The sequence below is a fragment of the Oncorhynchus gorbuscha genome, linkage group LG02 (genome assembly GCF_021184085.1).
Source record: "Oncorhynchus gorbuscha isolate QuinsamMale2020 ecotype Even-year linkage group LG02, OgorEven_v1.0, whole genome shotgun sequence".
Taxonomy (NCBI): Eukaryota; Metazoa; Chordata; class Actinopteri; order Salmoniformes; family Salmonidae; genus Oncorhynchus; species Oncorhynchus gorbuscha.
The window spans coordinates 89,090,380-89,162,468 of NC_060174.1; the positions used below are offsets into that span (position 1 = coordinate 89,090,380).

General features: G+C 41.6%; 1 protein-coding gene across 6 annotated transcripts; it reads right to left on the bottom strand.

Annotated features, from left to right (window-relative positions):
• Positions 1 to 2,714: 2,714 nt before the first annotated feature.
• On the bottom strand, positions 2,715 to 45,979 carry LOC124012361 (HMG box transcription factor BBX-like). 6 transcript variants are annotated; one of them, XM_046325943.1, is made up of 17 exons: positions 45,848 to 45,979; positions 43,847 to 43,928; positions 24,997 to 25,159; positions 23,606 to 23,860; positions 16,319 to 16,520; positions 16,123 to 16,190; positions 15,756 to 15,836; positions 15,379 to 15,459; positions 14,931 to 15,011; positions 14,736 to 14,813; positions 12,721 to 13,507; positions 12,419 to 12,551; positions 11,432 to 11,583; positions 11,139 to 11,228; positions 10,448 to 10,672; positions 10,072 to 10,264; positions 2,715 to 7,275 (listed from the first exon to the last, which is right to left on the bottom strand). In XM_046325943.1, exons 3-17 carry the CDS (start codon positions 25,144 to 25,146, stop codon positions 7,197 to 7,199), a joined length of 2,655 nt encoding a protein of 884 aa, XP_046181899.1. In that variant the 5' UTR covers positions 25,147 to 25,159; positions 43,847 to 43,928; positions 45,848 to 45,979; the 3' UTR covers positions 2,715 to 7,196. The 6 variants fall into 6 exon arrangements, with proteins under 6 accessions (XP_046181899.1, XP_046181862.1, XP_046181888.1 ...); XM_046325906.1 differs by having other exon boundaries at positions 14,736 to 14,816; XM_046325932.1 differs by having other exon boundaries at positions 14,736 to 14,816; positions 43,847 to 43,874; positions 45,848 to 45,934.
• Between the last annotated feature and the right edge of the window lie 26,110 nt (positions 45,980 to 72,089).

The window sequence follows — 72,089 nt, forward strand, 5'->3', positions numbered from 1 at the left end:
CTGAAAGAAAATTAGCCAGAAATGTTCCAATACTCACAAAAAGCTTATTAATCTCATTTTGTGCCAAATTTGTTTACATCCCTGTTCATGAGCATTTCTCCTTTGCCAAGATAATACATCCAAGAAGCTGATTAAACAGCATGATCATTACACAGGTGGACCTTGTGTTGGGGACAACAAAAAGCCACTCTAAAAACTGCAGTTTTGTCATACAATGCCACAGATGTCTCAAGTTGAGGGAGCGTGCAATTGGCATGTCGATTGCAGGAATGTACACCAGAGCTGTTGCCAGAGAATTTAATGTTAATTTCTCTACCATAAGCCGCCTCCAATGCCATTTTAGAGAATTTGGCAGTATATCCCACCGGCCTCACAATAACAGACCATGTGTATGGCGTTGTGTGAGAGAGCAGTTTGCTGATGTCAACGTTGTGAACAGAGTGCTCCATGGTGGTGGTGGGGTTATTGTATGGGCAGGCATAAACTACGGACAACGAACACAATTTAATTTTATTGATGGCAATTTGAATGCACAAAAATAGAGACGAGATCCTGATGCCCATTGTGAGGCCCTTCTTTTTAAGGTATCTGTGACCAACAGATGCATATCTGTTTTCCCAGTCATGTGAAATCCAGAATAGGGACAAATAAATGTATTTCAATTGACTGATTTCCTCATATGAACTGTAATTCAGTAAAATCTTTCAAATTGTTGCATTTATATTTTTGTTCAGTATAAATTGCCCTTTTACGCACAATAACTGGTTGTGCCACCTTTAGCTGCAATGACTGCAACAAAACACTTCCTGTAGTTGTGGATGAGTCATATCACTGTGGAGTAATTTTGGAACTGGCTTTAACTCAGCGGCATTTGTGGTCTTTCAGGTCCTGAGTTTAGGCCTGAACTGTGACTAGGCCATTCCAGAACTTTACATTTGTGGTCTTTCAGGTCCTGAGTTTAGGCCTGAACTGTTACTAGGCCATTCCAGAACTTTACATTTGTTGCCTTTCAGCCATTCATGTGTGTTTTGGATCTTTGTCTTGCTGAATGACCGATCTGTGCTTCAGCTCACAGACAGATGACCTGACATTCTCCTTTAGAATGATCTAAAACAGAGAATTATTCATGGTTCCTTCAATGAACCCTGCTAGGTAAAGTCCCCCCTTATCTCAGCTCGCTGGTCACCATAGCATCTCCCACCTGTAGCACACACTCCAGCAGGTATATCTCTCTAGTCACCCCCAAAACCAATTCTTTCTTTGGCCGCCTCTCCTTCCAGTTCTCTGTTGCCAATGACTGGAACGAACTACAAAAATCTCTGAAACTGGAAACACTTATCTCCCTCACTAGCTTTAAGCACCAGCTGTCAGAGCAGCTCACAGATTACTGCACCTGTACACAGCCCACCCATAATTTAGCCCAAACTACCTCTTTCCCTACTGTATTTATATTATTTATCTCCTTTGCACCCCATTATTTTTATTTCTACTTTGCACATTCTTCCACTGCAAATCTACCATTCCAGTGTTTTACTTGATATATTGTATTTACTTTGCCACCATGGCCTTTTTTGCCTTTACCTCCATTATCTCACCTCATTTGCTCACATTGTATATAGACTTGTTTCTACTGTATTATTGATTGTATGTTTGTTTTACTCCATGTGTAACTCTGTGTTGTTGTATGTGTCGAACTGCTTTGCTTTATCTTGGCCAGGTCGCAATTGTAAATGAGAACTTGTTCTCAACTTGCCTACCTGGTTAAATAAAGGTGAAATAAAAACTAAAATGATGGCAAGTAATCTAAGTCTTGAGGCAGCAAAGCATCCCCAAACCATCACACTACCACCAACATGCTTGACTGTTGGTTTGAGGTTCTTACTGTGGAATGCAGAGTTTGGTTTTCATCAGACCGAATAGGACCCATGTCTTCCAAAAAGTTCCCCTTTTGACTAATCTGTCCATAGAACATTCTTCCAAGAGTCTTGATGATCATCCAGGTGCTTTTTGGCAAACTTGAGTCAACTTTTTAGATGACTTGGGTCCCAATATGTCTGGCGAAAACCAAACACCTCATACCAACGGTCAAGCATGGTGATCACTGAGTTAAAGCAGTTCTACATGAAAGTGGGCCAAAATTCCTCCACTAACACACAGGAAGTGTTTGGTTGCAGTCATTGAGTGTAAGGGGGAAATAACTTTTTCACACAGGAGCATTGGGTGTTGTATAACTTTGTTAATTAAATGAAGAATTATCCACATTGTTTATGTTCCCTTTATCTAATATTAGGTTTTGATCTGAGAACATTCAGAGTCAGAAATGTCAAAAAATAGAGAATCAGAAAGGGGGCAAATACTTATGGCACAGAGGTTAGAGATTACGTTATAGCAGAGGCAACCCTGTTCCTGGAGTGTCACAGCTACTACTGGATTTTGTCCCAACTAGGCAGCACACTGAGCTACTTAGCTAATTGATCAGTTCAGTGATTACTTAAATTCAACACATCTGGTCAAGTGCCTGCTGCACACCAGAACCAGGGTTGCCTGTGCTATAGGGGTCAAAGCTTTTTCAAATAGATGATTTGCGGTCCAAAGCTTTTTCAAATAGATGATGCCGTGCTGCAATAGAATGCTTATGGTTACTTTAGGAATTGTTCAATAGAATCCAGAAATCACATTTTGATGTTGAAGAAACTATGCTGATGTACAAAAGGTTTAATACAGGTTACTTTAATAGGTGTTCAAGGAATAATAGTTGCGTCAGCAGACAGTGTTATGACATACGACTCAGTGGAAGGGGCTGAGGGCGATGGCTAAGGGATCCCTCACTAAGCAGGTGCTTCAGTAAGGCAAGGCTGCATTGAACAACTGGGCTGTAACAATCAAGTCCATACATGTCATGATACAGTACTATTGACATAAATAAGATTGAGCACACATTGTACAAACTATCAGAGGAAACATACTTTAGATCTGGCGTCACCTCTTCACAAGAACAAAAGGGAAGCTGTGATCTACATTCCTGTAAAGGGAGAACATTTATATAGTCTTTATCTGGGTGCATATTCGGTTTTTCTATTTTTGTAACTAAAGGAACAACTATAAAAAGGAAATTGTAATAAATAAACTTGAATACAGAGGATTTGGCAATTTTTCTTTGTAATTGCTTGAGTGTCCCTGGTTTCACCGTTTCCTGAAGTGAGAGCCTAATTGAACTGCAGAGAAGAAACATAAAACCATCTGGGGTGACACTGTCCCTCACAATTATAAAAACAAACTCTCTCATATTACTAAAAGACATTTGCAGGTAAGTCATAATTACTTACAACCAATGATGTATATATAATCTAGATGATTGACACGGGGAACTGTTTTGAAGCCACTGCGCCTCCATCATGGCACTCCCTCACCATTGTAAAAAATATTTTGGAAGCTAATGAAATACATTTAATGTCTACATTCGTTTGACACATTTATTCTATTCAGACACATGAATGCATACTTTTAAATCGTGAGAAACATCCTTAAAGTACAATTCTTTGAAAGTATTAATGTTACTGTTCCCACTACAACAAAAGGCCATGTAATTGTGTCCTTTAAATATTGTAGAATTCCATTAATTCATATGGAGTACTGCTTTTCTGAGGAGTGCCAATATGGCTGACTGGTGGCTTCAAAACCTCTCATTGGCCAATCCATAACATCAACAATCCAGGGTTTATATACATGGTTGATTACACCTCCACAGAGTTCACAGCACAGCAGCTGACTCGTCATGAGGCCCATAGGTTGAAACAAACTATTCACCTGTGAAAACAGTCCACCATCGCATACATACACAGTAGAGTCAAGACTTGAATTGGAATTATAAAAATACAGGTACAAAATCGATTACATTCAGGAGACAGTACCAGCACAAAGGGGTATCGTCTATATTTATTTTGATAACTAATCATATAGGAATTTTATAGAGGCATCTTCTAGATGTGGACCCCAGGAAGAGTAGGTGCTGCTTTAGCAGTAGCTAATGGGAATCCTAATAAAATACTAGTTAGAAAAGGCTGAGGGTGATACATAATGGCTGATTTTGAAGGGGTTTGTTTTCAACTTAGAATACTTCACTGCATAATTTCATAAGATAGACATGAATACCTGTGCAATCGTTTACATTTACCTCATGATATGGAGGAAGGCTAAACACTCTTAAAAGGAGAATTATGTGAAATGGGGGATAAATTAAAATCTTAAGATCATCATGATATCATTTTGGTTTGGGTCATAAGGTATAAATATTGTCTATTAAAAAGAGGCATTGAAAAGGTATCAGTACAGTGTACACCATTCCCACGTGGGGTTTAAATCTTAGGAAACCCATGAGATATATAGGATTAGTTGTGCTGATATAATACATTTGTTACCTGAAAATCTATACACCATGAAAATGCAGTGCAACTGCAATGCTAACCTTAGTTTTCAATAGAATTGTCATTGAAAGACAACTTTCCCCTTTCTTTGGCAAATGTCTGAAAACCACTTGTTATAAGCATGCACATCTCTGCTCTTTTTGGGGAAGGCAATGTCTTAATTTCTGTGAAATAACACCACTGATGTCCATCAGTGGAATAACTATGTGTAGTTTACTGCTTGGATGATTTTAGTCAGCCTTGAATTTATTCTCTCAAAACTGAAAAGTCTCACATTTTTCCCCCCAAAGTTTGTTGAAGTTTCTTTTGAGCTCAAAAGTCATGTTTTAGGTCTGCTCGTTCACAGTCCGTTTGTCAGCTTTTAGGGATGAATGAACAAATACAGCGAAGAGAGTCAGCATTGCGCATATCCCTCTACAAGTCAGCCCAATCCTGGAGAGATTTATTCAATATATTTTAAATTTATTCTACTTTGTGGCATTATAATCTCTTAGCCAAGACTAAATACCTCCATTGACAATAAGAGGGTAGAGCCTCTAAAGTTCATGCTGTGCCGACAGCACACATCATTCAGACATAGCCCAGAAATGGCAATGCAGTTGCTTTAAGAATACTAACTCAAAAAGGTGAAAACTACCTTTCTAGAAGTAGTGCACCTCATCTCAGTGCACATTTGTTTAACGGGTACATTAAGCATAGATGCATCACTTTGTGTATGAGATTTTTCACAACAGTCTTAATCCAGTTAACTAGGCCTCAGGAAAGACCACTGAGGTTGGGAACACAAGATAAAGAGGAAATACAAAATCTAGTTCAACAGCATCATAATGCACACAACTCTTAAGTGAAGGAGAAGGCTCCAATGTAATAAGAGAAACTCGAAGAGAAAAAGGCAAGGAGAGAAGTGTGATTTACTGCACAACCTAAGAAAAGGAGCATTGGTCAACTTGGAAACAAAAGAGTAATAATAATATGGTAAGTTCATGGAGGACATGTCAGTGGGGACTTGCAATGTGAGTTCGTCATACACTACTTTCTCCTTCTGATTACACCCAGAGCATACGTCAAGAGTCCCCCACTACAGCTCACACACTGTAAACAGAAGAACGGACACAAGGATCTGCTATCTGGATATGGAATGGATGCTAGCCTGTTCTACCTCGGTTAGAACATGCAATAAAACTTTTTTTTTTTAAACAATGCGTTAAAAGCAATGACCATTGTCTTGTTATTGAAATACGTTCAAAAGCAAAACCTTGATTATTCTGATTGCCTAAGAGTGGACCATTACTTGGCATAAGAAAATATCAAAAGGCCAATAGGAAAAACAAAACGAGGAAAACACATCACCCTACTAAGAAAAAGTTACATCTTAAAAGCGTCTCCTACTCCTAAAATTTGTGCAGCGTCTGTTAAAAAACTCTTAGGAAACTAGTAGCACACATTTGGATTAGCCTTGAAGATGCTACGCAGACTGCAATAAGATCAAGTATTGACACAAAATGCATTTTCATCATTCAAGTATATTCAAACGGATGTAAGAATTGTGTGAATGGTTGCGTAGTGGATGGGATGGTCGTCAGAAATAAAGAGCAGAGGTTGTGGTACGGTTAGGGTCGTGATGAGAGAGTTAAGGCCATGGAGAACCATTCATTCTGTTAGTAACTTTGCTTGTCATCACATTGAGCCCCACTGTAGAGGGTTGAACACCAGGTAAACAGGCAGATTAAGACTGAAAATATGCTAACCAAAGGCCTCCCATCTAAACTTAAACGCAAGCTTAAGTTTAAATGCAAGAGCCTCAATCTGTTGAGTTCAAACTGACCACCGTAGTAGTAGTTGCTAAGCTGGCGTGAAGGCTAGGGATAGATCAGTATTGAATACATGATGATGGCATCTTAATGGTTGACAGGGGTTACAACGTACATGGGCGGCATGTAGCCTAGCAGTTAAGAGCTTTGGGCCAGTAACCGAAAGGTTGCTGGTTCAAATCCCCAAGACGACTAGGTGAAAAATCTATGTGCCCTTGAGCAAGGCACTTAATCCCAATTGCTCTGGATAAGAGTGTCTGCTACATGGCTTAAAAGCTAATGGTCTGGAAGGTTAAGAGGTCTGCTGTGTCTATAGACCACACTAAATAGTAAAATTAAAATGAAGGTACACAAGTAAGGTCTGTGTATCTTGGAACCCTTTCAGTCACGAGGACTATCTACTCAGGCTGTGTTAGTTCAAGCATGAAGGCGTGCAGGAAAACACAATATCTGACTCATCCTACGTCGAGGTATGCTAGGTGGAAACTTCGCGAAACAGTGTGGTTGAAATGGAAGATGTTATCGTACGTGTGTACATTTCCTTTCTTTTTTTAAATGCAATTTTTGTTAGCAAAACTTGACCTTTAAAATGGCGTAATATCAGACAAAGGTTACACGTTAACACAACTACCTCTAACGGAGAGAAGGAAGCCATGCTCTCAGGGACTGGTCTTCCTCTTCCACAGGGTCCTCTAGGCAGGAGTGTCTGGGAATGAGGGGCGATATGACCTCCTACTGCCAAGGGAAGTGTTCAGGAGAACACTGAGAAGGTCAGTTCACCCACTCTTTCCCCCTCAGACCAGCGCTCAAGAGCTATTTTCATCACATAGGGTTCCATCAACGAGTCACATTCCGTCTCTTTCCTTCCTTCCAGGACAGGATGAGGAGTTGGAGGTTAAAAAGTTTAAACGAACAAGGGAGCATCTATTTTGTTTTGCCGGAGGCAAGAGGCTCCTCTACTTCATTGGTCAGCGCAGGAGATGAGCAAAGGGGTCTTGGCCATGTCCTTCTTCTGGCTGTCACCAATCACATGCTGGCCTCTGAGATAGGAGGAAGAGAATAAGGTAAAGGTTAAAACTTCTTATGGCTTAGATCCTGCTACCGGGATCGATATGACAACAGCCAGTGAAAGTGCAGGGTGCCAAATTCAAACAAAAATCTCATAATTAAAATTCCTCAAACATACATGTATCAAGCACACAAGTATTTTACACCATTTTAAAGAGGCTTTACGACGAATGCACACCAAACGATTATGTTAGGTGAGTGCCTAGTCACAGAAAAACAAAGCCATTTTTCCAGGCAAAGAGAGAAAAGCAGAAATAGAGAAAATGAATCACTAACCTTTGATGATCTTCATCAGATGACACTCATAGGACTTCATGTTACACAATACATGTATGTTTTGTTCAATAAAGTTCATATTTACATCCGGTGATTTTGCAGAGAGCCACATCAATTTACAGAAATACTCATAATAAACATTAATAAAAGATAAGTGTTAATCATGGAATTACAGGTCCACTTCTCCTTAATGCAACCGCTGTCAGATTTAAAAATAAAATTACGGAAAAAGCTAACCATGCAGTAATCTGAGTACAGCGCTCAGACACAAAAACAAGCCATACAAATATCCGCCATGTTGTGGAGTCAACAGAAGTCAGAAATAGCATTATAAATATTCACTTACCTTTGATGATCTTCATCAGAATGCACTCCCAGGAATCCCAGTTCCAGAATAAATGTTTGTTTTGTTTAATAAAGTCCATAATTTATGTCCAAATACCTTCTTGTTGTTCACGCATTTAGTTCACAAATCCAAATTCATGAGGCACGATCACTAGGTCCAGACGAAAAGTCAAAAAGTTCCGTTAGAGTCCGTAGAAACATATCAAATGATGTATAGAATCAATCTTTAGGATGCTTTTAACATAAATCTTCAATAATGTTCCAACTGGAGAATTCCTTTATCTTCAGAAATGCAATGGAACGCAGGTCGCTTTCACGGGACCGTGCGTGATCAGCTCATGCCAGACACCTGGTTGAAAGAGCTCTCATTCCCTCCTCCTTCATAGTAGAAGCCTGAAACAAGGTTTTAAAGACTGTTGACATCTACTGGAAGCCTTAGGAAGTGCAATATGACCCCATAGACACGGTGTATTGGATAGGGAATGAGTTGAAAAACTAGAAACCTCAGATTTCCCACTTCCTGGTCGGATTTTTTCTCAGGTTTTTGCCTGCCATATGAGTTCTGTTATACTCACAGACTTCATACTCTGTTATACTCACAGACCCCCTACTTTTTCGAACATTCTGTTAAAAATCGTGCAACATTTCAGCGCCCTGCTACTCATGCCAGGAATATAGTATATGCATATGATTAGTATGTGTGGATAGAAAACACTCAGACATTTCTAAAACTGGTTAAATCACGGCTGTGACTATAACAGAACGTGCATTTCATTGAAAAGCGCAGGAAAATCTGATCACTGAAAACTATATCAATGCGCCACTTGAATGTATTGTTGAATAGAAACCACATTACCTGGAGCTGAGGTTGCAATACCTACAGCTTCCACACGATGTCAACAGTCTTGTCATTTGCCTAGGATTTGTTTCTTGGTCAAACGAACAAGAGACAGCCCATTTCTTCCGGTCTCCGACCTGATATTTTGGTTGAGATTTATCCGGACATTATTTCAAGACGTACAGCTATAGAATATACATCGCCTCGTGATCAATTTGATCGATTATTAACGTTTACTAATACCTAAAGTTGCATTACAAAAGTATTTCGAAGTGTTTTGTATTTTGTGTTTTATATTTTATTTCTGCATTTTGTGTAGCGCCGACTATGCTAATGATTTTGTTTACGTCCCCTGCGGGTCTTTAGGGGTGTTGCATGCTATCAGATAATAGCTTCTCATGCTTTCGCCGAAAAGCATTTTACAAATCTGACTTGTTGGCTGGATTCGCAACGAGTGTAGCTTTAATTCAGTACCCTGCATGTGTGTTTTAATGAACGTTTTGAGTTTTAACGAGTGCTATTAGCATTTAGCGTAGTGCATTTGCATTTCCAGATGTCTAGATGGGACGCCTGCGTGTCGGGTGGAGGTAAGAGGTTAAGAAACGTCAGAGTGTTTTCTATCCAAATCTACCATAATGTGCATATCTTAGCTTCTGGACCTGAGTAGCAGGCAGTTTACTCTGGGTACCTTATTCATCCAAGCTACTCAATACTGCCCCCCCAGCCATAAGACGTTTTAACAATGTACTTTTTGTTCTTGGCAAAGACTTGTGGTGTGGCATTTGTGCTGGGCCAATGGTTTGTTGTCTGGTTAGTCAAACTCAATTCCTGGAGGCCCGTGTGTCTTCAGGCTTTGGCTCCTCCGTTGTACTTGATTGGTAAATTAAGGTAATTGATTAGTTAGGAACTCTGCACCTGATTATCTTGGTTACAATTGCACACAAATTGAAAGGTAATAATTGTATTTATTTAACCTTTATTTAACTAGGCAAGTCAGTTAAGAACAAATTCTTATTTACAATGATGGCCTACCCCGGCCAAACCCTAACCCGGATGATGCTGGGCCAATTGTGCGCAGCCCTATGGGTCTCCCAATCACGGCCGGTTGTGATACAGCCTGGAATCGAACCAGCGTCTGTAGTGATGCCTCTAGCACTGAGATGCTGCGCTACTTGGGAGCCCTAATAAAACATGGCACATTCAAAGTGTACAGAGAACCTTTTAAACACAGGGGGTTTCAAAAAGTTTAAAAGCATAAGAACCTTGAAGCAAAGGTGCATCCCATGTCATATATTTATGTCCTGCCTACCTGTGAATGTTCTCCATGGCTGCCACCTCTGCAAGGGCAGACAGGCTAAAGAAGGCAGGCAGGTCTTCAGGTGCACTGCTCCTGTCCGCTTCCTCTTGCTTGGATGCATTGTAACACCCTGTTTCATTGCATAAAGTATCTTGGGATAATGGCTTGTCATCCTGCTCCGGGGTCAGGTCCCTGGCTTTGTCCTCTGTGTTAAAATGGACCAAAGAAGATAATTCAAAATGGTATGGATAGAACAACGCTCGTTGCTACTCGTTTCTGTAATTTGTAATGGTTAAAAAAAACATTTGGCATTTTCTAGCTCACATATTTACTTAAATCCAATGTATTTGATAATGTGCATAATAAACTATTAGGAAAGACCATTCACCTTCGGCTGGGGATACCCTGCCGTCGGCCGAGCGCACCAGGTGGGTGATCTTGCTCTTCCTGGCCTTCCTTTTCTGGCTACCCACAGGCACGCTAGGGCTAGTTCCCATGGCTTCTGGGTTCAGCGTGGCGGTGGCACAGGGGGCTGGGCTCGGCTTTGCCTTGGTGGCCTTGGCGGCCTTGGCAGCCGAGTCTAACATGGGGGAGTCACTACGCATCGCTATGTCTGAGAAGAGATGGGAAACATGGAGCCATTCCTTTTCAATAAGGATTGTAGAATTCTTCCACTCAAATTCTAACTTCAGATCTGGGCAACAAACATCAAAGTAAATCATGAATTGACTGAAAAAATGTTTTTTGTCCGAAACCCTGTTCTGCTAGATGGCATGCATAGGATGTGACTTTTTCATTTACGCTAACAACTAAAAGAGAATGTTTTAAATGTGTCTAAAATCAAAATGTCTAGATTAACTGTGTCAAGTGATCTTTTAAAAATAATGGCTTTGGTATGAGGTAAGCATATGGTAGCAGGGGTCATAATGCAATATAAGCGTATGGTACTTACATGGTCCATTTTTACATTGAGTAATGTATCCATTGTCTCCAACTATATGTAAATATCATGCCAAGAACATTCACAACTGGATTAAATAGTGCACACACATATTACATTACATGATGCTCTAATTCACCTTTATCCAAAGTATTGGGCTTCTTCTTTTTCTCCTTGTAATTGCTAACAATCTTGTGGAATAAAGTATTTTTCTGAGATGGAGATGGACCTGATATAACAAAAAAGAAACAAAAAGAGACCAGAGAATGGCATGCAATGTTAAATGGTAACAAGGTCTCTTTTTTTCATGAGAGAGTGGTCAAGTTTCTGAAAGTGAGGAGCAAAATGAGCGGTTATGGGGTATGGATGGGAATGGGGAGTAAAAACATCTTGAAACATTTGGTGAACATTCCGGTGACATTTTGTGCTCACCCTTGGCAGGTTTCAGAGGTTGTTCCTCCGGTGTGGTGCTAACGTCAGTTTTCTTCTTGGTGACGACGGTGCTCTTTTTGTCGAATGTCAGAGGGCTGTACTGCGGCAGGCTGTTGAACTTCTTCTCAAACTCCTCCTCTAGTTTCCCCAAACTGCAAAGGTGATACATGTTGTTGATTAGATACAGGAGGAACATGCCCACCGCCATTTTCCAGGCCTTCATCATGCGGAAACACAGTGCCATTTGTTTGTCCCAGTTGATTGTTATATTTCTATAGAAATGCCAACACAATAATAGCTTTTTTCCAAGTTCCCTCTTGAGTGTTTCAAGAGTGCTTTGATCAGATAAGTAAGCTCCACTGTTGCTATGTTTCTCAATTACTGAGTGGTGGGAACTTTTTTTTTTGTTTGTCTACTTTTCTTAAACCGAAGAGGAAACAAAAACCGAAGATTGGTTCATCAGCCTAAGAACTGGCTCATTATCCAAGAAGGGCTTGAATTAAACATTCACTTTTGGGAACCCCTGAAACTATTAATGGGCTGAACCAATCTTAATATTCTTAATGCTTATAGAGGTGCCAAAATGAAAAATATCAAACACTTATGGGGTGCCCATAACTTAAACTGAGCGGCTATTTGCTCTCTCTTCAGGGGTTCCTCACAGGAAGATGTTAACTTGGACACAGAGGACTCCATCACACCACAAAGAAAGTGGAGCTAGTGATGAAATAGACATTTTTATTTCAGTATTTGTCATCATCCAACAATTCACTAATAGAACAGACTTGCAGCGTAAATTCAATGAGCAACGAGTGCACATAGCCAATCTTCCGTCACTCACTTCAATAACAACAAAAGTGAATCCTTGCAGGACGAATGTGCCCCATGAGAAATGGGATTATTGTCTGTTCACTATATTCTGCTCCCACTAGTGATCTTTCAGTGACAAGGGTAAATTAGGGTGAATTGGTCTTGGACAGAACTCACCCTGGCGCGGTCTCGTCTTTGGATTTGGACTTCTTAAGCTTCTTGAAATTACTGGGTCCCATCTGTGAGAAAGCCCAGGTCTCGTCAGTCCAGCCTCCTTCATCAGATGCACTTCGAAAAGAACCTCTTTTGCCTAATTAACACGCACACACATACACACACACACACACACACACTTTCTTTAGAGTAGCCACCAGTAAAATTAAGTTAAAACCCTGGGTCTTGCTCGGAATGGGCATAAATCAGCAGCATATTAAGATAGTAATTGTGGAGACAGGGTAGGGGGGGTTACTAATGCGTACCTCTGTCCACGTTGGCCCTCAGTGAGGTCAGCATCCCTTCCGACACCAGGGTCTTGTACAGCGCTCCCTTGCAGCTTCTCTCAGACTTTCTGGAGCCACACCCCTCTGCGTTGGCCTCCAGTTCCCTCTCCTCGACTTTGTGCTTGATGTGCGGGGGGCTGGGAGGGGAGGTGGGCTCCTCCGTGCTGCTGCTAATATTGGCCTCCTTAGCCTCTATCTTGGGGCTTGCTGGATTCACCACCGTCTCCACTGTCAATGGAAGCTCTGTGCGTCCGTCGTCCTCTTTGTCCTTCACATTTCTCTCATCTTCCTTAGCCTTCAGGGGCCTCTTGGCTTTGGGCTTGGCCCTCTTTTTGGGTGAGCTGGACTCTACCAGAATGGTAACTGCGGCGGAGCGAGCCTTCTTCTTGGGCATATCCTCCCCGGCATCGCCCCAGGCCCCTTTAGCCACGGCTTCGATAGTGTAGAAGAGGCTCTCCAACTCCGACTCGGATGAAGGTCGCTTCTTGATGGTCTTTTTGGGTGAGCCTGGACCAGGGCTCTTGTCTTTGTCCACCACTTTGGGCGGCTCTCTGGTGCTGGTGTCTTTCTTCCTTTTGATTATGGCTGCTTGGCCTCTGAGCAGCAGGAGACTAGCATCAGTCGGCATGGAGGAAGACGGGGGAAAGGAGAGAGGAAGATCATGGGTGTTGTCCCCAGCCTCCTCTACCACGGTCTCAGTTTTGATGTGTGGGGTGCAGGTATCGTCCTGTGTTTCCATCTTCCCTGCCTCGGAGGCCAAGCACATCTACACAAAACAAAACAGTTCACATGCAATCTTTGGACAATAAAATCGACGAGTTGCGTGGAAGATTAAACTACCAACTGGACATTAAAAACGAATATCTTATGCTTCACGGAGTCGTGGCTGAACGACAACAGCATACAGCTGGCTGGTTATATGATGTACCGGCAGGATAGAACAGCGGTGTCTGGTAAGACAAGGGCCGGCAGTCTATGTATTTTTGTACACAACAGCTGGTGCATAATATCTAAGGAAGTCTTGAGCTATTGCTCGCCTGAGGTAGAGTATCTCATGATAAGCTGTAGACAACTCTCTCGGTAGGTAGTGTCATCTGTATTCTTTGTAGCTCTTTTACATACCACCAGTCAGAGGCTGCCACTAAAGACAGATTTGAATGAGCTGTATTCCGCCATAAGCAAATAAGAAAACGTTCATCCCAGCGGCGCTCCTAGTAGCCAGGGACTTTAATACAGGGAAATACGTTTAACGTTAAATACGTTTTACCACATTTCTATCAGCATGTTAAATGTGCAACCAGAGGGAAAATAACAAGAGGCTTCTAAACGTCTTCTACCCCCAAGCCATAAGACTCCTGAACATCTAGTCAAATGGCTACACAGACTATTTGCAGTGCACCACTGCTACTCTGTTGTCATCTATGCATAGTCACTTTAATAACCCTACCTACATGTACATACTACCTCAAATAACCGGTGCCCTCGCCTATTGATTCTGTATCAGTACACCCCTGTATATAGTATTGCTAATGTTATTTTACTGCTGCTTTTTAATTACTTGTATTTATTATTCTTATCCGTATTTAAAAAAAACTGCATTGTTGGTTAGGGGCTCGTAAGTAAGCATTTACATTTACATTTACGTCATTTAGCAGACGCTCTTATCCAGAGCGACTTACAGTAGTGAGTGCAGACATATTTTCATATTTTTTCAAACTGGTCACCCCGTGAGAATCGAACCCACAACTCTGGCATGGCAAGCGCCATGCTCTACCAACTGAGCCACACAGGACTCACTGTAAGGTGAAATTCGGCGCATTGTATTCGGCACATGTGACTAATAAAATTTGATATGAAACTAACATTTCAGTAGTCACATCGATGTGAAAGTGCTGGAGCTAACTATGAATCATTTCGACTGTAGGGTATTTCAAGAGTTCAATAGTATCAAAATGGACTTAAATGGAACCTTAATGAGGGAGGGCCTGCAGTACCTCAGCAAGCTGGAAGAGAGCGGACTGGCCACACTGCTTTCCCTCTGGTGCAGTCGACTGGCTTGAATCAGAGGACATCTGCTTTGATACACAACAGAGGAGAATTAGACAATACATCATAAAAGACAATACAACAGCATTATAGAGTATGTAGTAGTGTGGAGTGGCAGACTTGAGACAGTGTAATGACTATACCTCTGCCAGTTGAAAAAGAGGGGACTTGACATTGGCAGTGGGTACGTCAGGCTTTCCCTGCTGTGAGGTTCCAGACCACATCTGAGGAAAAAGGTGAATGAGAAAATGGATAAGATCCTGGGCTTATGCATTTTCATATTTGTGACTTGTATATATTTGTACTAAACAGTATAGTATGGTTATTAGAGAGTAAATGCTTTCATTTGTGCCCTCCCTTACAAGGCATACCCGCACTGGGAATAGCCAATAGTGTCAGTATTTTAATTTTGTTGTTGTGGATTTCAGTAAGCGGGAAGATATCCCACTTAGTTTAAAAACAAACTACTTAAAGAGTGCATTACAATATGCAAGTATGCTTAGCAGTTGGCAGATCGCCTATAAAAATGTTACAGGCCAATAACATTGAGCTAAATCATGTGTAGACAAGCCTTTCCCTGAGAATACCCACGTCAGCCTGGTCCCCCAAACTCAAGGGCTTCCCTTTGCCAGCTGTGTCCATTAAACTCGGCTGACGCGTGCTGGAAGAGATCTGAAAAGGGACACAATTGAGGGTTGCCTGACCCATTTAAACAGGAATGAGCCTCACTTCCTTGTGCCACCATTTAAGGGAATGGTATAATTTTATGTGATGTGTTGGGTATTGTAAGAGCAAACCAAACCATTTATATGCAAATAGACAATACATCTAATGTAGGCTATTTTCGATACACATGTGCATTTAGGAAAATCTATAAACTGTTGTATCAGAGCATATTTGCCATAACAGCCCTATGTAATAGTTACAAGAGGTTAAAGAGAAAACATTCCCATTTCAGGTGGTTTTACCTCAGCAAGTTGGAATAGGGAGGATTTATCAGGGTACTTAGTGACATCTGTGGCTCCAGATTGTGATGAGCTGGAGGAAATCTGTGGAGGTTCAATTCACACATTCAGCATAAACATTTGAATAATGTGATCTTCAAATTTGTATCTCACAGTGCTTTTACAACACATGAGAATTACTTAAGTGCCTCAGATATATTTCCACTAAAACTATGATTTCTAGATTAAAATTGTACTACAACAAGGATAAATTGACTAGACTGGGCCTTTTCATAAATTGTCTCAAAGACCCTTAGATAACCCTCTGAAGTCCTCCGGTGGTTAATTTTTGCACTACAGTCCAGGATTTAGTGGATATGACATGACATACCTCTCTGGCAGTAAGGGCATGCTCCCCAGCCAACAGTAGCATGCTTAGGCCTCCCATCTTCGTGGGATCTGGGAAGGCACAAAATAAAAGCTAGTTAGGATATATTTTTACAAATTTGACATTCATTTAGTGGCAGCTATGCCGAGACATGACATATTTTATTAGCCTTTTTACCAGAAATGGAAACTTGACGCACCTGCCATGGCGAAATTAAGCTGTGGTGTGCTGTCAGTCTGGGGCAGTTTCTTGGCAGTGGCACAGCCCTTAGGGGAGTTAGAAGGGAAGGACCACACTTTATTGCGGGTGTTGCTGACAGTGTGGCAGGGGCTCTTGACTGGCTTGTTGGTGGCAGGGCACCACTTGTAGCCCGGGTTAGCCTTCATGAAGGCATCCTTGTACTGGAAAACGATAACGCCAGAAAGGTTATCAGCAAAAGCACACAGGAAATAATACATACTATAGCAAAATGCTGCATATACTGAAAAACACAGTGGAGGCTCAGAGGAGGATGGGGAGGACCTTCCTACACAGTGAATTTGATAAAAATAGTGAAACATAGATTAAACTATAATAATAAACATGAAATAATATTATACATCACAAATACATACATGTATACACGTCACCAAATAATAATGTGAAAATAATAATAATAATTAATGGAAAAAAAACACTGTTTTGCAATGGTCTACAGTAGCCTTAACAGCACCTTCTAGGGTAGCCAGAGGGGATTTTCCAACCTCATCTGGGTACATTGAATCCAATACAAACCTAGGAGGCTCATGGTTCTCACCCCCTTCCATAGACTTACATTCCTCATGAAGCTTCAATGCCATACAACTCTCCTTCCGTGGCCTCCAATTGCTCTTAAATACAAGTAAAACTAAATGCATGCTCTTCAACCGATCGCTACCTGCACCTATCCGCCGGTCCAACATCACTACTCTGGACGGCTCTGACTTAGAATACGTGGACAACTACAAATACTTAGGTGTCTGGTTAGACTAAACTCTCTTTCCAGACTCACATCAAACATCTCCAATCCAAAGTGAAATCTATAATTGGCTTCCTATTTCGCAACAAAGCATCCTTCACTCATGCGGACGACACAACAGTAGTAGGCTTGATTACCAACAACGACGAGACGGCCTACAGGGAGGAGGTGAGGGCCCTCGGAGTGTGGTGTCAGGAAAATAACCTCACACTCAACATCAACAAAACTAAGGAGATGATTGTGGACTTCAGGAAACAGCAGAGGGAACACCCCCATCCACATCGATGGAACAGTAGTGGAGAGGGTAGCAAGTTTTAAGTTCCTCGGCATACACATCACAGACAAACTGAATTGGTCCACTCACACAGACAGCATCGTGAAGAAGGCGCAGCAGCGCCTCTTCAACGAGAGCATCCTGGCGGGCTGTATCACCGCCTGGTATGGCAACTGCTCCGCCCTCAACCGTAAGGCTCTCCAGAGGGTAGTGAGGTCTGCACAACGCAGCACCGGGGGCAAACTACCTGCCCTCCAGGACACCTACACCACCCGATGTTACAGGAAGGCCATAAAGATCATCAAGGACATCAACCACCCGAGCCACTGCCTGTTCACCCCGCTATCATCCAGAAGGCGAGGTCAGTACAGGTGCATCAAAGTTGGGACAGAGAGACTGAAAAACAGCTTCTATCTCAAGGCCATCAGACTGTTAAACAGCCACCACTAACATTGAGTGGCCGCTGCCAACACACTGACACAACTCCAGCCACTTTAATAATGGGAATTGATGGGAATAATGTAAATATATCACTAGCCACTTTAAACAATGCTACCTTATATAAGGTTACTTACCCTACATTATTCATCTCATATGCATACGTATATACTGTACTCTATATCATCGACGGCATCCATATGTAATACATGTAACACTAGCCACTTTAACTATGCCACTTTGTTTACATACTCATCTTATATGTATATACTGTACTCGATACCATCTACTGTATCTTGCCTATGCTGCTCTGTACCATCACTCATTCATATATCCTTATGTACATATTCTTTATCCCCTTACACTGTGTATAAGACAGTAGTTTAGGAATTGTTAGTTAGATTACTTGTTGGTTATTACTGCATTGTCGGAACTAGAAGCACAAGCATTTCGCTACACTCGCATTAACATCTGCTAACCATGTGTATGTGACAAATACAATTTGATTTGATTTGCTTCCAAACATACCCTCGTAAAACTGACCATCCTACCGATCCTCGACTTCGGCGATGTCATTTACATAATAGCCTCCAATACCCTACTCAATAATTTGGATGCAGTCTATCACAGTGCCATCCATTTTGTCACCAAAGCCCCATATACTACCTACCACTGACCTGTACGCTCTCGTTGGCTGGCCCTCGCTTCATACTCGTCGCCAAACCCACTGGCTCCAGGTCATCTACAAGACCCTGCTAGGTAAAGTCCCCCCTTATCTAAGCTCGCTGGTCACCATAGCATCTCCCACCTGTAGCACGCGCTCTAGCAGGTATATCTCTCTAGTCACCCCCAAAACCAATTCCTCCTTTGGCGCCTCTCCTTCCAGTTCTCTGCTGCCAATGACTGGATCGAACTACAAAAATCTCTGAAACTGGAAACACTTATCTCCCTCACTAGCTTTAAGCACCAGCTGTCAGAGCAGCTCACAGATTACTGCACCTGTACATAGCCCATCTATAATTTAGCCCAAACAACTACCTCTTCCCCTACTGTATTTATTTATTTTTCTCCTTTGCACCTCATTATTTCTATTTTGCATTCTTCCACTGCAAATCGACCATTCGTGTGTTATTTGCTATATTATATTTACTTCGCCAACATGGCCTTTTTTTGTTGCCTTTACCTCCCTTATCTTACCTCACTTGCTTACATTGTAAATGTACTTATTTTTCTATTGTATTATTGACTGCATGTTTGTTTTACTCCATGTGTAACTCTGTTGTTGTATGTGTCGAACTGCTTTGCTTTATCTTGGCCAGGTCGCAATTGTAAATGAGAATTTGTTCAACTTGCCTACCTGGTTAAATAAAGTTGAAATAAAAATAAATAAAAAAGCTGGTTGAGAGAATTCCAAGTGTGCAAAGACCCTTGAATGAGTAGGTGTGTCCAAACTTTTGACTGGTACACACATATATATAGATATATATATACATATATATACATATATATAGATATATATATACATATATATAGATATATATATACATATATATAGATATATATACACATATATATAGATATATATACACATATATATAGATATATATATACATATATATAGATATATACATACACACACACAGTGGGGCAAAAATCACATTGTAGGATTTTTAATGAATCTATTTGCAAATTATGGTGGAAAATAAGTATTTGGTCAATAACAAAAGTTTCTCAATACTTTGTTATATACCCTTTGTTGGCAATGACAGAGGTCAAACGTTTTCTGTAAGTATTCACAAGGTTTTCACACACTGTTGCTGGTATTTTGGCCCATTCCTCCATGCAGATCTCCTCTAGAGCAGTGATGTTTTGGGGCTGTTGCTGGGCAACACGGACTTTCAATTCCCTCCAAAGATTTTCTATGGGGTTGAGATCTGGAGACTGGCTAGGCCACTCCAGGACCTTGAAATGCTTCTTACGAAGCCACTCCTGTTTGGGATCATTGTCATGCTGGAAGACCCAGCCACGTTTCATCTGCAATGCCCTTGCTGATGGAAGGAGGTTTTCACTCAAAATCTCACGATACATGGCCCCATCCATGACACGGATCAGTCGTCCTGGTCCATTTGCAGAAAAACAGCCCCAAAGTATGATGTTCCACCCCCATGCGTCACAGTAGGTATGGTGTTATTTGGATGCAACTCAGCATTCTTTGTCGTCCAAACAAGACAAGTTGAGTTTTTACCAAAAAGTTATATTTTGGTTTCATCTGACCATATGACATTCTCCCAATCTTCTTCTGGATCATCCAAATGCTCTCTAGCAAACTTCAGATGGGCCTGGACATGTACTGGCTTAAGCAGGGGGACACGTCTGGCACTGCAGGATTTGAGTCCCTGGTGGCGGATTGTGTTCCTGATGGTAGGCTTTGTTACTTTGTTCCCAGCTCTCTGCAGGTAATTCACTAGGTCCCCCCGTGTGGTTCTGGGATTTTTGCTCACCATTCTTGTGATCATTTTGACCCGTGGAGCCCCAGATCGAGGGAGATTATCAGTGGTCTTGTATGTCTTCCATTTCCTAATAATTGCTCCCACAGTTGATTTCTTCAAACCAAGCTGCTTGCCGATTGCAGATTCAGTCTTCCCAGCCTGGTGCAGGTCTACAATTTTGTTTCTGGTGTCCTTTGACAGCCCTTTGGTCTTGGCCATAGTGGAGTTTGGAGTGTGACCGTTTGAGGTTGTGGACAGGTGTCTTTTATACTGATAACAAGTTCAAACAGGTGCCATTAATACAGGTAACGAGTGGAGGACAGAGGAGCCTCTTAAAGAAGTAGTTACAGGTCTGTGAGAGACAGAAATCTTGCGTGTTTGTAGGTGACCAAATACTTATTTTCCACCATAATTTGCAAATAAATTCATAAAAATTCCTACAAAATGATTTTTTTCTTCTCATTTTGTCTGTCATAGTTGAAGTGTACCTATGATGAAAATTACAGGGCTCTCGTATTTTTAACTGGGAGAACTTGCACAATTGGTGGCTGACTGAATACTTTTTTTGCCCCACTGTATGTCTCTTGTCTGAGCTGTTGAATAGCAACTAAATTTTTGCATAGAGAAAACCCTGTATTGTCATTTTGCCTCTGATTGCATTACAGAGGTCATAGCTGATCTGTACACATCCATGTTCCCAGTCATATTGCCTTGACTAAATGTGGTGGTTCGGTAGTGGACTCAAAGAGAGAGAAAGACAATAATTGAAAAGTTTTGAATATATCCCTTCCTTCAAAACATTTTGAAGCAGCTGAGAGAGAGCTATCTATATTTCATTGTGTTTTTCTTCTTCATATTTTACCTTTCATTTACTGAGTTAAAGCAGCTAATTTAGCCTAATGTTACTCAACAACCTGACTCACAGAGAGATAAATATAATTTATGTTAGCTCGTTGGCTTAGCCTGTCCAACACAGCAACTCTTCCAAGTCAAGGTAAGCTTTGGTTTTATACATTTATTGCCACCGGGCCCGCCGGTGTAACCACTAAATGTACACTCACTGTACTGTGTGATTGTGCACATGGATTGGATGTTTACTAACACGATAGTTAAACTTTGTTGACTATAACGTTATGGTGACAAAAATGTAGGCGGTGTAGCGGTTATGGTATGAAGGTTTGGCTTGGGGAAGTTTTTGTGACTGATCACAGACAGCTGTTGTGTTGTGCACTGAAGTCCACAAGCAATGGGAAAAGGTAAGAGAAGAGTGTATAATTTCTTTTCGCATCTATGCAATGAGCTAAGTGATGATGCTGTATGTGGCTGCTATGAAAGTGAACTGTGTGTAGAGGTGATCAGGGGTGTATTCATTCTAACGATTCTGTTGAAAAATATGGAAGCAAATGGAATGAAATGTGGAGGGATCTACCTGAATTTGTTTTAGTTCCAAAACGTAACTAGTTGGACTAGCGATTACACCCCAGATCAGCCAAGAGTATGAAAGGTGGTATTAAATGTGTCACTGTCTGTCACCTTAATTACTCCCAATTTCTCTCGACTGGTGTACCTGTTACAAATGTTCCTTTGTAGGCTAGTTTGTAGCAACCTCATGACTGGTATGGTGCAAATTTGAGTATCATGTAGTAGCCTAAACCTATCGATGCTACATTGAGCTGGGTGAATGGAATATAAATGCCAGCCATCCAATATGCTGTAATAGAAATAAGATCATGCTCATAAAAAACAAAAACAATCGTCCTCCCTAATCTTAAAAGTCACCGACCGCCACTGCTGAAGAAGTGTTACATAACAGAACTTCCATATTTTGCTGGACTTCATTTGCATAGAGACAATCCAAAACAAGCTACGGTAGACTCATTCAGTAGTGTGCATACATTGTCGCTTTAGTTTCATGACCGATAAAAGGTACTAGAAAGATAGATAATGCATGTCTTACATATCTTAGTATGGCTACAACACTCCAGTTTCAAATGAGTTTGATTGTGATCCTGTGTTGTAACTCTTGATCAGCTTCAGGGTTAATTCTATCTGAATTCTAAATCAAATGATATTGTTTGCTTAGAGAAACAGTAAGGGGTGAACGCTAACATGCTGACCACACCGCTCGTGTCATATGCGCAGCAAAATAAATGTACACATATGCTTACACGTACAATCATTGCACCCACACTGCTTGCGCACATCACTGAGAGTCTGCGTAGACAGGCGCTAAAATAGAACTTGGTTCTATTTGTGACGCTTCACAAGCTGCAAGTCCCACCTCTCCCTTCTCCTCATTGGTTTTTAGGAGCATATACCCACGTGGGTGATTGAAAGATGAACTGAGGTCCACACTCTAGTTCAGTTGGTGGTAATGCACCTAAAAGTTGGTTGCAGGGCTTCCCGAGTGACGCAGTGGTCTAGCTGTGATTCTGGGTTCGAGTCCAGGCTCTGTCGCAGTCGGCCGCGACCAGGAGGCCCATGGGGCGGCGCACAATTGGCCCAGCGTCGTCCGGGTTAGGGAGATACACTTGTCTCATCGCGCACTAGCGACTCCTGTGGCGGACCGTGCGTAGTGCACGCTGACACGGTCGCCAGGTGTGACACATTGGTGGGGCTTGATTCTGGGTTGGAAGGGAATTGTGTCAAGAAGCAGTGCGATTTGGTTGGGTTGTGTGTCGGGGGACGCATGGCTCTCGGCCTTCGCCTATCCAGAGTCCATACGGGAGTTGCAGCGATGAAACAAGACTAACTACTACCAATTGGACACCACAAAATTGGGGAGTAAAAAAAGGGGTGAAAAATACAAAAAAAAATTAACAATTGGTTGCCAACCGCCATATAAAGTCCAAAGAAGAAGAAGCCAGAAAGAAATTATCTAGAAACAAACTCTGTTTACCCTTTTATCTGTGGATTAATTGTCAGAGTGGAGTACCTTGTGCATTTCATGTAAAATAACAACCCAATGTTTAAATCCCAGGAAAAACTAGCTAGCAACAGCAAGCTAGCTAGCTAAATCGCCATAAATGTTTAATGCTTTTTGACTTGTCTCCAACATTAATATAGTTGTGTCCTGATCGCATCTGATGTGGATGGACAAAATCAACATATGCGCAATGGTGAGCGAGCGGTCTGGTCAGCATGCATCTTAAGAAAATGTTCACTTAGTCATCATGCATTGATATCACGGGGAGACTAAGTGAACATTTTACTGAATTGGTTAGAATTCGCCCCTAAGAGAATAAGAGACGTTTAACAATTCCAGGACGGGATTTTGGTGATGCTCACCTCCTTGGCCATGTCAGTGTACTTCTGTTTCTCTTTGGGCTCCAGCACGGCCCACCAATCAGCCAGGATCTTGGTGGCACCGCGGTTGTCCAGTCGAGGGTGTTCCTGCCTCACCAGCGATCGGTGGCGCTTGCAGAAAAGCAGGAAGGCATTCATGGGCCGGCGGGCCCGCTGCTCTGAAGAGTCCTCTTCCCCCTCCGGGGGCCCCCCGCATGGCACCTTCGGCCCCCGGGTCTCCCTAACCAACAATGGCTCCTGTGGACAGACGCATCAGTGATAGATGTTTTAATCTACATCATCACTACCCCCACCACCATTATTATCACAACAATGGTTATTGCTTGATATCAATTTGGAAGTAATTCAGAAATGTGTTTTATACTGAACAAAAATATCAAAACAATTTTCATTTTAGTCAATTAAGAGTAAGGCATATGGATTTCACATGACTGGGCAGGAGTGCAGCCATAGCTGGGCATAGGCCCACCCACTGGGGAGCCAGGCCCAGCCAATCGGAATTAGTTTTTCCCCCCACAAAAGGGCATCATTACAGACAGAAATACTCCTCAGCATCCCCCCAAACCCCCCTCAGACGATCCCACAGGTGAACAAGTCGGATGTGGAGGTTCTGGGCTGGCATGGTTACATGTGGTCTGCGGTTGCTAGGCCGGTTAGGTGTATTGCCAAATACTCTAAAACCACATTGGAGGCAGCTTATGGTAGAGAAATTAACATTAAATTCTCTGGCAACAGCTCTGGTGGACATTTCTGCAGTCAGCATGCCAATTGCCCGCTACCTCAAAACTTGAGACATCTGTGGCATTGTGTTGTGTGGCATACTCCACATTTTAAAGTGCATTGTCCCCACCACAAGGTGCACCTGTGTAATAAGCATGCGGTTTAATCAGCTTCTTGATATGCCATACCTGTCAGGGATGTAAACACATTTGTGCACAACATTTGAGAAAAACATATCATAACATAAAACATAACATATTATATCATAGAAAATGAAAGTGAATACTTCTAGACTACATACTTAGTTATCAAAATGATGTGTGTTTTAGAAATTCAAATGTTCAAATCATATTTTCAACATGGTATTTCTGCACCCACAGCCAGGCAGGGAGAGATACTTCATAGAGGGGGTAAAGTGCCCTTGGCTGGTGGTTCTATACTGAAGTGAGAGGTCACTGCATAATATACAGTGAACTAACAATAGACTGTCGTAAATGTTTGATGGGGCAATAGGCAAGTGGGAATGCAGCAAGAGATGTCCAGAGTTATGTTCAGTAGAAACCCGAAACTATCCATCTAAACTTGCCCAATAGGAAATGCTCTTTCATTTCAAAACATACATACTGAACGCAACACCTGCAAAAGACAGTCACCTTCTCTAGTTCTTCTTCGTCCTCCTCTTCCTCCTCCGAAAAGTCCAGGGCCTTCTTGGAGAGTAGCGGGTGCCATTGTAGACACTTGCGCTTGGGACGCTTGCAGCTCACCTCCACCGGAGGCTCCTTACCCCTTCCTCCACCTTTCATGGCGCTGCCGAGCCTGGAGAGGGCAGAAAGGGAGTTCACTCAGAAACATCTAGACGCTGATCTTTTTTGCTTTTCCCCCACTAATAGGATTGGGTAAGCTGATCCTAGATCTTTGCAAATAAATTAATTAAAAATCCTACAATGTGATTTTCTGGATTTTTCCCCCTCATTTCATCTGTCATAGTTGAAGTGTACCTATGATGAAAATTACAGACCTCTCATCTTTTTAAGTTTCAGAACTTGCACAATTGGTGGCTGACTAAATACTTTTTTGCCTCACTGTATACACGGGTTGGGCAGGTTATTATAAAGGAAAACAATACATTTAAACCAATTCTTGTGCAATTTATATTGATAGGCTAACATTGAGGTTTTTCTTTCATTATTTTTAGGCTGTCTGGCATTAGTGCGAAAGCTTTCTGTAAAGCCTAAATGTTACGCACGCCAAAACCGCGAAATGCTTTTGGGAACGGGCAGAAAAAAATAGATCCACTAAGGAAAAATTACAATGTCTGAGTTTAATTCAATAAGAAAATAGCTGCGAAATGGGAGAGTTGAAAATAAAGAGCCAGAAAAGTAATGTTTGGGAAAGAGTTGGTGGTGGCAAAAGAGGATGATGGCAGTGCATATGTTATGTGTGATTGTGAGGTGCTATACAAATTCGACAGTCACCAGGCGATGACTTCAAATAAGCTGATGGCATGTCAAGGTTACTGTTGCATACTGTTCAGATGGGTTAAATGGAAACTGAAATCTGGACACTGACTGTAGGTCTATAACCTCTCACAGTCTTAATATTAACTCCTGCAGAATTAAGCATTTCTTGCAGTAAAATTCTACACCAAAATGTACATTTTGACTAGAGGAGTGGAGATTTGAGTTCTCCTTCAGGATCTTGAGATAATGTGAATGCGCAGTTAGATACCCTCTGTAGAGGTGCTATCTTTACCAGCATCATAAAACTGATAGTAGCCCATTTCCACCACATCATCAATGCATGCAAGCCGAACTGACATCTTATCAGAATGTTGGGTCACAGCTTTCTATTTCTTTTCAACCGGTCAAACTGATGTCATTTGGAAAATGTATGAAAAAAGTATGAAAATGTATGCACTCTCTACTGCAAGTCACTCCGAGTAAGAGTGTGCTAAATGACTAAAATGCTCTACCAACTTAACCACATGGGACTTCTTCTAGAGCATCATATGACAGAAGAGAAGCTGCATGTATCTAATTATAGGAAATTGATAAACAAATATCCTACCAAAATGTCGGAAATAAGCAGAAACATACAGGACCGGTCGAGAGTTAGGACACCTACTCATTTTTCCATTGTAGAATAATAGTGAAGACATCGAAACTATGAAATGACACATGGAAACATGTAGTAACCAACAAATTGAAATATATTTTATATTTGAGATTCTTCATAGTAGCCACCCTTTGCCTTGATGACAGCTTTGCATTCTCTAAACCAGCTTCATAAGGGAGTCTTACCTGGAATGAATTTTAATTAACAGGTGTGCCTTGTTAAAAGTTAATTTGTAGAATTTCTTTCCTTAAATGTGTTCAAATAAGCAAAGAGAAACGACAGTCCATCATTACTTTAAGACATGAAGGTTAGTCAATCCGGAATATTTCCAAGAACTTTGAGTTTCTTCAAATGTAGTCGCAAAACCCATCAAGCATTATGACGAAACTGGCTCTCACGAGGACCGCCACAGGAAAGGAAGACCCAGAGTTATCTCTGCTGCATAAGATAAGTTCATTAGAATTACCAGCCTCAGAAATCGGCAATTAACTGCACCTCATATTGCAGCCCAAATAAATGCTTAACAAAGTTAAAGTAACAGACACATCAACATCAACTGTTCAGAGGAGACTGTGTGAATCAGGCCTTCATGGTCAAATTGCTGCAAAGAAACCACTAGGACAACAATAAGAATAAACTCACTTGGGCCAAGAAACATGAGCAATGGATATTAGAAGACTGTTGGAAATCTGTCTTTTGGTCTGATGAGTCCAAATTGGAGATTTTTGGTTCCAACCACCATGTATTTGTGACGCAGAGTAGGTGAAAGGATGATCTCCGCATGTGTTGTTCCCACCGTGAAGAATGAAGGAGGTGGTGTGATGGTGCTTTGCTGGTGACACTGATTTATTTAGAATTCAAGGCACACAATCAGCATGGCTACCACAGCATTCTGCAGCAATGCTCCATCCCATCTGGTTTGCGGTTAGTGGGACTATCAATTGTTTTTCAACAGGACAAAGACCCAAAACATACCTCCAGGCTGTGTAGGGGCTATTTGACCAAGAAGGAGAGCGATGGGGTGCTGCATCAGATTACCTGGCCTCCACAATCACCCAACCTCAACCCAATTGAGGATGGTTTGGGATGAGTTGGACCGCAAAGTGAAGGAAAAGCAGCCAGCAAATGCTCAGAATATGTGGGAAGTCCTTCAAGGCTGCTGGAAAAGCAATCCAGGTGACTACCTCATGAAGCTGGTTGAGAGAATGCCAAGAGTGTGCAAAGCTGTCATCAAGGCGAAGGGTGGCTACTTTGAAGGATCTAAAATATGTTGATTTGTTAAACACTTTTTTGGTTACTACATGATTCCATCTATGACTGTAGTCTACAGTGCATGGTCTATATTTTCAGGTTAGGGTCAAGTGCTGGCCTTTGATTTTCACTTTATCACATATAGTCGGGTGGTTACGGATGGGTTAATAGCAATTGCGGGCGGGTACCGGGTGAACAAACAGCTGACCGAACCACCACTGACGCACACACGCACTTCATTGCCAAGTGGCACTGTGAGAACTAAGATAGCAGTTTGTGTATCTGCTTGGTTGAGGGAAACCAATGACCTGAAACACCCATTTCAGACATCAATCCAATGACATCAAATATGAAAGAATGCTACCGTATATAAACGGTAGCATTCTCATATGAATCGAATTTTGGTTCACATTCTGTAGAAAAAAAACTTCACCTAAGCATGAAAATGTATTCACTAGAAGGTGCTATATTTAATAATTCCTCCTGCAGGTATGTAGTAGTAGATGGATCAAACTTCATAAGTAAAAATAAGTAGTGTTTTTGGATGAATGGTTTACATGCTCAGAGGTTGGAAACATTAATTATATAATACTACCTAATTAACCTTAAAAAGAAAACATTTGGGGGGGGGTTATACTTTATCTTACTGTATCTTACTAAACTATTGCAGGTATTTGTAAGTCATAATCTTAAAAAAACAAGAGGAAATCAAAATTGTTACATGTGCAGTGCCTTCAGAAAGTATTCCTACCCCTCGACTTTTTCCACATTTTGTTGTGTTACAGCCTGAACTTAAACATGATCAAATAGATATTTGTCGTCACTGGCCAACACACAATACCCCTAATGTCAAAGTGGAATTATGTTTTCAGGTTTTGGGGGGGAATTAAAAATTAAAACCCCTTTGTTATGACAAGCCTAAATTAGTTCAGGAGTAAAAAGGTGCTTAACAAGTGAAATAATTGGTTGCATGATCTCACTCTGTGTGCAATAGTGTTTAACATGATTTTTGAATGACTACCTCATTCATCATTCATTATCTGTAAGATACCGGAGTCGAGCAGTGAATTTCAAAGACAGATTCAACCACAAAGAACAGGGAAGTTTACCAATGCTTCGTAAAGAAAGGCACATGGGTAAAAAAAGCAAGTAGACATTGAATATCCTTTTGAGCATGGTAAAGTTATTATTAATGACATTTTATATCAATACACCCATTCACTATAAATATACAGGCGTCCTTCCTAACTCAATTGCCGGAGAGGAAGGAAACCGCTCAGGGATTTCACCATGAGGCCAATGGTGACATTAAAACAGTTACAGTTTAATGGCTGTGATGGGAGATAACTGAGGGTGGATCAACAACATTGTAGTTACTCCACAATACTAACCTTAATGACAGAGTGAAAAAAAGGAAGCCTATACAGAATAAAAAAATATTCCAAAACATGCATCCTGTTTGCAATAAGGCACCAAGATAAAAAAAGCGTACAAAGCATTGTGTGGCAAATAAAACATCACTAAGTATCACTTCATATTTTAAAGCATGGTGATGGCTGGATCATGCAATGATGGATATGCTTGTCATTGGAAAGGACTGGGGAGTTTTTTAGGATAAAAATAAACTGAAAATCCTAGAGGAAAACCTGGTTCAGTCTGCTTTCCAACAGACAGTGGAAGACAAATTCACCTTTCAGCAGGACAATAACCTAGAACACAAGGGCAAATATACACTGGAGTTGCTTACCAAGATGACATTGAATGTTCCTCAGTAGCCTAGTTACAGTTTTGATCTAATTATGCTTGAAAAATCAATGGCAAGATTTGAAAATGTCTGTCTAGCAATGATCAACAACCACCTTGACAGAGCTAGAAGATTTTTTAAAGAAGAAATTAGCAAATATTGTACAATCGAGGTGTGCAAAGCTCTTAAGAGATTTACCCAAAAACATAGAAATCAGAATGTTTCAGATTAAAATAACATGCTGTACAATGTGTTATTAAATGTACTATCTATAAGCTTCTGCTGCACTATACTACAATCGTACAGATTCTAGTTTCCACCTCCATCCTTTGCCTATACTAACAGTATTGCAAATTTGTTTGGTTCCTAATGTTAACAAAAAGCTGTCTGTGTCATGAGATTTTTATGATGCTTTATTATAAATAACTACACAATTGGTGACTTATTTTTTAATATATGGTATTGTTGTCAGTTTTAATTTAGAAATGACCAGTGATCCATATTTCAGATGAAATAGTTTATTACCAATTCTTAAACAAGGCTAACCCTCTTCTGCACTATGCATAATTCCTAAATATATGCCTAAATAACATAACCAAAATAAAAATAAATTCTGAACTATGTGGACTGCAGGAATAAATGTGGTACCTACAGAGAACAAGCATCTGTGAAACTGCAACTGTAGTGTCAAGACATTATGTGGGAATTCCTGAGTTCAACAGCAGATAAACCATAGAAGATAATACTCTGAAACAGTCTTTTGCCCATCCCCGGGCAGGCTTGGGTAGAACAGGCATTTGTCCTTGTATTTATTCCCTGTAAACAAAAAAACTCAAGAGGTTTCACTGCACCAAGAGCCCAGCGTCGAGCCTTCTTGTGAGCAAACTAATTTATAATGTCTTTAAAGATGACATTTTCTAGCTAACTGGTTTTCAATTGGAAGGATGGCAAGGCTGTTCAACCCGTCTTGGCACATTGTACATCTTAGATAGTTCTTTATAGGTTTCAGCTTATTGAAGACATGTTCACCTCCATTAACTGTTACAGGCATTGTACAGAAGATTTGCAGTGTAATGCACACTTCTCCAAAAAAAGGCTCTATAGCTGCATCTTGTGGATGGCATTTAGGAGCTCTAAAGGAGAAAGACCATCTGAAAAAGTGGCACCATAATGTCTTTAGATGTCATACTTCATTTTCAAATCCATCTGGGAGATATTTGGAGTACTTGTTTCTCAATTCGTGGAAAGATACACAAGATACACATTTTCCTAAATGTAAGTATTGGTGAAACTCCTCGCATGTAGCTGCAATCGTGTGGAGCCCAATGTCCACATTTCTGATTATACTATCCAGAGCCACATAAAACAGTGTGTTACAAAATCCAGTGTCTGACATCTGTTCATTTGCTGTCATCTTCAGTCTCATCAGGGAAACATAATGTTTTTCTGGTGGTTCCTCTGTTCACTGTGAAGCTGAGTAGATCCACCCATTTCATTTGCCACCATGGAGGCTTCTGCCAGAACAGTGTCCCATTGATTATGCAGAGCCTGTATTTCTTCCTGTAGTGCCTTAATGTGAGCTGCTTCAGTGTCCAGAGAAATAATTCCTGACTGAAGAATTAGGCTTCTAATTCTCAATATACTGCAAAACTTTTACGCAGAAAGTGAGCAGGAAGATTGCCTTGAAAGACATGAAGTAGCTTTTCAGACCTTTTGCTTCGTTTGTCAGGCAGCAAGAAGCATGTCTAGGGCCTTGATGATCGACAGTAATGAGTTGCCACTAGTTGGACCACAGCAGTATGCTCACTCCATTGCGTGTCTGAAAGGCGGTTAAGACAGCAGACAGTATTTTCCTTGAGAATGGCCCATCACTCTGGTCTGGCACTGAACAGATTGTGAAGATGATTCAAAAGTTGATACTTCTGGGCACGACTGAGCTGCATGTACACCCACAAGAATAAGAGTATGGGAGGCACAAGGTGAGTATGTGGCCAGTGGATTATTTTGCAGTATGTGTGCTTGAACTCCCTTCACTTTTCCTGACATATTTGCACAATTATCATAGCAGATTGCCATGGTCAGGGCTGTCAATACCAGGCCCTTCCAATGCACTCAAAATCATTTCAGAAATTTCACTGCCTGTCTTTCTAGCAATGTCTTCAAATTCAAGAAAACACTCAATTATTTTCCATTTACCTGTTCCCTGAACTTTACCTTTGTGTACATGTCTCACCAATAATACATTTTGCTCAGTATGGGAAATGTCTGGAGTTGCATCACATATAACCGAGTAATAGTTTGCATCTTTTCTGACTAGATTTCTTTCTGCAGCTGACTGTCTATACCTCTAGCTGTTGTTATGGTATGCTTGTTGTTATGGTATGCTGCAGATGTTTTAATTTCTAGTAACAGTTCATGCTCTGGTAGTTTGCCATACATTCTCCTCCATTTCACTGATGATATCTTATAGCCATCCTTAATATTCGGAGAACTGGGTGATGGTTTACTTTGCTCATGAGAAAAAAAGAATACATGAAAAGTAATATGCCTTTACACTCTTAATATAAATAAGGCAGTCTCTTTGCAACATCTCTCCGTTTTCTGACTTACTGTAGTGTAAATAGTTTTTCCTGAAAGACATCTGCATCGGTCTTTCTTTCATTTTCTGGAAACCCAATTTTGTTTTTTGAGGGGGGCATAGTGGTCATCTCTTGTGAATGCTTAGGCTACATCCCGGAGCAACTGTCTGATCAGCTGTATTTTTTTGGGACCAAACATGTACTTTATGGGGCGGGGGGGGGGGGGGGGGACGACAAACGGGATGGTTGGGTAGAGATGCCTGATCAGATTATGGTTATATGTTTTAATTTTCATCAGAGATTTTTTTGTCTATCAGGATAGGGCCCCATGAATCATTCATGTTTTCCCCCACAATGACACCCTTGGCTGTAATCTTCACTGCCAGAGGTGATTTTAACATTTCCAAATTCCAGCCATAAATGTGTATTCACAACATTTGTTTTCAACAGAGAACTCATAGATTTTGGTTTTAGTTGAATCCACAGTTTAGCTAGCAAGAGCAATATGGAAAGCTAGCATCAATGTAGCTCTACAAGTGTTTTCATGTTTGGTTGTTGGGATTGTTGTTTTAGTCCGACAATCGGGATGCAATGGGTTTATGTCAATTTTTCAATGTTATATGTAGTTTCCTTCCTAAAGAGACAAAGGTCGCTTCAGTGTTCAAGCTAAAGTTGAAACTAGGGATGCACGATATATCAGTGAACATATCAGAATCGGACCATATTAGCTAAAAATGCCAGCATTGGTATCGGCCGATGTCTAGTTTAACTTCTCTAGGGTAGGGGGCAGCATTTGGAATTTTGGATGAAAAGCATGCCCAAATTAAACTGCCTTCTAACTCAGACCCAGAAGATAGGATATGCATATAATTGGTAATTTGGATAGAAAACACTCTACAGTTTCCAAAACTATTAAAATAGTGTCTGTGAGTATAACAGAACTGATTTGGCAGGCGAAAACCTCAAAGACCCATTCAGGAAGTAGGATTTTTTTTAAAGAACGTTTTCTATTCAATGCCATTACAGTATCCATTGACTTAGGACTCAAATGGCAGTTCCTATGCCTTCCACTAGATGTCAACAACCTTTAGAAATGGTTTCAGGCTAGTATTCTGAAAAATGAGGGAGTAAGAGCAGTTCAAATGAGTGGACACTGCCGTGTCACAGAGCTTTTTCATGCGCGCGACCGAGAGTGCCTTTCTTGTTTACCTTTTATATTGATGATGTACGTTATTGTCCGGTTGAAATATGATCGATTATTTAGGCTAAAAACAACCTGAGGATTGATTATGAACATCGTTTGAAATGTTTCTACGAACTTCACGGATACTATTTTGATTAATTGTCTGCCTGTTGTGACTGCGTTTGAGCCTGTGGATTACTGAAGAAAACGCGCAAACAAAACGGACGTTTTTGGATATTGTGGTAGCAGAATCAGAATTAGTTAGGTAACATTGATAAATAAGATGTTTTAATCATATAATCATGCTTACGTGAGATAATGGTCATTAGAATGTCTTCTTAATGATAATACTGTTGGCAGTTTTCAGTTATCCCCTCTCTCCTAGGGCTCAGTTACTTGGGGCCCAGAGAGGGGAGAGGTCAGGTTTGTCTTATCTGTGAATGTGTCTGTAACTATTCCTAAACCATGTGAAGGGATGGTGTGATTAATGGGGAACCAGTTAGTTGGCTCCACAATGTCTGTGAGCCAGTCACTCCTCTCCGTAAGCTTGTCCAGGAGGGGTTGTATTTTTGATGGGAGTATCTAGAATTGACATTTGATATATGCTATTGGATGAGGTAATGTTTTGGTCCTAAGTGGTACCAAGAACGAGATAAGAACTTTGTTTAGGAGACCAAGCTGAACAATAATTTATAGCTGATGCCATCTAGCTATGGGATACTCCGCTTTCAAGTAAATCTTCCTTTGTGTAATGTTCCTAAGAGCTGTTATTTGTCATGTGAGTTGAGATGCTATAAATGATACTAAGAACTGTTTTGTAAGCACTCTCAGAGAATTAATTTATAGACACCGAATTGATCTGAGAGTCACAGGGCTATGGTGAAGCTCATATAATTAAAGATGGACTTTATAATAACTCTGACTACATATACATTTAAGTCATTTAGCAGACGCTCTAGTGGTCAGAGGTTTGTTGTGGTTTGCTCTCTCATGATTTGGTAATACAGGAAATTTCCACAACAATATAAAGAGACTATCGAACAAAAGGAACATTTATTGAATAAATTAATGTCTTCTGTGTGCAACCATATGAAGATCATCAAAGGTCAGTGATTCATTTTCTCTCTATTTCTGACTTGTGTAACTCTTCTTCTTGGCTGGTTACTGTTTGTAATGATTTGTCTGATGGGCTATATTCTCAAATAATCGTAAGGTATGCTTTCGCCGTAAAGCATTATTGAAATCTGACACAGTGGTAGATTCACAAGAAGTTAATCTTTAAACCTATGTAAAGTAGTTGATTCTTTTCTGAATTGTTATAATGAGCATTTATGTATTTGACTTTGGCGCTCTGCAATCTCACTGGATGTTGGCCAGGTGGGACGCGATTGTCCCACATACCCTAGAGAGGTTAACACTGATGTGAAAAAAAATGTCAAAGCTGACTTGCATACCTATATAAACGTAGGTACATGACGTAATGACGCCACGTAAAATGTTGCACTACACGTGCAAAACAGCATTCCTAACCTAGAGCCCACAATGTCTGCTGTGTGGATTGAGCAGTCAACAAGTTGAGCAGTCATTTGAAAGAGTAAGAACATTTCAGCGTGACAACTCAAAGACGAAATCCATTAACGCCAGGATAATGGAATTCATTGCCCTTGACAATCAACCGTTCTCTGTCGTGGGTGATGTTGGCTTTCGCGACTGTTCGAGCACTGGTACACACCAACTTTACCAAGTGCACTATTGTTCAGATGTTGCACTACCGGAGTTACACAGTAATAGCATCACTGCTATTAGCTCATAACATACTATGGAATGTCGTTTGGGTCTTTGCGTGTCAAAAAAAGATACACGTCAAATAACACTTTCACAATAACACTATTTGACACGTTAAGTAAACTTTTAATTTAACACGTCAAATAACACAGTTCTATTATAGAAGGTTGTGTGTTCGGAATTTGCACGTGCAAGCCAAGCGCCAGTAGCACTGTCAAAGCTGTACAAAAAAAGTCTGCAAACAAGCAAACACCGGCCACAAATGATGTGTTTACAATGCCGCAATGGTAATAAAGCATTATTTGCTCGACCGCAACTTCTGGGGTAGCTAGCTAACTTTATCTTGGTACCTAGCTAGCACCAATACAACCAGCCTGAAAACAATGATGAGTATAAACTTCCCGAATCTTAGCAATGATTTAGGAATCCTTGTGAGTAACTACACTGCTCAAAAAAAATAAAAGGGAACACTTAAACAACACAATGTAACTCCAAGTCAATCACACTTCTGTGAAATCAAACTGTCCACATAGGAAGCAACACTGATTGACAATAAATTTCACATGCTGTTGTGCAAATGGAATAGACAACAGGTGGAAATTATAGGCAAGATACCCCCAATAAAGGAGTGGTTCTGCAGGTGGGGACCACAGACCACTTCTCAGTTCCTATGCTTCCTGGCTGATGTTTTGGTCACTTTTGAATGCTGGCGGTGCTTTCTCACTAGTGGTAGCATGAGACAGAGTCTACAACCCACACAAGTGCCTCAGGTAGTGCAGCTCATCCAGGATGGCACATCAATGCAAGCTGTGGCAAGAAGGTTTGCTGTGTACGTCAGCGTAGTGTCCAGAGCATGGAGGCGCTACCAGGAGACAGGCCAGTACATCAGGAGACATGGAGGAGGCCGTAGGAGGGCAACAACCCATCAGCAGGACCGCTACCTCCGCCTTTGTGCAAGGAGGAGCAGGAGGAGCACTGCCATAGCCCTGCAAAATGACCTCCAGCAGGCCACAAATGTGCATGTGTGCTCAAATGGTCAGAAACAGACTCCATGAGGGTGGTATGAGGGCCTGACGTCCACAGGTGGGGGTTGTGCATACATTGGCAAATTCGCCACTGGCACCCTGTGCTCTTCACAGATGAAAGCAGGTTCACACTGAGCAGGTGACAGACGTGACAGTCTGGAGACGCCGTGGAGAACGTTCTGCTGCCTGCAACATCCTCCAGCATGACCGGTTGGTGGTGGGTCAGTTATGGTGTGGGGTGGCATTTCTTTGTGGGGCCGCACAGCCCTCCATGTGCTCGCCAGAGGTAGCCTGACTGCCATTAGGTACCCCTTGTGAGACCATATGCTGGTGTGGTTGGCCCTGGGTTCCTCCTAATGCAAGACAATGCTAGACCTCATGTGGCTGGAGTGTGTCAGCAGTTCCTGCAAGAGGAAGGCATTGATGCTATGGACTGGCTCGCCCGTTCCCCAGACATGAATCAAATTGAGCGCATCTGGGACATCATGTCTCGCTCCATCCACCAACGCCACGTTGCACCACAGACTGTCCAGGAGTTGGCAGATGCTTTAGTCCAGGTCCGGGAGGAGATCCCTCAGGAGACCATCCGCCACCTCACCAGGAGCATGCCCAGGCGTTGTAGGGAAGTCATACAGGCACGTGAAGGCCACACACACTAATGAGCCTCATTTTGACTTGTTTTAAGGACATTACATCAAAGTTGGATCAGCCTGTAGTGTGGTTTTCCACTTTAATTTTGAGTGTATCTCCAAATCCAGACCTCCATGGGTTGATCAATTTGATTTCCATTGATAATTTTTGTGCGATTTTGTTGTTAGCACATTCAACTATGTAAAGAAAAAAGTATTTAATAAGAATATTTCATTCATTCAGATCTAGGATGTGTTATTTTAGTGTTCCCTTTATTTTTTTGAGCAGTGTATTAGCTAGGTAACTACTACTTGTTGTTCGCCTATTGAAATTGAACTTCAGTTCATGAAAATAAATAGCTAGCCAGCTACTTAACCCTGTTGCCCAAAGCTAACATTATATGAAGCTAGCCACAATAGTGGAATTTGTGGTTAGCCTTCAAAATAAAAGTACCTCTTTGAAAGTGATGCAGAAGGTTACAATTGGTGAAATCATGCCATATTTAGACTAGATCATGTTAAATAAGGTTGGAATGTGAAATGGGGTATCAGTCTACTCGGTGACACACACAGACAGAACAACTGTTTAGAGTTTATGCAAATATTAGCATTGTAGCTCTTATCGCGGGACTGTGACGGTGGGAAATCACCTCCCCAGTCAGCCTATTGTATGTATTGACATTCATATTGCTTTCTACAGCTTTACCTAAAGATTGGGGATCAATGAAATGTGGTATCAGTTTACTCAATACCCAAGATATTTTTTCCCAATGTCCTCAGAGTTACCAGACTCGAAAACATCCATGTAGTATTGTTTTTCCTTGGGAATAGTGTTCAATAAACATAGATTGACAATAAATGTAGCTTAATTCAGTTTTTCGAGAGTTTTGCAATAAGAGCTACGATGCTAATGTTCTCTGGGTGTCACTGAGTAGACTGATACCCCATGTCATTGATCCAAAATCCATAGGCAAGGCTGTACAGTGAAATAATTGTGCCCCCAATGCAATTCTAAAGTATAATACATCCGGTGTGATTTCAACAGATTTTTGGAAAATTAATGATCTATTCTATTATGGCATAATTCTACCATATGTATTCATTTGCATCACAGTCATTGACAAAATTTTATTTTGAAGGCTAACCGCAAAGTCCACTATTGTGACTAATCCTTATTGTGGATAGTTAATTAGTGATTACCATTCTGTTACACATTCGAAACCCAACCCACGCTTAAACAACTAGAATAGGTCACTTTCAATATAAAAAAAAAGGTCTTAACGGCCTGGTTAAGAGGAAAAGAGTCTATACAGACCTTAAGAAATTAAAGGCTGACATTGTGTTCTTACAAGAAACACAACTTATAGCAAGTAAACATTAGAAATTAAAGAGGAAATGGGTGGGACAACGTTTTGCATCCTCTCACATTTGATGAATAGACATCCTTTTGTATCAGCAGGTTTGTTTTGGTGCAGGAGCATATATATTTGGAGTCTTGGACCCAATTGAATATTTATGTTCCTAACTTCGATGACCATATGTTTATTCAGAACGTATGTATTCCTTCAGATTGCTCAAGCACCACCAGGCTGGCTACTGGCTGAAGGAGATGTAAATGTTTGTTTAGATAGAGTTCTTGTTATGTACTCTGATAACCCCTCTCCTACCAAAGCCGCCAAGTTCACCCTGTCATTCATAAAGGATCTCAATTCACTAGACGTCTGGAGACAGATGCACCCACAGGATAGGGACTACTCTTTTCATTAACACCCACACATGCATATAAACTTTTTCTGCAATCAAAAACTTTTTCATAAAGATACCGAATACCTCCCCAGGTAGCTTAGTAACCATTCTCCTCTGGTATTATCAATCTCCATCCCTACCAAGGTAAATGGAGTATATAGATGGAAACTATATTATTCTCTCCTGAAACAACCTGAATTTTGTACATTCAAAGAGCAGATCAATATTCTTACTTTGACAAACAAACCCTCTGCTCCTGACAGGTTCGTTCTTTGAGATGCATTGAAAGCCTATCTGACGGGATAAAGCATTGCCTATACTAAAGGGTTGAAGAGAAAAGGGGCCGAACTAAAATGTCCTTGAATCTTAAAATGCTATACATTTTTTTCTTCCACACAGGCTCTTGGTAAATAAAAAACTGAAACATAATACCTGGAACACGTATAAAGATGAGAGGGTCATTACTAAATCAAAGCAGTGTTGCTACAAATTTGGAGAAAGCACACAATACACAATTATTGGCATAGCAACTGAAAGCGGAGGAAAGTAAGAGGACAATTAATGCTATGGAAACTCTTACTAAACTCTAATATCTTTCAACCCTACTGAAATTAATGATAGTATTTCTTAAAAGTATGAGGACCTCTATACAGCCCCATCAAGCAATGATCTATCAGAGATGCCTTCCCCCCCAGAGTTCCATAAATGTAAAGGACCTGTTGGTACCCTACCTTATGGAAGTACTTTTAAAAAGTTGGGGAGGACAACTGCTTTCCAGAGTAACTCTCAAAAGCTGTGATTACAGTAATTCACAAGAAAGGGGAAAAACCTGCTAAAGTGCACCTCCTATAGACCACTGCCTCTCCTTAATACAGACTGTAAACTGACACCATGATGCTATCTAAAAGAATGGAGTCATTGCTCCCTCTGCTGGCCAACCCAGATCAGAATGGCTTCATAATTCATCTCAGAAGGTTCTTTGATATAATTCACCTTGCTAACAAAAACAAAATACCTAGTGTCGCCCTCTCCCTCAATCCCAAAAAGACCTTTGATAGGGTGGAATGGCCATATCACTTTCGCGTTTTGTAAGGTTAATGTCACTTTGGTATATTGTTGTCTAATGTATATTTTTGGGTTTAGGAAAAAAAAGTGGAAAAGTATATAAAGAAACTGCATGATCAATTACACAGGCACACCTTCTGCTGGGGACAATACAAGTCCACTCAAATGTGCAGTTTTGTCACACAATACAATGCCAAAGATGTCTCAAGTTGAGGGAGCGTGCAATTGCCATGCTGACTGCAGGAATGTCCAGACCACAACCGCAGACCACGTGTAACCACGCCAGCCCAGGACCACCAAATCCAGCTTCTTCACCTGCGGGATTGTCTGAGACCAGCCACCTGGACAGCTGATGAAACTGTGGGTTTGCACAACTGAAGAATCTCTGCACAAACTGTCAGACAGTCTCAGGGAAGCTCATCTGTGTGCTCGTCATCCTAACCAGGATAGGATCTTAACCTGACTGCAGATTGGCGTCGTAACTGACTTCAGTGGACAAATCGCTCACCTTCGATGGCCTCTGGCATGCTGGAGAAGTGTGCTCATCACAGATGAATCCCGGTTTCAACTGTACTGGGTAGATGGCAAACAGCATGTATGGCTTCTTGTGGGCAAGCGGCTTGCTGATGTCAACGTTGTGAACAAAGCGCACCATGGTGGCGGTGGGGTTATGGTATGGGCAGGCATAAGCTACGGACAACGAACAAAATTGCATTTTATCAATGGAAATTTAAATGCACAGAGATACTGTGACGAGATGCTGAGGCCCATTGTCGTGCCATTCATCCGCCACCATCACCTTATGTTTCAGCAAAATAATGCACACCCCTTGTCACAAGGATCTGTACATAATTTCTGGAAGCTGAAAATGTCCCAAGTCTTCTGTGGCCTGCATACTCACTAGACAATGTGCATGTTTGGGATGCTCTGGATTGACGTATACAACAGCGTGTTCCAGTTCCCGCAACTTTGCACAGCCATTGAAAAAGAGTGGGTCAGCAAACCACAAGCCACAATCAACAGCCTGATCAACTCTGTGAAGGAGATGTGTTGCACTGCATGACGCAAATTGTGGTCACACCAAATACTGTCTGGTTTTCTGATCCACTCCCCTACATTTTTCCTAAGAAATAAAACACGTTCCTTCTTCAGAAGTTCCAGCTAGGCAGGCTAACATTAGTTAGCTAATTTATTTTCTAGCTATCATACAGTAGGCGTATATTAATAATTATATAGTTAATAGAAGTAGACATGCAATCATAATTGACTGTAGAGCATATAAAGCAACCACAAGCTAAAGGTGAGTAAAAACACAATCATCGAGGGATGACGAATTTCCAGCCATGGGCAGTCCGTTTAAAAATTGTTCCTTCCTCCCTCGCCCTGCAAATGTATACTCGTCAGACGTCATCAGAAGTGTCTACTTAATTTGAGGGCTGCGGGGAGAGGGCGTGTCTGTTAAGTGTTTGGAATGCAGCCAAAGTCTTCACTATATTCCTTAAACAATGCTTTGGTTCTATATTGCTCACATAATTTCTATTTGGCACAGAATTGAAAAACAATTTAACTGGGAATCAAAATGGCATGCCTTACGAACTGGAGGGTGGCTTTTTGCATCCCCCAATTGTCGATATCATGGCCTGTAACGGTTTGAGAAAATTCCAAAATTTGAAAGATCAAGTGCTTTCAGAAAGTATTCAGTCCCCTTCACCTTTTCCACAGTGTTATATTACAGCCATATTCTAAAATGTATTTAATTGTTTTTTTTTACACCCCCCCCTCAATCTACACACAATACCACCAGAATGATGAAGCAAGAACAGTTCTTTTTTAAGTTTGCAAATGTATTGAATATAAAACAGATATCACATTGATATCACATTAACATAAGTATTCAGATCCTTTGTTCAGTACTTTGTTGAAGCACCTTTTGCACCTTCTCCCATTCTTCTCTGCAGATCCTCTCAAGCTCTATCAGGTTGGATGGCGAGGGTCGCTGCACAGCTATTTACAGGTCTCTCCAGAGATGATCAAGTCCGGGCTCTGGCTGGGCCACTCAAGGACATTCAGAGACTTGTTCCGAAGCCACTACTGCATTATCTTGCCCCAGTCCGAGGTCCTGAGCGCTCTGGAGCAGGTTACCATCAAGGATCTCTCAGTACTTTTCTCTGTTCATCTTTCCCTCGATCCCAATTATTCTCCCAGTCCCTGCCACTGAAAAACATCCCCACAGCATGATGCTGCCACCACCATGCTTTACGATAGGGATGGTGACAGGTTTCCTCCAGACATGACGCCTGGCATTCAGGCCTAAGTGTTCAATCTTGGTTTCATCAGACCAGAGAATCTTGTTTCTCATGGTCTGAGAGTCCTTTAGGTGCCTTTTGCAAACTTCAAGCAGGCTGTTATGTGCCTTTTACTGAGGAGTGGCTTTCATCTAGCCACGAAGTCCTGATTGATGGAGTGCTGTAGAGATGGTTGTCCTTCTGGAAAGTTCTCCTATCTTCACAGAGAAACTCAGGTGCTATGGCAGAGTGACCATCGGGTTTTTGGTCACCTCCATGACCAAGGCCCTTCTCCCCCGATTGCTCAGTTTGGCCAGGCTGCTAGCTCAAGGTTCCACACTTCTTCCATTTAAGAATGGAGGAGGCCACTGTGTTCTTGGGGACCTTCAATGCTGCAGACATTTTTTGGTACCCTTCCCCAGATCTGTGCCTCGACACAATCCTGTCTTGGCGCTCTATGGACAATTCCTTCGACCTCATGGCTTGTTTTTTTGCTGATATGCACAGTCAACTATGGGACCTTATATAGACAGGTGTGTGACTTTCAATCAATTGAATTTACCACAGGTGGACTCCAATCAAGTTGTAGAAACATCAAGGATGATCAATGGAAACAGAATGCACCTGAGCTAAATTTCAAGTGTCATAGCAAAGGGACTGAATACTTTTTTTCTCTCTTTAATACATTTGCAAACATTTCTAAAAACATTTTTTCCCTTGTAATTATGGGGTATCATGTGTAGATTGATGAGAAATGTTTTATTTAATACATTTTAGAATACATCTATCGTAACAAAATGTGGAGAAAGTGAAGTGGTCTGAATAGTTTCCGAATGCACTGTACATGCAACTCATTCTTTTATACTGTATTTTCTCACCGTCCTTACATATTTTATTAATCACATGTTCTTGTGTTAGGTATTTGAACATTACAATGTTTAAATACCTATCACATACATTTAGTAGTGACAGGATGCATTTGAAACTTCACGTGCAGTAAAACGTTTATGACTACAACTATTTTAACGATTTGAGTGGAACATTTTTTACACAAAAAACAACAATACTGAGTAATGAAAAAGAAAGCACTTCTAATAACCTAATTCACACCAGTCTGAAATTGCAGGATAACCTTTCTTTCACATTGATTTCGACAAAAAATGTAATGGATTGGTGTTTCAGCATTGACTCAATTAAGATTTCGTTGTTCGCTGGGATATCCACCTGTGACTTGCACACAGTTACAAGCCTGGCTTGAGTTAGCAGCAGGTACAGGATCAATATTCACCTCCCTAAAATGGATGAAACCTGAGTTGGAATGTGAAGCTAACTAAAGCTGGCTAGCTTTAGAAATCCTCCATAGATTTAGCTAGCGTCATTGTATACCCCTCAAGTCTTTGATAGCACCTTGATTAATTTCTCGGACATCATGGACCGTGATGCGAGTGGTGTAACAAGGTGATAAAATAAACAAATAAATGACATTTGCCATTAACAAAAATGATTTGAGCGCTAGTAAGCCAGACAGACAAAATTGTCTAAATGTGCAATATTATCCCCCATTATACTGTAATTGACATTTGTCTCTATTTGCAGGCGGAAAATGTGACATGTAACATCTTTAACTTTGTCAAGAAAAACTCAGAGCTCTATGAGGGGTGTGCTATGGGGAAAGCATGCATAGCGTGCATACACACCTGACACCGAGTCACAGTTTCCCAGTTGGTGAAACAGCTAGCTAGTGTGCACAGGTTATGCAACTAGGAATCACTCAAATAAAGTAATTCATTCATTTTGAAACGTATCCTAATCATTTTAATTAAAAGGGTACATCTCAGTCACTGATACAAATATCTACATAAAACCATAGAAATGGTTATTGTGCTTTTGCTAGATGTTATCAAATCAGGGATGGCAATCAATTATGTAATGTATGCATCATGAGAGCTATGCTTGTTAATGTAAGGATATAATAACATGGGGCTTCATGGCATATCAATGAGTAGATACCATGGGCCATTAATAACAAAAATTGGTCAACAAAAGACAATAATCCTTGACTTTGAAAATATGGGATGGATTGCAGGCATACTTACTTAGGCACAGACTATGGAAATGTTGTATCTGAAAGATGAAGATGAATCTGTCAGTCAGGCTGTTTCATGCGATGATGATGACCTATAAAATACAAGACACTTCTCTCAGTCAAGCGATTCATTTGCAATGCTTGGTTAATGCACCAAACAACCACAGAGGCTAGCGTTCTAGTTTTATTCTTCAGCGGGCATAGTAAACATGCGTATTAATCATCACAATAACTTAAAACGTGTATATAGTCAAGTATTCGATATGTGATAAAACTATGGTGGGACATTATTTGTTGTTGATGAAGTAGTGTCGATCCTAAATTCGTGCAACCTATCGGACATAAATGCACTTCCAGCAACGTTGACAACTATGGAGTAATTAACGTTCAGTACACAATAAAATATGCTATATCTAGTAGATATAGATCAGTAGAGATTATATACTACAGTATTGCAGCGTTTGTTTTCAGGTAAAACCGGTGCTGCCTGCAAACCCGATTAAGCTGTCACGGAATCAATAAAAGTGTACCCACGGTAAACATTCTATGAACATCAATTTATACTAATTATATTTTGTTGATCTAGCCCAACGTTCTTTATGTTAAGCTCAAATGTGCATATTCGTGCAAAATGTCGATCTAAGGTCTGACATGACAGACAAGCGAATGAGAGTCCATCTTGCTTTGGTGAAAATGAAAATATCACTCCTGTCAAACTCATATGCATTCATTGAAAAAGGTATTCCACATGTACAAATCGCCACCTTCCATTACTTAAACTAGGGATTTTCCGTCCAGAAAATTGCGGCAAACCGTTTGATGTGCATGGTCTCCCATTTCCTACCAGTTATTAGGAATAAAAGTAGCTTGTTAGCTTGCTAGCTCTCAAACGCGAATGGCTCCAGTCCGTCCGCTGAATGTGTCATTATGCAAAACCTGCAATGGGTCCAAAAGCCCACGAGCCACGAAGTGACAAGCATCCATGGAATTGTAAGCAAACTTCAATCATTTGATGGTTTTCACGCATTCGAACACTGCCATAATTCGCTTAGTAACAATGTAGCCGTGCATTTAATGGGGGAAGTGCTCCAGCTTAGCCATGTCGTACATGTTGTCTCAGGCTTTTGCATAGTCGATTTTTTAAATATTTTTTTTACAGAACAGTGACTTAAAATGTACACCAAACGCATTCGATTAATGGAATTCACGATTAAAACAACAACTTTATAAATGAAATCCCCTAATGACAAACAATAATTCACGAAAAACAAAAAAAAGCTCCACGCTGACCACTTCCAGAGCAGCGATAACCAGCACAGATCTCACACTGGATGACTGAGTCATTTTGGGGAAAACGACAGGGATATTTATAAGGGATAAAATACCAACACGTTCTCTGTCATGACGGCATATACATATTAAAACATACCTCTGATACCCAGCTCGAATACAAGGGCCCTCTCATCCCCATCAGCGTCCTTCTTAAAACTTATTGACACATAACAGTTCGGCACTGGCTGTACAATAACACAAATAGGAACACTTCACCGGATGAACGCTACAGTCAGCGCGAGGCTCAACACTACAAATAAGATACATTATCATTTACATTAGGTCGCAGTACTTTCGTTTTCCTCGGACAAATGTATACTCGTGTCTAATCTACCCTCCCCCGTTCGCAAAGTATTCTTGCGAAGCCTTGTGCAGTAGGCTATGATGTTCATAGCCAGTACTGACTGGCCTAGCCATTTCATCATAAACTATTCAGATTCTGGCCTTACATCACACATATTTTAAACAAACTTTGTTCTTGCAACATTTTTGAAACAGGTCACTGAAAATATGTGACTGTAGAGAAACTGATGACTGTTTAAGCAAAAAGCCATGCCTGTGTCTCAGTCGTGTGTGACTACTTAATATTAGCTTCCTGGGTGTTGCGTTACTGTAGGGATCGGAGTGTTTGGAAAATAAAGTGTAAAAAAAAATAAAGTAAAAGTATGCCAGCACTCACCCGCAACAGGCCACTCAGAATGTAAAGCAAGCTAAATAAGTAAATGGTGGTGCCACAACTGAGCCGTTGTCCACCTCATTCACCTTCTCTTAGTGTGCTTCTTTGATCAGAACAGTTTTTGCAACACACGGTACTGTACATGCAAAGTGAAAATATCCTTACCATGTAAGGCTGGTCGTGATTGGACGATAGTTTGAAAGACAGCCCAAAACAACCACACAGAGAGACCATTACATTTGTGTATTGTTCTGAGACAGCAAGATTAATATAACGTCTTCATAATGTTCAGGACATGTACAGTTACACTGCATAACCAGGTACTGTAGAGCGATAAAAAAAATGCACAGAAGGCCATACTTTTAAATGCAGATGTAATCCGATTTTAAATTAAATGTACACCGTATAAGCATGAATAACGGCACATACAAATTGACAGTACAGGCAGCTATTGTGTTTCATGGAATAAGCCTTTCAAGTCACATGTTTATTTGCAATCATTAATTTAATGAAAAAAGTACAAGTTTCCCTTTCAGACATGAATTCTCCATGCAGTGCTTTCAGAAAGAATTCACACCCATTTACGTTTTACACATTTTGTATTACAAGATGGTCTTAACATGGATTCAATTATCTTTTTTTTGTCAACAATCTACACAAAATACTCTGTAATGTCTAAGTGGATTAAAAATTCTATCATTTGTAAAAAAAAAAGTAATGAAAATTAAAACACTATATCTTGATTAGATAAGTATTCAACCCCCGAGCCAATACATGTTAGAATGACCTTTGGCAGCGATTACAGCTGTGAGTCTTTCTGGCCAAGTCTCTGAGCTTTACACACCTGGATTGTACGATATTTTCAAATTATTCTTTTGAAAAGTCTTCAAGCTCTGTCAAGTTGGTTGTTGATCATTGCTATACAGCCATTTTCAAGTCTTGATTTTCAAGCCAATTTAACATTTACATTTAAGTCATTTAGCAGACGCTCTTATATTGCAAAACTGTAACCAAGGCCACTCGGAACATTCCATTTTGTCTTGGTAGGCAACTCCAGTGTATATTTGGCCTTGTGTTTTAGATTATTGTCCTGCTAAAAGGTAAATTTTTCTCTCAGTGTCTTTTGGAAAGCATATTGAAACAGGTTTTCCTTGAGGATTTTGCCGTTGCTTTGCTCTATTCTGTTTCTTTTTATCCTAAAAAAATCCCTAGTCCATGCCGATGACAAGCATACCCATAACATGATGCAGCCACCACCAATACAAATACAAAACCAGTTATTGAGTGTAAGGGGGCAATAACTTTTTCACACAGGGGCATTCGGTGTTGCATAACATTGTTAATTATATAAATGAAATAAGTATCAATATGTTGTGTTATTTGTTCACTCAGGTTCCCTTTATCTAAAATTAGGTTTGATTGAAGATCTGATAACATTCAGTGTCCAAAATATGCAAAAAATTTAGTTAATCATGAAGGGGTAAATACTCACAGCACTGTACTGTATATACCCACTCACTCACACACACTACATTGACACTCACAGAAAACCCACACACATTCACATACACTGCATACACACACACGCATACCAACACAACACAGACATAGGCGCGCACACTTTCACACTCATCATATGTTGCTGCTACTGTTCTGTATTCTTACTCTTATTATCTTTCCTGATGCCTTGTCACTTTACCCTGCCTTTACGTACATATCTACTTCAAATAGCTCATACACATTGATCTGGTACTGGTCCTCCCTGTATATAGTTAAATGATTTCTTATGTGTTTTATATGTATTTCATTCCTCTTGTTACTTATTTTTTAAATTTGATATACTGTATTGCTTGAAATGGCTCATAAGCAAGCATTTCATGGTAAAGTTTACACCCGTTGTATTCAGTGCATGTGACAAATACATTTTTATTTGATTTTGGCAATAAAGTATGTAGGGCCAAACATATTTTATTTAAACCTCTTAAGGCTAGGGGACAGTGTTCGAAAGTTCAGATGACTGACGTGCCCAATGTAAACTGCCTGTTACTCAGGCCTAGAAGCTAGGATATGCATATAATAGCATTGATAGAAAACACTCTGAAGTTTCTAAAACTGTTAAAATAATGTCTGTGAGTATAACAGAACAGATATCAAATAAATTCAATTGTATTTATATGGCCCTTTGTACATCAGCTGATATCTCAAAGTGCTGTACAGAAAACCAGCCTAAAACCCCAAACAGCAAGCAATGCAGGTGTAAAAACACGGTGGCTAGGAAAAACTCCCTAGAAAGGCCAAAACCTAGGAAAAAACCTAGAGAGGAACCAGGCTATGTGGGGTGGCCAGTCCTCTTCTGGCTGTGCCAGGTGGAGATTATAACAGAACATGGCCAAGATGTTCAAATGTTCATAAATGACCAGCATGGTCAAATAATAATAATCACAGTCAGAACAGTTGAAACTGGAGGTGGACTGGGGACAGCAAGGAGTCATCATGTCAGGTAGTCCTGAGGCATGGTCCTAGGGCTCAGGTCCTCCAAGAGAGAGTAAGAAAGAGAGAAAGAGAGAATTAGAGAGAGCATACTTAGATTCACACAGGACACCAGATAGGACAAGAGAAGTACTCCAGATATAACAAACTGACCCTAGCCCCCGACACAAACTACTGCAGCATAAATACTGGAGGCTGAGACAGGAGGGGTCAGGAGACACTGTGGCCCCATCCGATATGCGGCCCCATCCGATACGGCAGGCAAAAACCAGAGGAAAATACATCCAGATTTTTTGGGGGAGGTCACAGGCCATGGAATATACAAATAAATCGGACCCAGATTTCATTTTTTGAAAGTGAGGCAAGCAAGCAACCTTAATTCAACATCTAGTGACCAAATCAAGAGATGTTAGCCTCTCGGGAGTATAAAAAAAGAGGCATAGAGGAAGTTGTGTATCTCTTTACTGGAAACCTAAGGACATTATTTTTGCTATAATCGTGACATTTTTCCAGTAAAACTTTTTCAGATAAAAAAAATTGATTACATTTGTATGGCCTAACTAAACCTTGTCCAAGCCAGTATGGCCCACAGGGCAGGATCTCCTGTTTCTGTAGTATGAGGCAGCTTGTTGTACAATTACACACCCTAGACAGGATGCTAGCTTGTCGTAGGGCATTAGTCTGTGACAATACAGAGAGACTCATGAAAACAGATACATATTCATCATTGTCTGTCAAAAGTTGAACTATATTAAACTTTTTTGGATGAGTTGCATGCACACAAAGGCCAATGGACAATTATTTCCAAAACCATTGTCTCAATCTCAAATTGTTTTACAAAAAATCTCTGGCAGTAGCCAAGCAGAGAGGAAGTCATTGGTATTTCTCGACTGGGGATTGAGCCCCCGACCTTCCAATCTCAGGGCAGACACTAGCCACACAGTCACTGAGATTCATAGACCCTATCTACCCTTGACAGTTACGTGTGCTGAGACATCTGAGCACAGATTTCGCTTTTAAATGACATACTAGCTACCAAAATATTGGCTACTAAAAGCATATACAGTGGCTGACGTCATCACCATTCCACCTTCCTGTGCTTTGCAAGCGAGAGGCGCCTTTCCATGAGTTAAAGACATACGTCCTAACGTGAGGAAAGTGTTTGGATGGCCTCAAAAATGCTAGCCAGCTAATTTTTGAAGAACAACATTTTGGGGGGTTAAAAGGATGCAGATGGTTCTGCTAATCCATTGCAATTAGCTTTTCTATCAGCCTTGCTGGCTAGCTACACTAGTTAGCCAACTAGTTACAGTAGTTAGCTACTGCAATAAGTTCTTGAGTCATCGTAATATTAGCTTTGCCATGGTTTCCAGAATGCTCACTGGCACATAAAAAAGTGTATACACGCTGGTGCATTTGGAATTCCATGATCGGAATACAAGGGCTGCATTAACTTTCACACACAGCCAGGGTTGGGTAGGTTTACTTTCCAAATGTAATCCACTACAATTACTAGTTACCTGTCCAAAATTGTAATCAGTAACATAACTTTTGGATTACCCAAACTCAGTAACGTAATCTGATTACATTCCGTTACTTTTAGATGACTTTCTCCTTAAAACCTATTTGGGCTGAGATCCCGCTAACGGGATCGATATGACAACAGCCAGTGAAAGTGCAGAGCGCCAAATTCAAAACAACAGAAATCCCAAAATTAAAATTGCTCAAACATACAAGTATTTTACACTATTTTAAAGACACACTTCTTGTTAATCCCACCACAGTGTCTGATTTCAAAAAGGCTTTACGACAAAAGCAAATCAAACGATTATGTCAAATCAAATCAAATACATTTTATTTATATAGCCCTTTGTACATCAGCTGATATCTCAAAGTGCATTTTTGTCTTATGTTAGGTGAGTGCCTCGTCACAGAAAAACACAGCCATTTTTCCAGCCAAAGAGAGGAGTCACAAAAAGCAGAAATAGACACAAATTAATCACTAACCTTTGATGATCTTCATCAGATGACACTCATAGGACTTCGTGTTACACAATTCGTATTTATAGAAAAAAATCTCAGTATACATTGGCGTGTTATGTTCAGTAGTTCCAAAACATCCGGTTATTTTGCAGAGAGCCACATCAATTTACAGAAATACTCATAATAAACATTGATAAAAGATACAACTATTATGCATGAGATCCACTTCTTCTTAATGCAACAGCTGTGTGAGATTTCAAAAAAGTTTTACGCAAAAAGCACCCCATGCAATAATCTGAGTACAGCGCTCAGAGACCAAAACAACCCAAACAGATATCCGCCATGTTGTGTTTAGCCCAATAATCCAAATTCATGACACGCGATCACTAGGTGCAGACGAAAAGTCAAAAAGTTCCGTTACAGTCCGTAGAAACATTTCAAACGATGTATAGAATCAATATTTAGGATGTTTTTAACATTAATCTTCAATAATTTTCCAACCGGAGAATTCGTATGTCTGTAGAGTTGCAATGGAACGTAAGCTAACTATCACGTGAATGCGTGTGGTCAGCTCATGCCTCTCTGGCAGACCTCTGACTCATTCCCCTCTCATTCGCCCCCACCTCACAGTAGAAGCATCAAACAAGGTTCTAAAGACTGTTGACATCTAGTGGAAGCCTTAGGAAGTGCAATATGACCCCATAGACACTGTGTATTCGATAGGGAATGAGTTGAAAAACGACAAACCTCAGATTTTCCACTTCCTGGTAGGATTTCTTCTCAGGTTTTTGCCTGCCATATGAGTTATGTTATACTCACATACATCATTTAAACAGTTTTAGAAACTTCGGTGTGTTTTCTATCCAAATCTACCAATAATATGCATATATTAGCAACTGGGTCTGAGTAGCAGACAGTTTACTCTGGGCACCTTATTCATCCAAGCTACTCAATACTTCCCCCAGCCATAACAAGTTTAAGAGGCATTAGAAGAAGACAAAAATGTATGTTACCAATTGAACGTCATCTATTGCAGGATAAATCAATGTTAAAGTTTACATAGCTAGCCATATATGGATGTAAAATTTTACTTTATTGGTTGGTTGTGTAGGCTTCTTCTAACCCATTGCTTTTTACTATATATAATATAGTAGGAAACAGCAGAACAGCATCGCCCTGTCTGCATCGATGGGACAGCAGTGGAGAAGGTGGAAAGTTTTAAGTTGTACATCACGGACAAACTGAAATGGTCTACCCAAACAGACAGTGTGGTGAAGAAGGCACAACAGCACCTCTTCTACCTCAAGAGGCTGAAGAAATTTGTCTTGTCACCTAAAACCCTCACAAACTTTTACAGATGCACAATTGAGAGCATGCTGTCGGGCTGTATCACCGCCTGGTATGGCAACTGCACTGCCCACAATCACAAGGCTCTCCAGAGGGTGGTGCGGTCTGCACAATGCATCACCGGGGGCAAACTACCTGACCTGCAGGACATCTACAGCACCCAATGTCACAGGAAGACCAAAAAGATAATCAAGGACAAAAACCAACCGAGCCATTGCCTACAATCCAGAAGGCAAGGTCAGTACAGGTGCATCAAAGCTGGGACCGAGAGACTGAAAAACAGCTTCTATCTCAAGGCCATTCAACTGTTAAACAGCCATCACTAACACAGAGAGGCTGCTGATTACATACAGACTCGAAATCATTGGCCACTTTAATAAATGGATCACTAGTCACTTTAATAATGTTTACATATCTTACATACTCATCTCATATGTCTATACTATATTTTATACTATCTATTGCATCTTGCTCGGTCATCGCTCATCCATATATTGATATGTATATATTCTTATTCCATCCCTTTAGATTTGTGTATATTAGGTAGTTGTTGCCGGAATTGTTAGAGTACTTGTTAGATATTACTGCACTGTCAGAACTAGAAGCACAAGCATTTCGCTACACTCGCATTAACGTCTGCTAACCATGTGTATTTGACCAATACAATATGATTTGATTTTGAATAATATGATTCAATTCTATCGTTACATTATAAACCGAAGTCTATCAGAATTCCAGACATTGCAATGAATGTTATAGCCCTTGGTCTTCAAGAATAGGACTTGGAAATATGGATGTAGAGATTAGCCAAATTGTTTTACCTGAGCATGACCTCAAAACTAATGACTTACATTTACATTTACATTTAAGTCATTTAGCAGACGCTCTTATCCAGAGCGACTTACAAATTGGTGCATTCACCTTATGACATCCAGTGGAACAGCCACTTTACAATAGTGCATCTAAATCTTTTAATGGGGGGGGGGGTGAGAAGGATTACTTTATCCTATCCTAGGTATTCCTTAAAGAGGTGGGGTTTCAGGTGTCTCCGGAAGGTGGTGATTGACTCCGCTGTCCTGGCGTCGTAAGGGAGTTTGTTCCACCATTGGGGAGCCAGAGCAGCGAACAGTTTTGACTGGGCTGAGCGGGAACTGTACTTCCTCAGTGGTAGGGAGGCGAGCAGGCCAGAGGTGGATGAACGCAGTGCCCTTATTTGGGTGTAGGGCCTGATCAGAGCCTGGAGGTACTGAGGTGCCGTTCCCCTCACAGCTCCGTAGGCAAGCACCATGGTCTTGTAGCGGATGCGAGCTTCAACTGGAAGCCAGTGGAGAGAGCGGAGGAGCGGGGTGACGTGAGAGAACTTGGGAAGGTTGAACACTAGACGGGCTGCGGCGTTCTGGATGAGTTGTAGGGGTTTAATGGCACAGGCAGGGAGCCCAGCCAACAGCGAGTTGCAGTAATCCAGACGGGAGATGACAAGTGCCTGGATTAGGACCTGCGCCGCTTCCTGTGTGAGGCAGGGTCGTACTCTGCGGATGTTGTAGAGCATGAACCTACAGGAACGGGCCACCGCCTTGATGTTAGTTGAGAACGACAGGGTGTTGTCCAGGATCACGCCAAGGTTCTTAGCGCTCTGGGAGGAGGACACAATGGAGTTGTCAACCGTGATGGCGAGATCATGGAACGGGCAGTCCTTCCCCGGGAGGAAGAGCAGCTCCGTCTTGCCGAAGTTCAGCTTGAGGTGGTGATCCGTCATCCACACTGATATGTCTGCCAGACATGCAGAGATGCGATTCGCCACCTGGTCATCAGAAGGGGGAAAGGAGAAGATTAATTGTGTGTCGTCTGCATAGCAATGATAGGAGAGACCATGTGAGGTTATGACAGAGCCAAGTGACTTGGTGTATAGCGAGAATAGGAGAGGGCCTAGAACAGAGCCCTGGGGGACACCAGTGGTGAGAGCGCGTGGTGAGGAGACAGATTCTCGCCACGCCACCTGGTAGGAGCGACCTGTCAGGTAGGACGCAATCCAAGCGTGGGCCGCGCCGGAGATGCCCAACTCGGAGAGGGTGGAGAGGAGGATCTGATGGTTCACAGACTTATTAGCCAGCCCTATACTGTTGTTTATTATGTTGTTGTCATGGAAAACTTACTGGGCTCAATTATTCAAGTTGAAAAATAAATGCTGCTTTCATGTAGTGGCATGCTTTGAGCACTCCTGAAAAGTCCCATTTACATGTGAAAAATGAATGCCATATGCTGCATTTGCTATAGGCCTATTATTGACCTTTTTTGTTGGTGACACTTTGATAACTTCACAATATGCAACTGTTTAAAGGGCACATTTACAGATGAAACAATAACAAAGTGGACACCCTGCCTCTGATTTGGTAAAAAGCTGTGGGATGGGCCAGAAGAAATGTAACCACTCTCAGATTAATAGACAGAGCAATGGATGCAAGGACTGACCATCCATGATATAAAAATGATTGTTTTAACCATGTCATGAGTCTGTGTTTGTTTACATTTACAATGTTTATAAGTCCAAAAACTGATGTAGCAACTGGAGATTGCACCTTTTAAATCTATCAAAAGTGTGCAAGTTTGTGTCCATTAGGCCTATGGATTTGATTTTATCAGCATGAATTAGATTGAGCAATTACAGCCCCACTTTTATTCCATAGTCTTGGATCCGCACTATGCAGCTATTGCAAGAGCGCATTTTTCACTGTATGTTCACAGGTTTCAAAAACAAAGATTTTTTGGGTTGTATTGGGTTGAAATACACATTTAGATTTGTGAGCGGCCAACCACAACAACCAACAATCCGTAAGGGGCAAATAACTAAATGAGAGAGCAGCAGTGTGATTCACATCAATGCGCTATGTAGATATCAATAATAAGTTATATTCGTATCGCCATAGACTACACCACTGCTGTCATCCTGACCTCAAGCGTTTATTCAAGTTGGATAATCTTTGCAAACATCCTTTCTGAATTTAAATGTAATCCTCAAAGTAATCATCTAGTTTTTCAAAAGTATCTGTTGTCTGAATACAATACTTTAGCTGGTAACGTAATGGATTACAGTTAACGTTTTTGTAATCCCTTACATGTAATGGATTACATGTGATCTGTTACTCCCCAACTCTGCACACAGCCATATAGGCTACTAGAAATATTTATATATTTTCATGTGTTGTAGCCTGGACTGGTCTACTTCTCTTGAATTAAAGTCTTTGTGTAGCCAATGTGGAAGAGGTAGCTAGTTAGCTGTGCTAGTAGCGTCCATAGGTGACATCTGAATACTTTCCGACTCCACCGTATATTTACCTCTACCACTAGGGGGAGAGATTCGCAGCGCTACAACAAAAGGGGTTGTGAACTATCTTCCTCATACAAAGAAGCCATTGAAAAGCAGCTAAGTCTCAGTTGTCTTCATTTATCGGGTTTTCAGGTAGACTTATTTTCATTGGTTATCCGTCTCTGGGTGGTAAAACGAAAGACGAGAAACAGGACATTTAGGTTCATTGTGTCATTTTGCCATACCTGTATACTGTAAGCCTGTACAGTGTAGCCTCGCGAGCCAGCCTGATCTCGCGAACTTACATAAATGGTTCACTACCACAAACCATTCATGTTAGCACACAAGATCAGGCTGGCTCGCGAGGATAACGCAATGGACCTTCATGCAGTTTTCAAAGGCAGCAAGCATGTTACACTCAGGTAGGAGGATATGGTGACCATTAAAATAGGCATTGTTCAGTGTTTGTTATAAATTTCTCTGTAGCTGACAATTACTTATGCACATTGTAATCTTGATTTTTCCATTAAATCTGCTACCAAGACTACTGCTAGCAAGCTAGCTAGGCCATGGCCAAGTGTAATCATTTATAATTAAAACAGCTTGTTCAAAATCCACACTTCCTCCCCAACATGGACCAGCTTGCCCCTTATTGGTAACCACACACCACAGTCAACACCATCAACCAAATCAAAACCACCTAGAAAAAGGCAGGGCTATCCCTTTAAATGCCTCGCACCTGCACTCATGAGCTCTCTTCCCACCAACCCAAACCATTATTAACAGAATCCAACAGATGTGTTTATTGACTGTGAGTATTGTATGAGTGTGGTGTATGGCAGCCCAAAAAATGTAAATACAAAAAATGTAATAATAAGAGACATTGGATGATATGATCACCTGCAGGAGGCTACATATTATACATTAAGTGTGAAACATTACATGAGGATTATACAGAGATGCAATCAATATGATGTGAGAGGAGATTCCCCATATAATCAATAAAGTGTTGCCAAATTCTGTAGAATGTTTCTCACTTATTCCTCATGCAGTAAGTCATTTTCTCCAGTGGGATACAACTATTAACTTCAGATAGCCACATGGCAATTGGCAGGGGGTATCTGATTTCCATTTCAAGGCAATACATTTCTTTAAAATCGCTAGCTAGCAACATTTCTGTTAGCTTTATAGTGTGTCTGTCTTTGCCTAAGATTGGAATTAGTAAAGTTACCCAGTAGACAGACCTCCGGGTCTACAGGGAATGCAGCCCCATGAATTGAGGATATGGTATTGCATACTCCTTGCCAGAAACGGTGTAGTTTTGAACACTGCCAAGTGGAATGTAGGAATGTTCCTTCATCTGAGCCACATCAGATGGCTCATTCATCACAAAACCAATTGATATTTCCAACTACTTTAATGATTTTTTAATTGGCAAGATTAGCAAATTTAGGCATGACATGCCAGCAACAAACGCTGACACTACACATCCAAGTATATTTGACCAAATTATGAAAGACAAGCATTGTAATTTTGAATTCCGTAAAGTGAGTGTGGAAGAAAAAAATATTGTTGTCTATCAACAATGACAAGCCAGCGGGGTCTGATAACTTGGATGGAAAATTACTGAGTATAATTGTGGATGATATTGCACTCTTTTTGCCATATTTTCAATTTAAGCCTCCGAGAATGTGTGTGCTCCAGGCTTGGAGGGAAGCAAAAGTCCCCTTTACAGGCTCAAATAGCCAACCAATCAGCCTGTTACCAACCCTTAGCAAACTTTTGGAAAAAATTGTGTTTGACCAGATACAACGCTATTTTACAGTAAACAAATTGACAACAAACTTTCAGCATGCTTATAGGGAAGGACATCAACAAGCACAGCATTTACACAAATGACTGATGATTGGCTGAGATAAATTTATGATAAAAAGATTGTGGGGGCTGTTTTGTTAGACTTCAGTGTGGCTTTTGACATTATCGATCATAGTCTGCTGCTGGAAAAAGTAATGTGTTATTGCTTTACACCCCCTGCTATATTATGGATAAAGAGTTACTTGTCTAACAACCTGTCCATCTTTACTAATGACATAACATTGAGTAAAGACAGAGTGTCTATGTATGTGGATGACTCAACACTATACATTTCAGCTACTACAGCGACTGAAATGACTGCAACACTTAACAAAGAGTTGCAGTTAGTTTTAGAGTGGGTGGCAAGGAATAAGTTAGTCCTAAATATTTCTAAAACTAAAAGCATTGTATTTGGGGCGTCAGGTAGCCTAGTGGTTAGAGTGTTGGACCAGTAACTGAAAGGTTGCAAGATTTAATCCCCGCGCTGACAAGGTAGAAATCTGTCATTCTGCCCCTGAACAAGGCAGTTGACCCATTGTTCCTAGGCTGTCATTGAAAATAAAATGTGTTCTTAACTGACATGCCGAGTTAAATAAAGGTAAAAAATAAATAAGATACTGTGGGTCACTCCATAGTTCCTCATCAAGACTAATACCTACATCTTTTCCCCATCTAACTCAGGCAGTGGTAATCCTGACATAAGAGCATCATGAATATGGGAAATGGTCTTGATTAGTGGTTGGTCTGCATGGCAGAGTTGTTCAATGACATTTTAGGAAGGTTTCATTGGCCCTTGAGATTCACCCTAATAAAATGTCGTAGTTGAAGGTAACTAAGGAAGTCCTTGTTAGAAAAGTATTTCTTTTTCAGCTATTCAACGGACATCAGCATTCCCTCCTCAAATCAATTTTTCCAGAAGAGTGATACCCTTGTCAGACCATGGTCTAAAGTTACCATTCTGGAAAAACATAGGAATCAATCTATTGTTCCATAAAGGGGTTTTAGGGAAAATAAATCTGTCTCATCTGAACAGCTCATGCAGTTTGCACCATGCCAGGACAGAATGTATAGTTAAAGGGTTGTCTGTGATGGTTTTTATAGATTTTATAGATGTCCCATTTGTATAACAAATCTGCCCCAGTTTTCTCATATACCTCAAACTTTTCAATGTTCAACCATGAGGGGGAAGGACCATTGTCAAACCAGGTTTAGGCCCCTTGACCAGTTTGTCCAAACTAACCCTAGGAGTTTTGACGTGCCAGATAAACCGTCTGGTCAGCTTGCCGAGGGAGGAAAAGAATGCTGCGGGTACAGGGATGGCGAGAGATTGAAACAAAATACAAATCTGGGCAGGACATTAATTTTAATAACATTAACCCGACCCAGTAGAGTGACAGGCAAGTCCATCCATTTACACAGGTCACCCTCTACCTTTTGCAACAAACCGGACAGATTGAGTTTATAAAGGTTCTTCAGGTTACCATCCACCATTATGCCCAAATCTGTGAAGCCCATAGGCGACCATCTAAAAGGAAACGTATGCTTGATGGTATGATGGTCAAAGACAGACTATGATAAGATCCCACTTTTATCAAAATTGACCTTATATCAAGAGAAATAACTATAATGCTGTAATAGATTCTATAAGTGAGAGAGGGAATGTTCTGGGTTTATTAGAAATAAGATAAGGTCATCTGCAAAAAGTGATAATTTAGGAGTATGGGGGCCCACCTGAAAGCCACGTATGTCAGGGCACGTTCTAATGGCCTCAGCCAACGGTTTGATGACGAGGGCTAAGAGGTGGGGGCTAATATGGCAATGCGGTCTGTTCCCCCTATAGAGAGGGAAACAGGAGTAAGTCATCCTGTTGGTAGCAATCCCAGCTTTAGGACATTTGTAGAGTGATTTTCGCAAGTTTACAAATACAGTGTCAAACTTTTCCAAAACTTGAAAGAGATATGGCCATTCGACCCTATCAAAGGCGTTTTCAGCATCAAGGGAGACTGTAATACTAGGTCATTTATTTTTGTTAACAGGGTGAATCATATCAAAGAACCGTTTAAGATTATTGGAGGACAATCTATTAGTTATGAAGCTGGTCTGATCTGGGTTGACCAGCAGAGGGAGCAATGACTCCAGTCTTTTAGATAGCATCATGGTGATCAGTTTACAGTCTGTATTAAGGAGAGAGAGTGGTCTATAGGAGTTGCACTTTAGCAGGTTTTTCCCCTTTCTTGTGAATTACTCTAATCACAGCTTTTGAGAGTTACTCTGGAAAGCAGTTGTCCTCCCCAACTTTTTTAAAGTACCTCCATAAGGTAGGGTACCAACAGGTCCTTTAAATTCTTTATAGAACTCTGGGGGGGAAGGCATCCTTCTCATGAGATTTATTAGAAGGTAAAGATTTAATGGCCTCCAACAATTCAGGGACTGAGAATTGGTTACTCCGGTGCTCTGTCTTCCTCTGACAGGCATGAGAGGTTGAGAGAGGAGAGAAAAGAGTCGATCTCTGATAGATCATTGCTTGATTGGGAAGTTTAGAGGTCCTCATAGTATTTCTTAAAAGCATCATTAATTTCAGTACAGTCGAAATATATCTCGTAAGTAAGAGTTTCTATAGCATTAATTGTCCTCTTATTTTCCTCTGCTTTCAGTTGCCATGCCAATACTTTGTGTGCTTTCTCTCCAAGTTTGTAATAACACTGTTTTGATCTAGTAATGGCCCTCTCGGCTTGATAGAAAGCCTCTGGTAAGTTTTCTCTAGCTCAAAGATTTCAGATTCAAGGACATTCAGTTCAGCACCGTGTGGGTGCATCTGTTTCCAGACGTCTAGTAAATTGAGATCCTACATGAATGACATGGTGACCTTGGCGGCTTTGGTAAGAGGGGAGATTTTATCAGAGAACCTATCAAGAAATGTATCTAAACAGCCAATAGCCATCCTGGTGGTGCCTGAGCAACCTGAAGGAATATATTATGAATAAACATAATGTATGGACATCGAAGTTAGGAGCATACATATTCAAAACGGTCCAAGACTCTGAATACATATGCCCCTGCACCAACAAACAAACCTGCCTGAGGGATCAGATATGGTGTTGCTGATCAAAAAGGAGTTGTGTCTATTTATAAAAATTGCAGTTCCTCTTGCATTGGAGTTCAAAGACAACGGAAAAAGTTTTCCCACTCATTCCCGCTTTAATGTATTGTGTTCACTGGCTGTAGGATGTGTTTCTGGTACGAACACAATGTTAGCCTTTAATTTCATAAGGTATGTATAGACTCTTTTCCTCTGAACCGGGCTGTTACGGCCTTTAATGTTGAATGTGACATATTTTAGTGGATTAAGCATGGGTTCGGTTTCAAATATATAACCGAATGGTAATTACTCATATGTAAATAGTCAGTTAATGTTTCAACTTTAGTTTGGACACTGAAGTGACCTACTGTACAGTGCATTCGAAAAGTATTCAAACCCCTTAACTTTTTCCAAATTTTGTTACATAACAGCCTTATTCTAAAATTGATTAAACCATGAGAAACAAGATTCTCTGGTCTGATGAAACCAAGATTGAACTCTTTGGCCTGAATGCCAAACATCACTTCTGGTGGAAACATGGCACCATCCCTAAGGTGAGCATGGAAGTGGCAGCATCATGCTGTGGGGAGGTTTTCAGGGGCAGGGACTGGGAGACTAATCAGGATCGAGGGAAAGATGAACGGAGAAAGTACAGAGAGATCCTAAATGAAAACCTGCTCCAGAGCACTCAGGACCTCAGACTAGGGCCAAGGTTCACCGTCCAACAGAACAATGACCCTAAGCACACAGCCAAGACAATGCAGGAGTGGCTTTGGGACAAGTCTCTGAATGTCATCGAGTGGCCCAGCCAGAGACCGGACCTGAACTTGATTGAAAATCTCTGAAGAGACCTGAAAATAGCTGTGCAGTGACACTTTTTTAAACCTGTCTTTGCTTAGTCATTATGAGTTATTGTGTGTAGATTGATGAGGGATATTTGTTCAAATTCAATTTTAGAATAAGGCTGTAACGTTCCAAAATGTGTGTGTGTGTGTGTGTGGGGTGTGGGGGGGGGGGGGGGGTACTGTCATGCCCTGACCATAGAGAGCCTTTTTATTCTCTATTTTGGTTAGGTTGGAGTGTGACTAGGGTTGGTAATCTATGGTGTTTATTTCTATGTTGGCCTAGTATGGTATCCAATCAGAGGCAGCTGTTTATCGTTGTCTCGTTGTCTCTGATTGGGGATCATATTTAGGAAGCCATTCCCCCCACTGTGTGTTGTGGGATCTTGTTTAAGTGTAGTTGCCTGTGAGCACTTCATTTTCTTCACGTTTCATTCGTTCTTTATTGTTTTTGTGCGTTTCACTCGAAAAACATGTCACGCTGCGCTTTGGTCCGAATGTTATTACGAAGATCTTGACAAGAAGAAAAAACATGAACCCCACCCACCCTGATTGTCAGACTAAAATCACAATCCCCAACAATCATACATGAAAACACTTGTAGAGACACATTGTTGCTGGCTCTCCATTTTCCTCTTACTAGCTAAAGTTTGCAATAAACTAAAACCAAAACCTACAACAAAAAAAACTAAAACCTCTATATTGAAAACAAATGTTGCGAATAGACCTTTATGGCTGAACATTTTACTGTCAACAATAAGGGCTGCTTGAGTCTCTTTTCAGGAGAAGAAGAGAAACATAAATGGGGGGAAAAGCAATGGGCCTAGGCCTACTAATTTTCTTTGCCCAATGGATATTGTCAAAACCAAAATATCCTCTCCTGTAAATGTAATAGAACTCACCACAGGAAAAATAACTCTTAGTTGAAAATGTCCAAATGATTTGTAGCGGTAAACAGATCCAAATTCGAAATGTTACCTTAGATTGTAAACTGTCATGGTCAAAACAGATAGATTCAATGGTTGTAAAGATGGGGAGAGGTCTGTCTGTAATAACGAGAAGCTCTGCTTTGTTGACACCACACTCCAAAAAGCAAATCCTGCAGAATATATTTTTGTCTTATCTTGATTATTGTCCAGTTGTGTGGTCGGGTGCTGCAAGGAAAGGCCTAGTTTAGCTGCAGCTGGCCCAGAACAGAGCTGCATGTCTTGCTCTTCGTTGTAATCAGAGGGCTGATATAAATAAGTGTTTAGGAGAAACTGACTGCATCACTTCTTATTTTTGTGAGAAACATTAATGTGTTGAAAATCCCAAATTGTTTGCATAGTCAATTTACTCACAGCTCTGACACACACACTTACCCCACCAGACATGCCACCAAAACCCAGTATCTTTCCCTGTCCTGGAAACAGAGGAACCTGGTCAGGACGTCCCGTGGGGGCTTATCTGGTGTGGTTAAGGTTCTGTGGGCATGTTCGATTTCCAATGGCTTTGTGAAGTTGGTTATGCCCAGAACATCAGGGATCCATTGAGTGAAGAAAAGGACGGGATCACCGCCCTCGCTGTCCTCCTTCAATCCGACCACACGCTTATTGCTACATCTGCTCTGGTTCTCCATCTGGTCCAACTTGTTTGTGAGATAGGCATTGTCTTTCTGCAGCTGTTTGATAACCTGGTCACGTCAGGTGATGGTATCTTCAACCATGCTAAATCACAAGTCAGCCTCAGAGGTTCTCAAAAGGAAGGCATTCAGGGAGGATTTCAGGCCGTCAATGGAAGAATGTTCAACCAATTTCTTGTCAATTTCTTTGTTACCATCTTGAATCTCCCAGAGGAGAGTAACAAGCATGCCAGAAGACTCGGAAGAGGCTGCTGAGAGGAACAGTGAGGCACTGCCATCTGAGTTATCAGGACTAATGCTAATCTTGCTAGCTGTGGAGTTATTATTATCTTGGGATTCAACTATGTTTTGGTCAACCTTCTTGCCTCTCGGCCGGAGGTCCATGGCTCTTTGAGAAGGTAAGTACTTAACAATTTATCAGCCGATGTTAGAATATTGTTTCAACATTTTTATTAAGTTAATACTAGGATAACTTTGAAGAGTTAAGTTTGTTAAAACTTCTTATGGCTGCAGGGGCACTATTGAGTAGCTTGGATGAAAAGTGCCCAGAGGTGCCCAGAGTAGACATTCTGCTTCTCAGTCTCAGTGGCTAATATATGCATATTATTATTAGTATTGGATAGAAAACACTCTGAGGTTTCTAAAACTGTTTGAATGATGTCTGTGAGTATAACATAACTCATATGGCAGGCAAAAACCTGAGAATAAATCCAAACAGGAAGTGAGAAATCTGAGGTTGGTATATTTTCAACCCATTCTCTATTGAAATCAAATCAAATGTATTTATTTAGCCATTCTTACATCAGCTGATATCTCAAAGTGCTGTACAGAAACCCATCCTAAAACCCCAAACAGCAAGCAATGCAGGTGTAGAAGCACGGTGGCTAGGAAAAACTCCCTAGAAAGGCCAAAACCTAGGAAGAAACCTAGAGAGGAACCAGGCTATATCCAATTTGTAAGTCGCTCTGGATAAGAGCGTCTGCTAAATGACTTAAATGTAATGTAATGTAATGGGTGGCCAGTCCTCTTCTGGCTGTGCCGGGTGGAGATTATAACAGAACATGGCCAAGATGTTCAAATGTTCATAAATGACCAGCATGGTCAAATAATAATAATCACAGTAGTTGTCGAGGGAGCAGCAAGTCAGCACCTCAGGAGTAAATGTCAGTTGGCATATCCCATTGGGATATGAATGAAGATTCACTTTCTAGGGCTTCCACTAGATGTCAACCGTCTATAGAAATGTGAAATAGGCTTCTACAGTGTTGTGGGACTGAATAAGAGGGGAATGAGTCAGACAACTGGCAGTCCGCCATTTCCCGCTCACGCACATACCACACGATATCTTCCTGCGTTCCGTTCCTCCTCAAGACACAAAGGAACTCCCCGGTTGGAACTTTATTTAAGATTTATGATAAAAACATCCTAATGATTGATTCTGTACTTAGTTTGAAATGTTTCTTCGACCTGTAATATAACCTTTTGAAGTTTTTGTCCGAAGATATGGTCGACCAGCACCAGCGTTTGGATAGGTGTACCAAACGCGCTAACAAAAGTAGCTAATTGGACAGTAAAGGGCCACTCTAAAATGTGCAGTTTTGTTACACAACACAATGCCACAGATGTCTCAAGTTTTGAGGGAGCGTGCAATTGCGATGCTGACTGCAGAGATGTCCATCAGAGAATTTAATGCTAATTCTTCTACCAAGGCCATTTTAGAGAATAGGTCAGTACGACCAATCGGCCTCTGAACTGCAGTCCACATGTAACCACACCAGCCCAGAACCTCCACATCCGGCTTCTTCACCTGCAGGATCGTCTGCGATCAGCCACCCGGAGAGCTGATGAAACTGAGGAGTATTTCTGTCTGCAGCAAAGCTCTTTTTCGGGTAAAAACTCATTCGGATTGCCTGGACCTGGCTCCCCAGTGGCTGGCCCAGTCGTGAAATCCATAGATTAGGGCCTAATAAATTCATTTCAAATGACTGATTTCCTTATATGAACTGTAAACTCAGTAAAATCATAGAATGGATGACTCGTATGTATTTTATTTATTTATTTTTATTTCACCTTTATTTAACCAGGTAGGCAAGTTAAGAACAAGTTCTCATTTACAATTGCGACCTGGCTAAGATAAAGCAAAGCAGTTCGACAGATACAACGACACAGAGTTACACATGGAGTAAAACAAACATACAGTCAATAATACAGTATAAACAAGTCTATATACAATGTGAGAAAATTAGGTGAGAAGGGAGGTAAAGGCAAAAAAGGCCATGGTGGCAAAGTAAATACAATATAGCAAGTAAAACACTGGAATGGTAGTTTTGCAATGGAAGAATGTGCAAAGTAGAAATAAAAATAATGGGGTGCAAAGGAGCAAAATAAATTAATTAATTAAATACAGTTGGGAAAGAGGTAGTTGTTTGGGCTAAATTATTGGTGGGCTATGTACAGGTGCAGTAATCTGTAAGATGCTCTGACAGTTGGTGCTTAACGCTAGTGAGGGAGATAAGTGTTTCCAGTTTCAGAGATCTTTGTAGGTCGTTCCAGTCATTGGCAGCAGAGAGCTGGAAGGAGAGGCGGCCAAAGAAAGAATTGGTTATGGGGGTGACTAGAGAGATATACCTGCTGGAGCGTGTGCTACAGGTGGGAGATGCTATGGTGACCAGCGAGCTGAGATAAGGGGGGACTTTACCTAGCAGGGTCTTGTAGATGACATGGATCCAGTGGGTTTGGCGATGAGTATGTAGCGAGGGCCAGCCAACGAGAGCGTAGAGGTCGCAATGGTGGGTAGTATATGGGGCTTTGGTGACAAAACGGATTGCACTGTGATAGACTGCATCCAATTTGTTGAGTAGGGTATTGGAGGCTATTTTGTAAATGACATCGCCAAAGTCGAGGATTGGTAGGATGGTCAGTTTTACAAGGGTATGTTTGGCAGCATGAGTGAAGGATGCTTTGTTTTGCGAAATAGGAAGCCAATTCTAGATTTAACTTTGGATTGGAGATGTTTGATATGGGTCTGGAAGGAGAGTTTACAGTCTAACCAGACACCTAAGTATTTGTAGTTGTCCACGTATTCTAAGTCAGAGCCGTCCAGAGTAGTGATGTTGGACAGGCGGGTAGGTGCAGGTAGCGATCGGTTGAAGAGCATGCATTTAGTTTTCCTTGTATTTAAGAGCAATTGGAGGCCACGGAAGGAGAGTTGTATGGCATTGAAGCTTGCCTGGAGGGTAGTTAACACAGTGTCCAAAGACGGGCCGGAAGTATACAGAATGGTGTCGTCTGCGTAGAGGTGGATCAGGGACTCACCAGCAGCAAGAGCGACCTCATTAATGTATACAGAGAAGAGAGTAGGTCCAAGAACTGAACTCTGTGGCTCCCCCATAGAGACTGCCAGAGGTCCGGACAGCAGACCCTCTGATTTGACACACTGAACTCTGTCTGCAAAGTAATTGGTGAACCAGGCAAGGCAGTCATCCGAAAAACCGAGGCTGTTGAGTCTGCCGATAAGAATATGGTGATTGACAGAGTCAAAAGCCTTGGCGAGGTCGATGAAGACGGCTGCACAGTACTGTTTTTTATCGATGGCGGTTATGACATCGTTTAGTACCTTGAGTGTGGCTGAGGTGCACCCGTGACCGGCTCGGAAACCAGATTGCACAGCTGAGAAGGTACGGTGGGATTCGAGATGGTCAGTGACCTGTTTGTTGACTTGGCTTTCGAAGACCTTAGATAGGCAGGGCAGGATGGATATAGGTCTGTAACAGTTTGGGTCCAGGGTGTCTCCCCCTTTGAAGAGGGGGATGACTGCGGCAGCTTTCCAATCCTTGGGGATCTCAGACGATATGAAAGAGAGGTTGAACAGGCTGGTAATAGGGGTTGCGACAATGGCGGCAGATAGTTTCAGAAATAGCGGGTCCAGATTGTCAAGCCCAGCTGATTTGTACGGGTCCAGGTTTTGCAGCTCTTTCAGAACATCTGCTATCTGGATTTGGGTAAAGGAAACCTGGAGAGGCTTGGGTGAGGAGCTACGGGGGGCGGAGCTGTTGGCCGAGGTTGGAGTAGCCAGGCGGAAGGCATGGCCAGCCGTTGAGAAGTGCTTATTGAAGTTTTCGATAATCATGGATTTAGCGGTGGAGACCGTGTTTCCTAGCCTCAGTGCAGTGGGCAGCTGGGAGGAGGTGCTCTTGTTCTCCATGGACTTCACAGTGTCCCAGAACTTTTTGGAGTTGGAGCTACAGGATGCAAACTTCTGCCTGAAGAAGCTGGCCTTAGCTTTCCTGACTGACTGCGTGTATTGGTTCCTGACTTCCCTGAACAGTTGCATATCACGGGGCTATTCGATGCTATTGCAGTCCGCCACAGGATGTTTTTGTGCTGGTCGAGGGCAGTCAGGTCTGGAGTGAACCAAGGGCTGTATCTGTTCTTAGTTCTGCATTTTTTGAACGGAGCATGCTTATCTAAAATGGTGAGGAAGTTACTTTTAAAGAATGACCATGCATCCTCAACTGACGGAATGAGGTCAATGTCCATCCAGGATACCCGGGCCAGGTCGATTAGAAAGGCCTGCTCACAGAAGTGTTTTAGGGAGCGTTTGACAGTGATGAGGGTGGTCGTTTGACTGCGGCTCCGTGGCGGATACAGGCGATGAGGCAGTGATCGCTGAGATCCTGGTTAAAGACAGCAGAGGTATATTTGGAGGGCCAGTTGGTCAGGATGACGTCTATGAGGGTGCCCTTGTTTACAGAGTTAGGGTTGTACCTGGTGGGTTCCTTGATGATTTGAGTGAGATTGAGGGCATCTAGCTTAGATTGTAGGACTGCCGGGGTGTTAAGCATATCCCAGTTTAGGTCACCTAACAGAACGAACTCTGAAGCTAGATGGGGGCGATCAATTCACAAATGGTGTCCAGGGCACAGCTGGGAGCTGAGGGGGTCGGTAGCAGGCGGCAACAGTGAGAGACTTGTTTCTGGAGAGAGTAATTTTCAAAATTAGTAGTTCAAACTGTTTGGGTATGGACCTGGAAAGTATGACATTACTTTGCAGGCTATCTCTGCAGTAGACTGCGACTCCGCCCCCTTTGGCAGTTCTATCTTGACGGAAGATGTTATAGTTGGGTATGGAAATCTCTGAATTTTTGGTGGCCTTCCTGAGCCAGGATTCAGACACGGCAAGGACATCAGGGTTAGCAGAGTGTGCTAAAGCAGTGAGTAAAACAAACTTAGGGAGGAGGCTTCTGATGTTGACATGCATAAAACCAAGACTTTTTCGATCATAGAAGTCAACAAATGAGGGTACCTGGGGACATGCGGGGCCTGGGTTTACCTCCACATCACCCGCGGAACAGAGAAGGAGTAGTATGAGGGTGCGGCTAAAGGCTATCAAAACTGGTCGCCTAGAGCGTTGGGGGCAGAGGATAAGAGGAGCAGGTTTCTGGGCATGGTAGAATATATTCAGGGCATAATGCGCAGACAGGGGTATGGTGGGGTGCGGGTACAGCGGAGGTAAGCCCAGGTACTGGGTGATGATGAGAGAGGTTGTATCTCTGGACATGCTGGTTGTAATGGGTGATGTCACCGCATGTGTGGGGGGTGGGACAAGGGAGGTAACAGGGGTATGCAGAGTGGATCTAGGGGCTCCATTGTGAACTAAAACAATGATAACTAACCTGAACAACAGTATACAAGGCATATTGACATTTGAGAGAGACATACAGCGAGGCATACAGTAATCACAGGTGTTGAATTGGGAAAGCTAGCTAAAAACAGTGTGCGAGGCTAATCAGCTAGCACAACAAACAGCAGGTAAAATGGCGTTGACTAGGCAACTGGGCCGACAGATAAACAAACAAGCAGAATGGAGTACCGTGATTAATGGGCAGTCCAGCGTGCGTCAGCTATGTAGCCAAGAGATCAGTGTCCAGGGGGCAGCGGTGGATGGGGCAGGGGGCAGCGGTGGATGGGGCAGGGGGGGCTGGGCTGGCGAGTGTTATCCAGGTTTTTTTTTTTTAAAAACTAACAATGACTAAATAGCTTGTAGCTAGTTAGCTGGTTAGCGTCTGGAGGTTCTTGAGTGTGTCGTAAAAATAAAATAAAAATTAAAAGTAACAGCGATTCCGTATCACAGTGGGTGAGGCAGGTTTCCGGAAGGTATAAACAAAATAAAAATCAAAAAGAGATAGAAAGTAAATGGGTTCAGAGTGTTTGGGATGCGGTGATTCAGATGGTTAGCAGGCCTGTGCTAACAAGCTAACAGTTCGTAGGCCCAGGCTAGACAAGCTAGCCGTTAGCAGGCCGAATTAGCAAGCAGGGAGATAGCGAGGGCTAGAGAGTTAACCTTTGGGGGGACGTCGCGATGGGGTGAAGTCTGTTTATTCCTCTTCATGCGGTGACATCGACAGACCGGTCGTGGGCCCGGGTAATTGTAGCCCAGGAGTATGCTACAGGTGCTCAAGTATGCTAGGTGAGCTGGAGACACAGCGTTTCATAAAGCTCGCGGGCCTTGGCCAGCAGATGGATCTTTGGCGATGTCGCAACGAAAAAGCCTGTTGAAACCACCTCGGACGATTATGTCGGCGGACCAGTCGTGATGGATCGGCGGGGCTTTGTGTCGGCAGTAAAGGGTCCAGGCCAATTGGCAAAAGAGGTATTGTTGGGCCTCTTCGGCTAGTCGGGAGATGGGCTTAGCTCGAGGCTAGCTCAAGGCTAACTGGAGCTTGTTTTGGGACAGAGACGTTAGCCAGGAGTAGCCACTCGGATTGCAGCTAGCTAGTTGCTATGATCCGATGTAAAGGTTCAGAGCTTGCAGTAGGAATCCGGAGATGTGGTAGAGAAAAAGCAGTCTGATATGCTCTGGGTTGATGTCACGCTGGTGTCCTAGTTAGCTTTGAAGACCGCTAGCAATGGCTAACTGAGTACTAGCTAGTAGCTAGTTAGCTGGCTAGCTTCTGATGGGGGTTCCGGTTCTAAAGTAAAGTATAGAAAAAGCAGATCCGTACCACATTGGGTGATGCGGGTTGCAGGAGAGTATATTCAGCTCTAGTTGGAAAGTGAGATTAAAATATGTACGAAATATATACAGAAAAAAAACGAAGAAAACTATATTTACACTAGACAGGACGGGACAAGACTAAACACACGTCCGACTGCTACGCCATCTTGGACTAGATCCATCTGCAATTTCTTGGGACACTATACCTGTTTTGCCAATTGGACTAGACCCCTTTGCTAAACGGAAACCTACTAATGCATCACGACTGGTCTACCAATGTAACCGCTTGAGAAGGCTATAACAGACTTCCTCTGTCACGACGTCCATCTAAGGCCCTTCCGCTAGCTTGCTAGCCCCGGCCTGCTAGCTGTCTGAATCGCCGTGTCTCCAGCCAGCCTAATCTACTCACTGGACCCCTATGATCACTCGGCTATGCATGCCTCTCCCTAATGTCAATATGCCTTGTCCATTGCTGTTCTGGTTAGTGATTATTGTCTTATTTCACTGTTTCGCCTCTAGCCCTGCTCAATATGCCTCAGCCAACCATTTAGTTCCACCTCCCACACATGTGGTGACATCACCTGGTTTAAATGTGTCTAGAGACAATATCTCTCTCATCATCACTCAATGCCTAGGTTTACCTCCAATGTACTTACATCCTACCATACCTTTGTATGTACATTATGCCTTGAATCTATTCTATCGGGCCCAGAAACCTGCTCCTTTTACTCTCTGTTCCGAACATACTAGATGACCAGTTCTTATAGCCTTTAGCCATTCCCTTATCCTACTCCTCCTCTGTTCCTCTGGTGATGTAGAGGTTAATCCAGGACCTGCAGTGCCTATCTCCACTCCTATTCCCCAGGTGCACTCATTTGTTTACCTCTGTAACCGTAAAAGCCTTGGATTCATGCATGTTAACATTAGAAGCCACCTCCCTAAGTTTGTTTTATTCACTGCTTTAGCACACTCTGCCAACCCGAATGTCCTAGCCGTGTTTAAATCCTGGCTTAGGAAGACCACCAAAACCCCTGACATTTCCATCCCTAACTATAACATTTTCCGACAAGATAGAACTGCCAAAGGGGGCAGAGTTGAAATCTACTACAGAGATAGCCTGCAGAGTTCTGTCTTACTATCCAGGTCTGTACCCAAAAATTTGAGCTTCCACTTTTAAAAATTCACCTTTCCAGAAAGAAGTCTCTCACCGTTGCTGCTTGCTATAGACCACCCTCTGCCCCCAGCTGTGCCCTGGACTCCATATGTGAATTGATTGCCCCCCCATCTATCTTCAGGGCTCGTGCTGCTAGGTGACCTAAACTGGGACGTGCTTAACACCCCGGCCATCCTACAATCTAAGCTTGATGCCCTCACACAAATCATCAATGAACCTACCAGGTACAACCCCAAATCCATAAACACCCTCATAGATATCTTCCTAACCAACTTGCCTCCAAATACACCTCCGCTGTTTTCAACCAAGATCTCAGTGATCACTGCCTCATTGCCTGCTCCCGTAATGGGTCTGCGGTCAAACGACCACACCTCATCACTGTCAAACGCTCCCTAAAACACTTCAGCGAACAAGCCTTTATAATCGACCTGGCCCGGGTATCCTGGAAGGATATTTACCTCATCCCGTCAGTAGAGGATGCTGTCAGGATTTGGCCAGGGTTGTTCCGGTTTTTGGTCACTAGATGCCCCCATTGTGCTTTTTGACCTTTTGTTTTCCCTTGATCCCCATTATTATCTGTAAAGTCCATGGAGAATAAGAGCACCTTCTCCCAGCTGCCCACTGCACTGAGGCTAGGAAACACTGTCACCACTGATAAATTGAGAATTTCAATAAGCATTTTTCTATGGCTGGCCATGATTTCCACCTGTCTATCCCTACCCCGGTCAACTGCCCTGCCCTGCACCCACCACAACAACTCGCCCAAGCCTCCCCATTTCTCCTTCACCCAAATCCAGATAACTGATGTACTGAAGGAGTTGCAAAATCTGGACCCCTACAAATCAGCCGGGCTAGACAATCTGGACCCTCTCTTTATAAAATGATCTGCCGAAATTGTTGCAATCCCTATTACTAGCCTGTTCAACCTCTTTCGTATCGTCTGAGATTTCCAAAGATTGGAAAGCTGCCGCGGTCATCCCCCTCATCAAAGGGGGAGGCTCTCTAGACCCAAACTGCTACAGACCTATATCTATCCTACCCTGCTTTTCTAAGGTCTTTGAATCCCACTGTACCTTCTCCGCTATGCAATCTGGTTTCAGAGCTGGTCATGGGTGCACCTCAGCCACGCTCAAGGTCCTAAATAATATCATAATGTAATGTAGTTCGTCTGTTGTTTGTAGAGAGTCAGACCAAAATGCAGCGTGTAGGTTACTCATGACTTTTAATGAAGAAAATAGCGGCACATGAAATAACTGAAAATACGAAAACACCAAATGAGTGAAACTAATACAGCCTATCTGGTGACTAACACAGAGACAGGTACAATCGCCCACGAAATACAACGCGCACTCAAGCTACCTAAATACGGTTCCCAATCCGAGACAACTAGAATCAGCTGACTCCAATTAGGAATCGCCTCAGGCAGCCAAGCCTAACTAGACACACCCCTACTAATACACACTCCCAATTAATACAAACCCCAATACGAAATACAACATATAAACCCATGTCACACCCTGGCCTACCCAAACATATAACAAAAACACAAGATACA

Coding starts and splice junctions, on each gene's coding strand:
- LOC124012361 (XM_046325906.1), bottom strand. CDS start 25,146: ATGAAAGGTGGAGGAAGGGGTAAGGAGCCTCCGGTGGAGGTGAGCTGC. Junction 15,012..15,378: donor GTTTGGGGGACCAGGCTGAC/GTGGGTATTCTC, acceptor CTTTTTCCTCAG/ATGTGGTCTGGAACCTCACA. Junction 10,673..11,138: donor GCCCAATACTTTGGATAAAG/GTGAATTAGAGC, acceptor ATCTCTTCTCAG/ACATAGCGATGCGTAGTGAC.